The sequence below is a fragment of the Coregonus clupeaformis genome, unplaced genomic scaffold, assembly GCF_020615455.1.
Source record: "Coregonus clupeaformis isolate EN_2021a unplaced genomic scaffold, ASM2061545v1 scaf0794, whole genome shotgun sequence".
Classification (NCBI taxonomy): domain Eukaryota; kingdom Metazoa; phylum Chordata; class Actinopteri; order Salmoniformes; family Salmonidae; genus Coregonus; species Coregonus clupeaformis.
In genome coordinates, this window is record NW_025534249.1 from 35,416 (window position 1) to 96,363 (window position 60,948).

Genomic DNA, 60,948 nt, shown 5'->3' on the forward strand with positions numbered 1-60,948 from the left:
GGGGGTGGTTGATTCCCTCCCCGTCCCTGTCCTAATTGGACGAGACTGCCCAGCCTTTTACCCACTCTGGAGAGAGTCTCAGGAGAGGATAACCCGAGTACCTCGGAAACGGAGAGGCAAGACTCATCCTGGGAAGGCTCCGGTGCAATCCTCCGAGTTACTCACTCCCGCCCGGGCTCTGATAGGGATGGCAGGTGCCCAGACCGACACCGAGACTGGTCCGGATACGGGAGAAGAGAACGCAGCCCAGGAAAGTGCTCCGTTCTCCAGTGAAGAAGACGTCCCAGGCACCCAAGAGCTTCCCCCTCTCACAGGCCAGTATGGTACGGCTCAATTACAAGATCCTACTCTTGCAAATGCCTTAAGAAATGTGCAGGTATTAGAAGGTGTAGTGTTAGGTGATAAGACAAACCCTACTTACCCCCATTTCGCAGTAAACCGGGGGTTAGTATATCAGATAGTCAAGAAAAATGATGAAGTGCATGAACAGCTCCTCGTGCCACAGCCCTATCGGGCCACAGTACTCAACCTAGCACACACACACCCGCTAGGGAGCCCACTTGGGGGTAGAGAAGACTAAGGAAAGAATCATGCAACGTTTCTTTTGGCCAGGAGTACACAAAGAGATAGAGAACTACTGCCGTAGTTGCCCTGAGTGTCAGCAGGTTGCGCCAAAGCCCACATATAGAAACCCGCTCATTCCCTTGCCCATTATCGAAACTCCTTTTGAGAGGATTGGATTAGACATAGTCGGGCCCTTACCGAAAAGTTCCAGGGGACATCAATACATTCTGGTCATTCTGGACTATGCATCCCGGTACCCGGAGGCCATTCCGCTGAGGAAGGCTACATCCAGACAAATCGCCAAGGAGCTGTTCCGTCTCTCAACTAGTCTGGGAATCCCAAAAGAGATATTGACGGACCAAGGGACTCCATTCATGTCCAGGGTGATGAAAGAACTCTGTGCTTTACTGAAAATCAAACAGCTGAGAACCTCGGTCTACCACCCCCAGACAGATGGCCTAGTCGAACGTTTTAACAAAACACTAAAATCCATGCTGCGGAAAGCGGTAGGGGAAGATGGGCGCAACTGGGATCAGCTGTTACCCTACATATTATTTGCGGTGAGAGAGGTACCTCAGTCCTCTACTGGTTTTTCACCCTTTGAGCTCTTGCTTTCCTACAGACCCAGAGGACTGCTCGACATCGCCAAGGAGGCCTGGGAGGAGCAGCCATGCCAACAGCGGACACTGATCGACCATGTCGGGGCTATGAGGGAGAGAATGAAGGCCATCTATCCCATGATGCGGGAACACCTGGAGGCCAGTCAGCGGCAACAGCAAGCCTCCTACAACAGATCTGCTCAACCCAGGAGTTTAAGCCGGGGGACAGAGTGCTGGTCCTGGTGCCAACCGTTGAGTGTAAATTCCTGGCAACCTGGCAAGGACCATATGAGGTCATTGAACGCATGGGAGAAGTAAACTACAAGGTGAGGCAACCAGATAAAAGAAAAACTGAGCAGATTTATCATGTTAACCTTTTAAAGAAGTGGCACGCCAGAGAGGCGCTGTTCAGCTGTCTACCCCCCACAGAGACCAAGGAACCGGCGCGAGAAGAGGTTCAGCTGGGTCCAAATCTGTCCCCACATCAACGACAGATGGCCCTGGAACTCGTGGAGCAGAACCAGGATGTCTTCTCCTCCCTTCCCGGTCACACAGAGGTGGTCCAACATGAGATCCGCACCATGCCTGGCCGAACGGTAAACCAGCGCCCGTACCGCGTGCCAGAGGCTCGTAAAGTGGTTATACAGAAGGAGGTAAGGAAGATGCGGGAGTTGGGAGTAATCGAAGAGTCCCACAGTGCCTGGGCAAGTCCCATCGTACTAGTTCCCAAGCCAGACGGTTCAGTACGATTTTGTAATGACTATCGAAAGTTGAATGAAGTGTCTGAATTTGATGCATACCCAATGCCTCGTGTCGATGATTTAATAGACTCCTTGGGGCATGCTCGTTTCCTAACCACTCTTGATCTCACAAAAGGCTACTGGCAGGTGCCCCTGACCCCGGCGTCTAAGGAGAAGACAGCCTTTGCCACCCCGGAGGGGCTCTACCAGTATACCCGACTTCCGTTTGGTCTCCACGGGGCACCTGCCACGTTCCAACGCCTGATGGATCGAGTCCTTGCGCCCCACAAGAGGCACGCAGCGGCTTATTTGGATGATGTTGTTATACAAAGTCCGGATTGGGCCAGCCACATACCCCGGGTACAAGCGGTGCTGGATTCGCTCAGGGAAGCAGGGCTCACGGCAAACCCGAAGAAGTGCAAGCTGGCCTTCAGTGAGACAAACTACCTGGGGTACACCATTGGGCGGGGGTTGGTCAAACCACAGGAAGCCAAACTGCGGGCCATACAGGACTGGCCGCAGCCCATCACCAAGAAGCAAGTAAGGTCATTTTTGGGCCTCGCTGGCTACTATAGACGCTTTATTGCAGATTTTGCTACCATAGCTGCACCGTTGACGGAGCTGACGACCAAACGCCACTCACGAATGGTGAAGTGGAACCCTGCGGCGGAGGCGGCTTTCCTCAACCTGGAAGCGAGCACTCTGTTCCAGTCCGATCCTGGTGGCACCAGACTTCAAGAAGGAATTCATTGTCCAAGCGGATGCTTCGGAGGTGGGTCTGGGTGCTGTCCTCACCCAGGCACATGACGGTGAAGAACATCCCATTCTCTACCTAAGCAGAAAGTTACTTCCAAGAGAGAAGAACTATTCAACGGTGGAGAAAGAATGTCTGGCTGTAGTCTGGGCCCTGGAGTCCCTTCGGTTCTATCTCCGGGGCCGACGTTTCATGGTGGTATCTGATCACGCCCCTCTGCAGTGGATGGCCAAGAACAAGGAATCAAACAGTAGAGTAACCAGATGGTTTTTGAGCTTGCAACCGTTTAACTTTTCTGTTGTCCACAGGGCTGGCAAGCACCACGGCAATGCGGACGCCCTCTCCCGGCGTGATGCCTTCTTCGCTGCCTTTACCCCGACGAGGACGTCGGTCCCGAGGAGGGGGATGTGTGATGTCACGAGAGGCTGTGTCCTGGAGGGACGTTACATCCCCCTGAGGTGGCTGCAAACCCAGACAGCTATGGCTCCATCTGCTGGTATGGTCGGGAACTCCACCCCTCTATGGCCAATCTTCCCACGCAGCTGAAACAAATGAGGAGCTGATGAGCTGAAGGTTTGGGAAGGGAAGAGACACAGTCTCCAACCTGGGCTCTCTGGAGGACAAGAGTGCTGCACGTCCACTTCCATGAGGAATATAAGGATTTGGAGATACTTACCTTTGGGAAATACTCACCTTTGGATATATGCACCTGTGGAAATACGTGAGAGACATTTGGAAGGACTTTTTGCTGGGTTGGCCACTAGCTGCAACGTGGACTACAGTAAGGCTGGGGAAAAGTTATCTGAGCGAGTGAGAATTATGATTTTGGATGTGGAAGAGACATCCCTGAACTGTTAACCCTTAAAGAGCCACAAGAGAACAGAATTTTGTTATATTTTCGTTAATTTCCCAAGACCTATAATAAAATCCTTGTTTTGTTTGAACCTTGTCTCCTTGCACTACTTGAGCAATCCCGCTGAAAGCTGTGTAGCCTCTCGTGACGTCACAATAGATATAGAATTATTGTAAAATTAACTCTGTCTATAAGGTGTAGATAGTAAGTATAGACCGGAAGTAGAGGCCTGGGCGTTGTTGTTCACTAATTTACTCCAAGTAGGGAAAGGATGGTGGGGTTGAAAAGTAATAAAGGGGAATATATATATAAAAAATAAAAAAAACATGGGGGATTGGAAGTGATGCAGACAATTACATTGATAGAAGATACAATCTATCTGCAATATTAAGCTGATCCATCCCCCCGAAAAAAAAAAAAAAAAAAAAAAAACTCTAAAGCACAACAACAGCCCTGGAGAAATAGAAAAAATTGCCAAGCTCCTTGCCTACTCCCCTGCAGAGATAGACAAGATTGTCCAGCAATGGCGTGCCATCCATCTTAGTAAATGGAATGAGACAAAAAACACACTGGGCTTCTGGAGTGAGATTTGGAAGTTCAGGGATGCAGCAGATATCAACCCGTTTCAAGAACTTGCCATGGCTGCTGTATCTGTGTTGTCCTTGCCACACTCGAATGCTGAAGTCGAGAGAGTATTCAGCCAGATGAGTGTGGTAAAAAGCAAACTTAGAAATCGGATGTCCTTGCAGACCCTTAACTCCATCCTGTACATTTGATGTGGACTGAATCTGTCTGGTGAGGCTTGCTATGAGCACCAGCTGCCTGATAATGTTTTGCAGCTTTTTGGCACATCAGCTGCTTACTCATTTAAGTCAGCTCCCTCAGTTGCTGAACCTGCCATAGAGAGCCTTGACCAAAATGACGATGACCCACTCTTTCTGTGAGCCAGCACTGCCTGTGTGTGTGTGGAGGGGGGTTTGAAAAAAACAAACAATTAACCTGAATTAGGGCCAGACTAGTTACCATCATTTTCTCACATTGCCATTGACAGTTTTTTCTATTGTCTCTTTTTGGTCCATTTAGATTGTTAATGTAGATTGTATACAAAAAATTTTTTTAAATGTTATGGTTAAAAATATTCATGTTTCACTGTGACTTGTTGTAGGCTCCTAAGTGAACCATAAGGTTAAAAACCAAACCAAACTTAAGAAAACGAAACTAAAAAATAAATACAATAAATAAATAAATAAAATAAAATAAAAAACGAAGTAACTCCACCAGAGTGTCTCTTTTGGGTCACTTTTGCCGGTCCCAAGCCCGGATAAAGGAGGAGGGTTGGAATTGTGACATAAAAAAAAACAAGAATCGACAGAAGAAAGTTCATTTGTAGTTCTAAACATATTTAGGGTGTTTTTTACTCACTTTTTGTCTCTCCCACAACGTTATTCCTCTCTCCTACAGCGTCCATCACAATTACATGCACATGGCCAATTATGCAAATTGGGTGATGACATCATTTAGTGACTTTTAGGACAGCCAATAGCTACTTTCCTTACTGAGGAGTTGGCGACACTGCAGTAGTAGTCAGTGAGTCAGCTGAATGAGAGAGCCAAGCCAACTGAAAACTAAAGAGAGAAGCACCAGATAAACAAAATATTTTAAACGTTATCATCACGGTGAGCGAGTTATAAAGCATAGGATATGAAACACCAAGTTAAGCGGAGTGTAATGATATAATTGTTGTTATTTTTTGATGATGTTTTGATAGTTAAATTAATTTATAAAAGTCTGTTAGCATAGGTAGCTAACGTTGGCTAAAGTTAGCTACAGTTAAGCAAGCCTGTCGTCATGGTGACAGGACCAACGAAGTGTAAACAAAGGTAAACATTGTAACTTGCTGTTTTTAGGGATATGTTGAGAATGATAAGATGATAATGAATACCTTTAAAAAAATTTTTTTTTTTTTTGTATGTTGGCTATTTAGAATTGTATAAGAGTAGCAAAGTCAGTTGAATGAGTGCGAGCCAACTAAAAACTGTATTGAAGAGAGAAGCACCAGATAAACTAACTATTTTAAATCTTCAAGGTTTCATAAATTACTACGTTTTTGGTCACTTTACCCAAAAAACGTTGGGACACAGACCATCATAATACATTGTAAACAACTACCATGCTTTCATGTTTCACTACATGCTGCTAGTACAAAACAATGGTATTTCTTTTTTCAGATAGCCCAACAGAGGTTACCTACCAGAACCAGAACCAGACCAGTAGTATGATGCCCAGTGACGTGGTGAATGATTCTGTTTACTCAAACTTTACTGTGATGTGGAAGCACCCCAGGCACCCAGTAACGGAACCGGTCTAACGGTGAAGTACGAGAACACCGGGAGCCTGAGAAAGGCACCTATGGTTACTCTGACCTTGCGGGAGAGCAAGAGCAGCTCCTCCAGCTCATCAGAAGACAAGGGAGAAAAGGAGGAAAAGGAAGAGAGGGAGGAGAGGAGAGGAGAGGAGAGGCAGGAGAGAGATGAAGAGGAGAAGGAGGAAAAGAGGGAGGGGGAGAGGATGGTTCTGCAGGCCGAGGTGAACACAGATGAAGCCTCTTCCCAGTGCTCCTCTTCATCTTCATCATCATCTTCAGAGCAGCAGAAACCTCTGCCAGTAGCAGATGGGCAGGTGGTCTCACTCTATGTCAGGGTAAGACAATGTTAATATTACCTTAGGCTAAGATGTACAGACGTGGTCAAAAGTTTTGAGAATGACACAAATATTTATTTTCACAAAGTCTGCTGCCTCAGTTTTTATGATGGCAATTTGCATATACTCCAGAATGTCATGAAGAGTGATCAGATGAATTGCAATTAATTGCAAAGTCCCTCTTTGCCATGAAAATTAACTTAATCCCCAAAAAACATTTCCACTGCATTTCAGCCCTGCCACAAAAGGACCAGCTGCTCTGCCATCATGTCAGTGATTCTCTCGTTAACACAGGTGAGAGTGTTGACGAGGACAAGGCTGGAGATCACGCTGTCATGCTGATTGAGTAAAAATAACAGACTGGAAGCTTTAAAAGGAGGGTGGTGCTTGAAATCATTGTTCTTCCTCTGTTAACCATGGTTACCTGCAAGGAAACACGTGCCGTCATTATTGCTTTGCACAAAAAGGGCTTCACAGGCAAGGATATTGCTGCTAGTAAGATTGCACCTAAATCAACCATTTTTCAGATCATCAAGAACTTCAAGGAAAGAGGTTCAATTGTTGTGAAGAAGGCGTCAGGGCGCCCAAGAAAGTCCAGCAAGCGCCAGGACCGTCTCCTAAAGTTGATTCAGCTGCGGGATCGGGGCACCACCAGGGCAGAGCTTGCTCAGGAATGGCAGCAGGCAGGTGTGAGTGCATCTGCACGCACAGTGAGGCGAAGACTTTTGGAGGATGGCCTGGTGTCAAGAAGGGCAACAAAGAAGCCACTTCTCTCCAGGAAAAAACATCAGAGACAGACTGATATTCTGCAAAAGGTACAGGGTTTGGACTGCTGAGGACTTGGGTAAAGTCATTTTCTCTGATGAATCCCCTTTCCGATTGTTTGGGGCATCCGGAAAACACCTTGTCCGGAGAAGACAAGGTGAGCGCTACCATCAGTCCTGTGTCATGCCAACAGTAAAGCATCCTGAGACCATTCATGTGTGGGGTTGCTTCTCAGCCAAGGGAGTGGGCTCACTCACAATTTTGCCTAAGAACACAGCCATGAATAAAGATTGGTACCAACACATCCTCCGAGAGCAACTTCTCCCAACCATCCAAGAACAGTTTGGTGACGACCAATGCCTTTTCCAGCATGATGGAGCACCTTGCCATGAGGCAAAAGTGATAACTAAGTGGCTCGGGGAACAAAACATCGACATTTTGGGTCCATGGCCAGGAAACTCCCCAGACCTTATTCCCACTGAGAACTTGTGGTCGATCCTCAAGAGGCAGGTGGACAAACAAAAACCCACATATTCTGACAAACCCTTGAAAAAGAAGGGTCAACATTGCAAATATGGACTCTTTGCATAAACTTAATGTAATTGTCAATAAAAGCCTTTGACACTTATGGAATGCTTGTAATTATACTTCAGTATACCATAGTAACATCTGACAAAAATATCTCATAACACTAAAGCAGCGAACTTTGTGAAGACCAATACTTGTGTCATTCTCAAAACATTTGACCACGACTGTACTGTGAAAAGTGTGTAATGATGTCAGGGTGAGATGTACAGAGCTGTGTGAGAGTTTAAGACACTATTGGTGTTTGTGTGTATGTGTGTTACATCATGCTTTGTAGACTAATATCAGAGTGGAGGTTGCTCTCTCAGGGTCATGTCTGAGATAACATGGGCTATATAACACATAAAATCAAATCAAATTTTATTTGCCACATGCGCCGAATACAACAGGTGTAGACATTACAGTGAAATGCTCACTTACAAGCCCTTAACCAACAACACAGTTTATTAAAGAAAAATTTTAAATAAAAAAGTGTTAATTAAGAAAAATAAAAAATAAAAGCAAATAGCTAAAGAGCAGCAGTAAAATAAAATAGCAGTAGGGAGGCTATATACAGGGGGGTACCGGTACAGAGTAAATGTGTGGGGGCACCGGCTAGTCGAGGTAATTGAGGTCATATGTACATGTGGGTAGAGTTAAAGTGACTATGCATAAATAGTCAACAGAGTAGCAGCAGCGTAAAAGAGGGGAATGGGGTGGGGTGCGGGGTGCAGTGCAAATAGTCCGGGTCGCCATGATTAGCTGTTCAGGAGTCTTATGGCTTGGGGGTAGAAGCTGTTGAGAAGCCTCTTGGACCTACACTTGGCGCTCCGGTACCGTTTGCCGTGCGGTAGCAGAGAGAACAGTCTATGACTAGGGTGGCTTGAGTCTTTGACCATTTTTAGGGCCTTCCTCTGACACCGCCTGGTATAGAGGTCCTGGATGGCAGGAAGCTTGACCCAAGTGATGTACTGGGCCGTACGCACTACCCTCTGTAGTGCCTTGCGGTCGGAGGCCGAGCAGTTACCATACCAGACGGTGATGCAATCAGTCAGGATGCTCTCGATGGTGCAGCTGTATAACTTTTTGAGGATCTGAGGACCCATGCCAAATCTTTTCAGTCTCCTGAGGGGGAATAGGTTTTGTCGTGCCCTCTTCATGACTGTCTTGGTGTGTTTGGACCATGATAGTTTGTTAGTAATGTGGACACCAAGGAACCTGAAGCTCTCAACCTGTTCCACTACAGCCCCGTCGATGAGAATGGGGGCGTGCTCAGTCCTCTTTTTTTTCTTGTAGTCCACAATCATCTCCTTTGTCTTGATCATGTTGAGGGAGAGGTTGTTATCCTGGCACCACACGGCCAGGTCTCTGACCTCCTCTCTATAGGCTGTCTCGTCGTTGTCGGTGATCTTGCCTACCACTGTTGTGTTGTCGGCAAACTTAATGATGGTGTTGGAGTCGTGCCTGGCCATGCAGTCATGGGTGAACAGGGAGTACAGGAGGAGACTGAGCACGCACCCCTGAGGGGCCCCCGTGTTGAGGATCAGCATGGCAGACGTGTTGTTACCTACCCTTACCACCTGGGGGCGGCCCGTCAGGAAGTCCAGGATCCAGTTGCAGAGGGAGGTGTTTAGTCCCAGGATCCTTAGCTTAGTGATGAGCTTTGAGGGCACTATGGTGTTGAACGCTGAGCTGTAGTCAATGAATAGCATTCTCACGTAGGTGTTCCTCTTGTCCAGGTGGGAAAGGGCAGTGTGGAGTGCAATAGAGATTGATCATCTGTGGATCTGTTGGGGCGGTATGCAAATTGGTGTGGGTCTAGGCTTTCTGGGATAATGCTGTTGATGTGAGCCATGACCAGCCGTTCAAAGCACTTCATGGCTACAGACGTGAGTGCTACGGGTCGGTAGTAATTTAGGCAGGTTATCTTAGTGTCCTTGGGCACAGGGACTATGGTGGTCTGCTTGAAACATGTTGGTATTACAGACTCAGTCAGGGACATGTTGAAAATGTCAGTGAAGACACTTGCCAATTGGTCAACACATGCTCGGAGTACACGTCCTGGTAATCCGTCTGGCCCTGCGGCCTTGTGAATGTTGACCTGCTTAAAAGTCTTACTCACATCGGCTACAGAGAGCGTGATCACATAGTCATCCGGAACAGCTGATGCTCTCATGCATGCTTCAGTGTTGCTTGCCTCGAAGCGAGCATAGAAGTGATTTAGCTCGTCTGGTAGGCTTGTGTCACTGGACAGTTCGCGGCTGTGCTTCCCTTTGTAGTCTGTAATAGTTTTCAAGCCCTGCCACATCGACGAGCGTCAGAGCCGGTGTAGTATGATTCAATCTTAGTCCTGTATTGACTCTTTGCCTGTTTGATGGTTCGTCGGAGGGCATAGCTGGATTTCTTATAAGCTTCCGGGTTAGAGTCCCGCTCCTTGAAAGTGGCAGCTCTACCCTTTAGCTCAGTGCGGATGTTGCCTGTAATCCATGGCTTCTGGTTGGGGTATGTACGTACGGTCACTGTGGGGACGACGTCATCGATGCACTTATTGATGAAGCCAGTGACTGATGTGGTGTACTCCTCAATGCTATCTGAAGAATCCCGGAACATATTCCAGTCTGTGCTAGCAAAACAGTCCTGTAGCTTAACATCTGCGTCATCTGACCACTTTGTTATTAACCGAGTCACTGGTGCTTCCTGCTTTAGTTTTTGCTTATAAGCAGAAATCAGGAGGATAGAGTTATGGTAGAACGGATTTAAGCTTCCCTGCATTAAAGTCCCCAGCCACTAGGAGCACTGCCTCTGGATGAGCATTTTCCTGTCTGCTTATGGCCTTATACAGCTCATTGAGTGCAATCTTAGTGCCAGCATCGGTTTGTGGTGGTAGATAGACAGCTACAAAATATATATATGAAAACTCTCTTGGTAAATAGTGTGTCTACAGCTTATCATGAGATACTCTACCTCAGGCGAGCAAAACCTTGAGACTTCCTTAGTATTAGATTTTATGCACCAGCTGTTATTTACAAATATACACAGACCGCCACCCCTTGTATTACCGGAGTCAGCCGTTCTATCCTGCCGATGTAGCGTGTAGCCCGCTAGCTGTATGTTATCCATGTCATCGTTCAGCCACGACTCGGTGAAACATAAGATATTACAGTTTTTAATGTCCCGTTGGTAGGATAACCTTAGTCTTTGGTCATCCAATTTGTTTTCAAATAATTGAACATTGGCTAATAGGATTGATGGAAGAGGCAGTTTACTCGCTCGCCGTCAGATCCTTACAAGGCACTCCGACCTACGTCCACGATATCTCCGTCTCTTTCTCATGCGAATGACAGGGATTTGGGCCTTGTCGGGTGTCTGTAGAATATCCTTCGCGTCCGACTCGTTGAAGAAAAAATCTTCATCCAATACGAGGTGAGTAATCGCTGCCTGATATCCAGAAGCTCTTTTTGGTCATAAGAGACGGTGGCAGAAACATTATGTACAGAATAAATTACAAATAACGCGAAAAAACACACATAATAGTACAATTGGTTAGAGGGCTGTAAAACGGCAGCCATCTTCTCCGGCACCAAGTAATGAAAATACATACGCACACACACAGGACTGAGGCTGATAGTAATGCTGAAGGCCACTAGAGAGCGCCTTGCACCTCTCTGACAGGTTCAAAATTCCTCTCAAGGTTTCTTCCTTTCAGGAAGTTTGATTGATTGATTAATTGATTAGGGCAGGTGTGAGTGTATAGGTGAGGGCTTGATGAAGTGGAGTAGCTGATTATGTGTTTGATGTTTTATATAGTCAACTTCATACTTATCTATAGTGGATTTAACACAACAACACATCTGATTAAATAAAAACACGTTCACTGGCATAACACAAACATACACACCCACACACACACACCGTTCCCAACTCATCAAGGTGCATTTGAGTTTAAGGGTGAGTCCCAAATGGGACCCTATTCCCTATGTAGGGCACCACTTTTGACCGGAGCCACATAGGGTTAGACTCGGGGCAAAAGTCTCTGGCCAAAAGCAGTGCAATGTAGGGATAGGGTGTCATTTCAGATCTAATTATGTTGATAAGGAAGGGAACATGATCCATCCTGTCCTCCTTTTCACTACACTACAGTACAGTACAATCCCAAAGCACCTCTCCTTTTCCACCCTTTACCGCTTTCCTCCCTCTATCCCTCCTCTCCTCTCTCCCCCTCTTCTTCCTGACACCTCATCCCCCCGCCCCCATGGCAATTTTTGAGTGACACACACATTCTGACAGCAGGTCTCAGAGTACAAATCAAAACAACCAGGGCACACACACACACACACAGAGTCACGGTCAGGACAGAAGCTCTGATACACACACACGCAGCACAGCCAGGAGTTGCTGGGTACAACAGAAGAGATGTGACTGGGGCCAGACCACAGGCTGAGAACACACACAGACTATTACATACAAACACACTTCTGCACAGGAAAACGTAACGTAATGACTATAACTACTGTTCCATGAAGGAGGGAAACGAGGTACAACATACTATGGGGAGTCACACTCTCGCGACTTCGGTTGAATGATCTACAATCATGCCTGACAAGGCCAATGAAATCCACACCTCGCTGGAAGCCCCACCTTCCACATGTGATAAGTGTGAGGCTCAGATTCATTCCTTCAATTTAATACCGCTCTTCACCGGGCCCAGGAATGGGCAGTGCGGGACCAAACAGGTGTTTTTCCTCCTTCAGTCAGTCAACTTCGGTACAACTTAGTATGGGGAAATATAATCAAGCCCCAAGCCAACCCCAACGGATACTAAATGAAACGGCCTGACCCCGGCAGGTGCGGCAGTCTGGGTATTGCGCACACGGCACACTGCCTAGTGACTTTCCCCTGTCCCAGCCATAAGCACACTGTGTGCTATACTGGGAGCAGTGGAATCCGAGCGAAAAAACCTCAGCAAGCATGTCACGCCCTGACTCAGGGGACTCGTATATGTTGAGTCAGGGTGTGTATATTCTTCTATGTTTTGATCTATTATGTGTAGATCTATGTTGGCCGGTGTGGTTCCCAATCAGAGGCAGCTGTAGCTCGTTGTCTCTGATTGGGGATCATTCTTAGGCAGCCTATTGGCACTAGTGGGTTGTGGGATCTTGTTCCTTGTAAGGTATGTTGTGTGTGCTACCTTGGACTTCACGTTTCATTTCGTTTATTGTTTTGTCAAGTGTTTATTAAGTTAAATAAACATGTACGTATATCACGCTGCGCCTTGGTCTGTCCCGTCATTAAACGAACGTGACAGAAGATCCCACCAAACGAGGACCAAGCAGCGTGTCCAGGCGGAGCGGATGGCCATGTCACAGGTGGCCAATTTGTGGTCATGGGAGGAGATATTCGCGGGAAAGGACCATGGGCTAAGGTAGATGCCCAGGCAGGAGAGGAGCAACGGCAACACGGAGGAGGCCGGTCGACGAGGAAGCCCGAGAAGCAGCCCCAAGAAAAAATGTTGGGGGGGCACACGGGGTGGTTGGCGGAGCCTAGGGTTAGGAGCCGGCCTGTTCCTGCTCCTCGCACCAAGCCAGTGGTGCGCGTCGCCAGCCCGGCCCGGCCTGTTCCTGCTCCTCGCACCAAGCTAGTGTTGCGCGCCGCCAGTCCGGCCCGGCCTGTTCCTGCTCCTCGCACCAAACCAGTGGTGCGCGTCGCCAGTCCAGCCCGGCCTGTTCCTGCTCCTCGCACCAAGCCAGTGGTGCGCGTCGCCAGTCCGGCCCGGCCCGTTCCTGCCCCTCGCACCAAGCCAGTGGTGCGTGTTCCTAGTCAGGTCCGGCCCGTGCCTGCTCCTCGCACCAGACCAGTGGTGCGTTTGTCCAGTCCGGCACGGCCCGTGCCCGTTCCACTCCGGAGCCAGAGCAGTCCGCTCCACCGGTGCCTGATCCAGCTCAGGTCAGTTGCGCCACTCCGGAGCCAGAGCAGTCCGCTCCACCGGTGCCTGATCCAGCTCCGGTCAGCTGCTCCACTCCGGAGCCAAAGCAGTCCGCTCCACCGGTGCCTAGTCCAGCTCCGGTCAGCGGCTCTAGTCCAGACCATGAAGTCAGCCCCTCTCCAGGATCAGGGTCTCCCACACCAGGGTCCAGACAGGGCCTGGCATATCGTGGGAGGAAGGAGAGGGGAAGCAGCGCGCCGAGGTCCAGACCAGACCAGGGGCGCAACAGGGAGGCGGAGAGTGAGAGGTCATCACGCTCCAAGCCGGATCTGCCTCCGAGGCGGAATGCCCACCCGGCCCCTACCCTGTTATGTTTATGTTGTGCAGTCGGAGTCCGCACCTTTGGGGGGGGTACTGTCACGCCCTGACTCAGGGGACTCGTATATGTTGAGTCAGGGTGTGTATATTCTTTGTGGTGTTTTCTATGTTTTGATCTATTATGTGTAGATCTATGTTGGCCGGTGTGGTTCCCAATCAGAGGCAGCTGTAGCTCATTGTCTCTGATTGGGGATCATACTTAGGCAGCCTGTTGGCACTAGTGGGTTGTGGGATCTTGTTCCTTGTAAGGTATGTTGTGTGTGCTACCTTGGACTTCATGTTTCGTTTCGTTTATTGTTTTGTCGAGTGTTTATTAAGTTAAATAAACATGTACGTATATCACGCTGCGCCTTGGTCTGTTAAATGAATGAACGTGACAAAGCACCTGAGTCTACAAACTCTGAATGCTCACGAGCCGCCAGCAATTACAGCGATTGGCTGGTGGTGGAGGAGTTGAGACTGTATAGCCTGCATGAAGCCCAGGCCACTTTACAGGCACAGGGGGCTCTTGCAATGGCTGACGTAGTACCCCGTTTGCCAAAAGTGGGGGCACATTTGTCACAGTAATGGTCACTCAGACCCGTGCCAAGGCTTCTCGCTCCGGGGGTTAACCGAGCCAAGTGCTTGGGGGGCTTCTTCTTCATCGGATGGGCACGCAAACCCTGTCTCCTTCACTCTCTCCAACTCCAGGAACTGAACATAGGAATGGGTTTGCCATAACCCCGGGGGAAAGCTAGTACGTTTCACTCGCTGAAAGTTAAGCATTCTAGCCGACGTTAGCCAGGAGGCGTTTTAGCATAAGCTAGGCTAGCTATCCTCTTTGACCGCAGCACGGTCCGTTTAGGATAACCAAACGACTTAACGCTACGTATACTTAACAAGAGAGCTACCCCAGCAACTCCAACATGGGGAGGCAGGGATAACTAGTGATAGCTAGCTCGTCTCTGCGAGTTAGCCAACCTGGCTAGCACGCTATGCAGCGCTAGTTTAGATAGCCCAAGTCTGGGAAGAGAGGCAAGCAGTGTTTGACCGAGGCAGACACAGGCTGTGGGGGGCCCACCGAACCTGGCCGCACTCTCGCTTCGAGTAGCCTACCGTCACCGGCGACAGAGCGCACAGGAGCTGGGTTGGGTGTACACAGGTACACCCTACAACCACATTTTGAAGCTTGCCAGACTCATTCTCATGAGACTTGTTCAAACTCATTCATATTTCCCTTATATACAGGTCTAATGAAGCCAGGGTAGTTGGTATAGTGTCGTATGTAAATTGGTATAGATATTTAGCTAGTATATGAGGTAGCTAGGGGTTGTTAATTTGGAACAGTATGGTAGTTATAGTGTGGTAGTTAGCTGGTACAGTGTATATGAGGTAGTTCTAGGGGTAGTTAGGTTAGTACAGTCCTCTGTAGCTCAATTGGTAGAGCATGGCGCTTGTAACGCCAGGATAGTGGGTTTGATCCCCGGGACCACCCATACGTAAAAATGTAGGCACACATGTCTGTAAGTCGCTTTGGATAAAAGCGTCTGCTAAATGGCATATTATATTATATACAGTAGGGTAGTTATAGTGTGGTAGTTAACTGGTATATGAGGTAGTTCTAGGGATAGTTAGTTTAGTACATTAAGGTAGTTATAATGTGTGAGTTAGCTGGTATATGAGGTAGTTCTATGGATAGTTAATTTAGTACAGTAGGGTAATTATAATGTTGTAGTAGAAGTGTGTAATGGAATTGTTCTATATTATTCTTGGTGTGTCTGGTGTCCCCTTACAAGATCCTTTTTTAACCGCCGCCATTGTGTGTGTGTGTGTGTAGGCAGGGAGCGATGGGGAGAGTATAGGTAACTGTTCATTCTCTCAGTGTCTCTTTATGATCCTCTGGCTAAAAGGAGTCGTCTTCAATGTCACTACAGTCGACCTGAAGAGGTAACACACACACTCTCAGACACACACTAATCCAGCTGCATGTGTGTTGTCCTATAGGAAGCCGGTGGACCTCCATAACATGGCTCCAGGTACACACCGTCCCTTCCTGACCTTCGAAGGAGAGGTGAAGACAGACATCAATAAGATGTAAGAATACCTAGAGGACATGCTGGCTCCACCCAGGTACACAAGCACACAGTCAAGAGTGTGAATAAGATTGTGTGTGTTAACGCTGGTGTTCATCAGGTATCCTAAACTGGCAGCTACAAACTGGGAGACATCTTCGCCAAGTTCTCGGCCTACATCAAAAACACCAGGCCAGAGAACAACGCAGTTACAGATACACACACCCTGCTAACCTAGGTGGGTTGCCTGGGTTTGTGTGTGTGTGTTCATGGTGTGACTCTCTAGGTCCGTCTACAGTAACTTTGGTGGTACGTGGCCACCTGGGGAGAACTGGTGAACACAGTTATGGTCAGAGTAAAGCTTTTACCTACAGAGAGAGAGACATGTTAGACACACACACACTCACAAACTAACCCGATACAGAGAGCGAGAGAGAGAGAGCGCAAGAGAGAGAGCGCAAGAGAGAGAGCAAGAGAGAGAGAGCAAGAGAGATACACTACATGACCAAAAGTATGTGAACACCTGCTCGTCGAACATCTCATTCCAAAATCATGGGCATTAATATGGAGTTGGTCCCCCCTTTGCTACTATAACAGCCTCCACTCTTCTGGGAAGGATTTCTACTAGATGTTGGAACATTGCTGAAGGGACTTGCTTCCATTCAGCCACAAGAGTATTAGTGAGGTCGGGCACTGATGTTGGCCGATTAGGCCTGGCTTACAGTCGGCATTCTAATTAATTCCAAAGGTGTTAGATGGAGTTGAGGTCAGGGTTCTGTGCAAGCCAGTCAAGATCTTCCACACCGATCTCGACAAACAATTTATGTATGGACCTTGCTTTGTGCACGGAGGCATTGTCCAGAGAACACGTTTCCACTGCTCCAGAGTCCAATGGTGGCGAGCTTGACACCACTCCAGCCGACGCATGGCATTGCGCATGGTAATCTTAGGCTTGTGTACGGCTGCTCGGCCATGGAAACTGATAGATTAATTATTAATGACTAATTATTACACCCTGAAACTGTGTGAAATGTGTTAGAATGTGTGAGCGTAGGACCAGTAAAGACTATGACATTGAGCTACTATTTAGCAATGTGAGTAAGAGTTAGACCAGACAACAAAGGACAAGGAGAACTGTCTACAGGCAACTGAGAAACCAAGATAACTGAGGAATTTAGGGAGGAGAGAAACTGTTAGGCTTGGAAGAGTGCATGTGTAGTGTATTAAGATTATGTCTTTGTTAAATGTTTTTCATGAAGAAATGGAATGTTGTTTATGTTAGTATCAAGAGGGAATGTTTTAGGTGTAACGCCACATACAACAGACCGGAAGTGTGTTGTAGACAGGGGAGACTGGGGATTGGCCAGAAGAGGGAGCATCATTGTTTATAAATAGGGGGGAAAACGAAGGAGAGGGCAGAACGAGCAGCCATTCTGAGGCGTCGCTCTCCGGGTGTCATGTCACCTGTCACTTATGCTGAAAGCTCGTGATTTTAATAAAAGCCTCTAACACGATGCAGCATAAACGGACTCTTTGTTGACAGCAATAATATGCCACCATTCACCCGATACGACAAATGGCGCCCAACGTGGGGCTGGTCTGCACCTCTCCTTTTGGTTCATTCAGTCGCCAGGCTAACTCGCTTTGAAGCATGGCCAGACAAGGGGTGAGTTTTTCTTACCGCTTCGGAGTTTGTTAGATTGGATACGACTTGTGTACACTGGAGAGATGTACCATACGACCTTGCCTCGGGTGGCGTTATTGCTGATGACTAGAGTCTGTTAAAATGTTATTCCATTGGAAACGGCAGATAATTGGAAGTTTTTAGAGCATTAAACGGTAGGATTTAAGTATTGAAAGTGTACAATTAAGGCGGATATGCGCATCAATAGGGCACTGTACCGCTTAAGACCCCGGGGGGGCCATTTAGAAAATGTTGGGCCGGCAAATCCGTTTGCACGATAGAATGGGCAGACGGTGTGTTTTTTTTAAAGGAAAACTCGGATTAATGGGATTTATCTGATTGTGATTATGATTCGACTCTCGTCCGACGGGGGGTTTGATTGGGTTTGATTTCTCGGTGTAATGCTCTTTAATCCACGGTAACAAAAACGGTAGGATAAATATGTTAAAATAAATAGGGCAGTGCAGGATATGTTTGTTTGCGTGGTAGGCCGCAGTTAGCTAAAGGCTAAGGCTAATTCTAAATGCTTGATTATGTGTCAGGCCATGTGGTACATCGTGGCTAAGGCTAATTCTAAATGCTGAAGTGTGGGTTATGCTACATTCTACATAGCGGCTAAGGCTAATGCTAAATGCTAATGCTAAATGCTGGGTTGTGTTGCAGGCTACATTGTACACAAAGGCTAATGATAATGCTAAGGCTAAAGGCTAATTGTGTTGCGTGCTACATGCTAACGGATATCCTTAGAGACCCCATTACGATGGATTAAAGTCTCTTAAACTTGTCTCTGTGTGTGTAAGTCAGGTTATATGTTTTGTGAGCGCTGTTAAATGTTGTTTGACTATGAGGGGGAAACGGGAGTTACAGCTGGACTGTTAACCGTCTGGTTGGGGGGAGAGATCTAAAATCTTCCACGGTGAAAAAGTATTTTTGAATGGATGTGCGCATGCGCTTGATTTTACGGGGCTAAAACTACGACATGCGGTTGTGCTAAGCCTACAAAACACTGCATTGTGGGTAAAGGTCATAGGTCCCATCTGGGGGCTGCAGGGGGAGACAGAGAAATAGACAGAAAGAGAAGATATATTTTGACACGAGTATTCTAGTTTAAACGGCGGCTGGTTAAAGATGAAACTTGTTTTGTGACCTATTGAATTTATACATTAAATATATGTTGGCGAAGTATAATGAATTGAATTAAATGACGGATTAAAATTAAATAAAAATGTTTTTGAGCGATCGATAATTATTCCGGAGTTAATTCTTAGAGCGAATGTAGAACGAACGAATATTGAATATGGTTGAAATAACTCAGTGATTGCATTAACTACTAAAAGCTGTTTCTGTGTCTTTGTTCCCTTGTCATGAGAGACAGGAGAGAGAGAGAGAGAGGAGATACAGGAAGTGCTGACGTGACATCACGTGACGAGGCAGAGGATCAGATATCAGGCTAGTTCACAAAATCTTCCCCTAAAGGGATATGTGATGTTATGACAATTTTACATAGGCTTGGCAAATACTATTTCATTAAAAATTGCATTTTGGAGGCTCTGTGCATCACTGGGGTTTGATTGGAGTTGTGTTGGGAATCAAGGACTGACATTATTCTGTAAATTTAAGATACTTGGGTGCATATTAAACAATGGAGTTTATGGTTACATTTACTTTCCTGATGGATTGTGGTAAGATAGCCATTAAATTGATAAATGGGTAAGTTAGGATATAGAAATAAAAAATTGGTTTTAAATTATTCATAATTTTTAATTGATTTTTTGATTGATTTTTTATTTTAATTAGAAATGGTTTTTGAATAAAACATTTAATTGAATTTTTTAATATTCATATTTTAGTTGATTTGATTTTGGAAAAAAAAAAAAAAAAATTGGAGTTGTTAGGTTATATTAATAATTAGAGGGGGGAAGCCATAGGCTATACAGTCTAAAATAAAATAATTCACGATAAAGGAATATAAAAGAGTAGTTACAATGGGGAGAAAGGACAGTAAGGCTATATGAGGGTGATTACACCGATTGATATGGTATAAAATAGTAATCCTTTAATTAAAGTAGTGTTAGAAAGTAGTGTTAGAAAAACTAATGGCAGAAGTTAGTACACCTTTCTCACATACGGATTCAGCAAAAAGACACCCACCTTACGAGAAGGGAAGTACAGCTTAGGGATGTTTATCCTCAGCTTCCAGTGATCATCCAGGGGGGTGATTGTTGCATCAGAGATGAAGATGAACGAATAATAGATAGAGGGCAAGCAGAAACGACGATGAAGATGAATCAAAACTCCAGAAGGAAGAAAATGAGATGTCTGGAAGAGAAGATTGAGGTCAAGAAAAGGCCACTAGTAAGAAGATGATGGAAGATGATATTTCGAGGACAGAACTTAGAGTATAAGCTGTTGAAGAATACTGATATGTCAACGGCGAGAAGGAACAGGACCAAGAAACTCTCTGAAAACTCAATCAAATACAACTTACAACTGGAGAAGAAGGAGAAGAGAAGCTTTGGTTATGAAGAATCAGAGTGAACCAAATCAACAATCACTGTTACAGCTTCAACTGAACAATATCAAATGCAATTGTACCAGCCAAGGGGGGTACCAACGGTTCCATATCCACAGCCAGTTTCTGGACAGACACAGAATGGGAGAGGAAGAGGACGAGAAGGCTAAGAAGGAGGAGGAAGATTTCAGCTACACTTCCAGCAACTTTCAGAAGACTGTTATAATTGTGGACAGATTGGGTACTTTACCTGTGAGTGCAACAAGTCAGGAGGAAAAACAGAGAACATTTTTAAGGAAGATACAGGGGCAATTCAAGATCACCTGTTCTCCAGGTGAACCCTAAAGATTCTAGAGTGCCTAGAAGATCCGGAAGGGGGGTGCCAGTTGATAGCACCGATTAGAGAAGAAGACAAAATATCCAACAATTGAAGTAAAAACCAGAGGACCATTAGAAGTGATGGTGAATAGTGGAAAAACTTATCTGTGTTCAGCCTAAAGAGGTTAAACATCTCACTATGTAAAATTGACTAATTAGGATAGGGATTTGAGGTAGTAAAACAGTTAATTATTCTTAAGACATACTAATATTAGAGCATATACTTATTGCAGTGTTGGGAAGAGATGCATTGTTTAAATTGAATTGTACAATAGGATGTACACTAAACGGCTGTCTGGTAGAGGATTTTAAAAAGTAGGGTTTTTGGGAATCGTATTTGCTTAAAAAGATAATATCATAGGAAGGATGATAATCTATTAGACAATCTGTCTGAAAAATAAAGTTTAAAAGGGGAGACTGTTATTCTGGGTTACATTCTTACACTAAGAGATTTCAGGCTAGGCTAAAAGGTGTTTAGTTTGCCAAGTCTGTGTGTGAAGAAGTCAGATACAGGTGGGGACTTTCCCTATCACATATTCTAAAAATTTGGTGGTAAAGGGATTTTGTGAATAAATCAGTGGAAAAAGTTTTTAAAGGTTAGGAGGAAAACATTAGATTAAAATAAGTTAGGAGAACTAGGTTGAAGGAACTCTAAGACAGTAAGCTAAGTTTCAAAGTTAGTAGTAAGAGAGAGAGAACAGTAGTAAAGGACATTTTAGAGTTTAGTGGGAAGATATGGTAGGAGTTTAGATCTGTTAGGAGCAGATGCATTGAGAAAGTATGTGTTGCTGAATGATAAGAGAAGATTGAGGGTGATTGAGTATCTATAGTTGCAGTTCCCAGCAGGGAGATCAAGGTAATTATAGGTGTATTTTTTATAATCAAAAGTTTGAAAGTCAGGGATTAGAGAAAGGACTGAGAGTGGGGAAAAAGTGACACTAGTGGTGATAGATGGAAGTACAAGCAAAGACAACTTTTCTTTGGGGAAAAACTAGAAGTAACTAAGGACATTAACACTTCAGTCTATTATAACAACAGTGAGAAGCAATTTAACTCTTTCAACATTGATAGTTATTAAAGCCATAAATATATCGCATTTGTTTATAAGGGAACCAATACAGCACCAATTTTAGGGGAAAAAATACTTATTAGGGTTAGGATGGGGACGTTTCTCCCCATGGAGAGATAATTATGGAGAAGAAGTATACTTATCTAGTGCAAGCATTAGAATTTGTTCAGGTTAAGAATTATTGGTTAAAAGGCTATGTAATTCATAAAGTAATGCTTATAATGGAAGAGTTGAGGTCTGTTGTAGCGTCCACAGTCATTGAGGGAGTTCAGGAGGAGTAGATTACAGTAGTCACTCCAACAGTGAATAATACACATAGGATATCGGTAGTGAAGAGTGTTGATACATAAGCTAAATCTACTACTTTAATGGTAACTTTGGAAGGGATTAATGATACGATGGCAATAGCAAATATAGGAAGTATGACACCGACAACAACTTTTCTGAAATTAAAGGGGGAATTTTAGACTCAGGGGTTATGTTACGGATGGAGAGTGCTGTCAAGGATAGTACGAATAGGGTTAAAATAGGAGAACAGATAGTAATAGAGATAATATAGATTCATACTATCATGGAGGTACAGGATGAGGTCTTTGATTTTAATGTAGGGAGGAGAAAAACTAAATGCATGTAGTTTGATTCTTCTGTTGTGAAAGTTAGAGACGGTCGTTCGACCTCTATCAAGTATGTGTCAATTTTATGCTTTGTCATGACTGTGGTATCAGCAGCAACAGTCAGTAACAGATAAAATAAGGTCGTGGTCAAAACATTTGTTTAAGCCTAGGGTTAGGTGTTATTGGGTTAAGTGAATTAACTTGTGTGAATTTGTTGGATGGTAAAGAAAATCAGGTAACAGCGTACCTGAAGCATTTGAGGTGTAACCATTGAGGGCTAAAAGTTGTTTTTGTTCTAATAGAACATATGATATAAGGGGTATGTTTATGGGAATATCAGATGGTGATGTTATATGATAACTTTGGGTATGCATGACCTTAAGGGTAGTAATGAGAAATATGTTACTTTTTATGTACCAGGTAGTAAGAACAGCAGGACTTTGATGGTTAAAAGATTAGCTTTTGCCTGACAATGTGACTATGGGGAATTTTAGAGATATTTAGAGGGTTTGGGGTGATAAAGCATATATATTCTTACACTATGGATAGACAGGATGTTGTTACATGTCAACGTTGAAGCTTCCATATGAGGTTTTACCATTATAAGAGGGATAGCACCGGACACAGCTAAATCTAGGGTTAAAAGGTGACATGGCGACATGTCATAGTCTTCAAGCCTATCATTGAAGGATAAATGTAAGGGAGAAGGGGGGATTTTTTCCATGGTATGGTGTAACATTTGGGAAGATCATATTGATAATATTAGGTATACTTTGAGTCCAGATAGTTCAGATAGTTATATATGCATTGAAAAATATAAGGGATGCGTTTGGGAGATCTGAGAAGACTTGGTTGCAAGATCAGTTAGGCCCAGTAGGGGCAGTGATGGGTCAGATTTTAGTTTCAGCTTTGATAGCACTGTGTGTGAGGTTTGTAATTTGTTACTGACCTTTGAGAAAGCTATGATATTGAGATAGGTTGGAGAGTGATGCCTGGAGACAACACTCAGATGCCAGTGTTGACTGTTCCTGATCTGGATAAAGATGGACAAGTGGAACTGAATGGATGAATATCATTTTTGATTATTTGATCATTTTTCAATTTGTTTCAATATTGGGGTGATGTTGGTATGATTTTATGAATCAAGGGGGGAATAGGTTTATGTGATTCATACATCATTTATATATCATTTTTATATTCTTAGTTGATATTGATGTTTAATTTGAAAGTGTTTGTTTTGCAAAAGATACTGTTTGGTCGTTTCTTTTCTTCCAGAAGCATTTGGGGGAACATATGGAGATTGAAATACTCAAACAACGACAATATGAAGGGACAATATGACTGGAGGAGATGAAACAAGGAGGGTGTGGCCGATTCCATCATCAACAAATCCATTGGAAGAGGAGACTACGGGGATATGAAGTGTAGTGGACTACATTCCAGTGTCTGCAATGAAATATAGACATGTGTAATACATAATTTGTGTCATAGCCTTAGGGATTAATTTTTGTAGAATGATGTTTGATGTTATTGAATACATGTGAGGAACTTAGATGTTTTTGTTTATTTCGGTGATGCTTAGGGACAGAGAAAGTCTAGGCAGGGAGAGGTTCACTGTAGGGTCCAATGGGTTGACCAGCCTTACAAGTGGATATTTATTGGATAGGATTTTGTTTGCAGGGGCTTACATGTGTATTTAATTGCATCATAGTTTCAAATGCATTTACATGGTTTATGAGTGTATCTGGAGTACCGAAGGTGGTTGCCTGGGGCAGAGGGACCGTGAGAGAATTTTACTGTCTTGATTGATGGATGGAAGGTTGCCGGACAGTTTTTCGCTCTTACACTCCATAGAGATTTGTTCATATTTCATAGTAATGTATTCACACTTCATAAACAGTTATTGCATAGAAAGGTATTTACACTCTAGAGAAGAATGTTTTTGGTTTAATGTTAAAGATACTCAATAAGATAAATTGTTACTAGTCATAATCCTATTCTGTTTGTTTTCGAGACGTTTAGTTCGTCTCGAAAGGGGGGAATGTAGTATATTAAGATTATGTCTTTGTTAAATGTTTTTCATGAAGAAATGGAATGTTGTTTATGTTAGTATCAAGAGGGAATGTTTTAGGTGTAACGCCACATACAACAGACTGGAAGTGTGTTGTAGACAGGGGAGACTGGGGATTGGCCAGAAGAGGGAGCATCATTGTTTATAAATAGGGGGGAAAACGAAGGAGAGGGCAGAACGAGCAGCCATTCTGAAGCGTCGCTCTCCGGGTGTCATGTCACCTGTCACTTATGCTGAAAGCTCGTGATTTTAATAAAAGCCTCTAACACGATGCAGCATAAACGGACTCTTTGTTGACAGCAATAATATGCCACCATTCACCCGATACGACACATGTGTGTGTGTATGTGTGTGTGTGTGTGTGTGTGTGTGTGTGTGTGTGTGTGTGTGTGTGTGTGTGTGTGTGTGTGTGTGTGTGTGTGTGTGTACTGATGGTCAGGAGAGCAGTTTTAAAGTGGAAAACTACAGCCCACCTACAGAGAGGAGGGATTTTTGTATGACGTATGAGTATAAAAGATGGACTCTGAAATTGTGATGTCAGAATTCTCAATGAATAAATATCTGACTATGCAGACCGGGACTCTGTCCGTTTCTTAAATCCAAAAGACTTACAACCTTTTGGGAGCCGCACAGAGACACTGAAATAGTTTGTTAAAGAATTCTCATAACAGCTTGGTCCTTCTGAGCCGGAATCCAATACCTGCCTCTGTCATTCCAGGTAACTCTGAAAACGACGGGCGAATTATACATTCGTAAATAGAAAGTCCTGCCCTTTGACATTAAGGGTTAAGACAGGCCAGAGGACACCTGATTAATGACAGAGACGGTGACGGAATCAAAACCTACATTGAATCTCGGCTGCAAGGATAAGGTCAGTAGTCGTTATTCATTACTTGGTGAAATTGATTTGAGAACTTGCTAAAATATTGACTGAGGGTAACGTCATAATTTAAAGTAGCAAATTGATCAATGCGTAGCCATTTTAAGGTAGCCAATTTAAGGTTGTAGCCGGTAGCCGATTTAAGGTTGTAGCCAATTTAAGGTTGGTGGGTCCGTAACGATTCACGGTAATAGGCCAATTACCAAAAGAAACTACCCAGTGTTGAAATAGAAGGAACTATTAAAAGTACACATATGGGATGTAACCTGTAAGAGATTATAGAACAGTCAACAAATAATCAGAGTTAAACAAATACAAAAAGTACACCAGAAGGAATTAAAATAGCATGTGTGAGAAATAGAATATTAGTAAAGTCAAAAGTCACAAACAACTGTAGATTTGCCGTAACTCTATCCGTTTCATGAAACTGGAGCCTTACAAACTCTGGGTTACCGATAGTGTTAACCAATAATCATGTAAGGTTGTATATGTGTGAGACCTAATATTTGCTCAAAAGTCACATCTATGAATAATTCCAGGTGGTTGTATAGAAAAGAGGGAGAACCCATTCCTGTTGTATGGGACTGTCAGGAATTATCAAGATTACATTGTGGGGATAAATTCCTCCGTAGAGTAGGAGATAATTCTGGGGGTCTAGTCAACCTGTTGTACCTATACAGGAAGGGGTGATTCCAGGTGTGGTGTGAAACTGTTTTGAATAACTTGTTATATAGAAGAGGTGGCTAAGGGATTTGTAACAGTACCAACCATGGGAGGCAAATCCTCACAAGAAGTCCCAGAATTTACTGGGGACGAGAAATACATGGAAATTAGAGAGAAACTAAATGTGTATTATGGAGGGAAATAAATGTCTTTACTGGGCGACTTGATGTAATTAAACTGGTATCCATGATTAAACAAATGCATGTAAATTGTGGTACTGATCTAAATTAAACAGAAAAGAGAGGAACAGGAGGATTCAGAGCTAAGCTCAGGAGGGAGTCAGGAGATGAGAGAGTAGGAGGGGGCCAGTACCCACTGATAGCCTTACCTAATCTATTGGCGGGGAATGAAAGGGGCCCCAGCAACTTTAGATGTAGTGAGGCCAGAAACAAAGGGGCAGTGTCCTGGAAATCACAGTCTGTTTTGTTTTTTTTCAGTTCTGCTGGGAGTATATTTGATGAAGGGGATGTGTTAAATGAGAGACTAGAGATTTCATAAAATAATAATTGGAAGAATAATTATATATTGACTTGCTCACCCAAACATAGATATACGTCATGGGTGAGAAAAGAGATTGTCCTAGCAACACATAGCGGTTAGTATAACAGAGTAGTTTAAGTTGCAGCTCTGGGAACAGATGTTTTGTTTGTTTTGACTAAAAGTTAAAAATAATGTGGTTATAGAAGTCATGTATAATATAGTAGAAAGCCAATATAGGGTTCCATTGAACTATTATGGTTTATTGGGCATTTCAATGGCAAAAGGTGAAATCTTTATGTATGAGTGTAATTCAACGGCTGGTATGGGTGGTAACCGGATACTACTGAGTATTTGGTTTGGTGATGTTGAATGGAAGATTTGTAGCGTGGTTTGGGTTAAATAGAAAGACTCACTTATTCAACAGGAATAGGTGCGGGGAGAGATAGTTTTTGTGTTGCTGAATGAGGTGAGAGCTAGTGTGGTTTTCATTTTGTGACGTCACTTGCTCTATGAACTGGAAGTAGTTGCTTTGAAAGGATCGCGGATTTTGTGGAGTGACTGGCAATGTATGTAGAGGGTCCCTGGTTCGAACCCAGGTAGGAACAGTGGGTAAAGCTTTTGCATTGGGGCTATGGACCTAGATTACTAGGTGGATTGGGAAATGTGAAAGGTTGAATTAGATAGCTTAAGTAGATGAGTATTCTAGAAAGGTCTATGAAAATATGTTATTTAGTAGTAATGGGTTGTGGTTACAAGTACTAATGACATGATTTCGTAAGAAAGAAGATGATTAGGGCAGGTCCCCGCGCCTCCCCCGTTGTGTAGGAAGGAGCAGGGGGCGGGGGAAGTTGAATGAAAAGTATTTCTTTGACAAATTCTAATGGTTATTACTTTATTGTATACCAGTGGTGTATGAAAATAATTGGTGATTTCTAAAACGATAATCTGTTTCTGGTACGTTGAACAATGGGATATAGTTGTGACTATTAGGATGATGGATTGAATAAACATTGGTTATAAGTATGAAGTTATTGAACAATAGGTTTATATTTTAAAAACATCAATGCAACAGGTTGTGAGGATTAAATTAATAGAAAGGGGTTATAGGTTTATATTAGAAGGTGTAGTGAACTTAATGAAACGTGGTATTATATAGTGTCTTCCAGAATTGATGGAAGTCTCCTATAGCATTATGTTAAGGGGATGCCTGGGATAAAATATAATGTCTTACTTACACGGAATATCTGATTGTATTGGCTAACTAAAGAAATATGACATTTACAGGGGCGACAGGAACAATAGAAGGGGAGACAGATTTTCCTATGGTGTTGATCAAATAATTGATAATGGATCATTTGAGATGAGATCACATGGAGCAGATTTAGGGGTTCAATAATCATTGTGAGATTTAAAGAGGATAAGATCTGAAGGGTAATCAATTAAACATAATCATTGTATACTCAAGGAATTTTGAGTGGTTTTATGGATTAGTTATGAGGAATTAGATTGATACAAACGATTATTGATGAGTTAGGACTGGGGATATCTGTATCATGTTTTGTGTGTACTTACCATCTTTAGATTACTGATGGTAATTGAAGGTTAATAAAATGTATAATTTCTCTTCCAGGAGAAAGAGATTCGCTTATCTCATTGGAATGTTGCCCAGGGCTAGGGGGAGCAGTTTAGTGGAGTTAGGCAGTATTTAGGTTGTAAAAGTGAGCTACCAAATTAAGTGGGGCCTGGCTATTTTTGGTTGTTGTTTTTCAATTGGGTTTTTCAAATAAAAAACAACACACCTAGTATGATGTTTATAAAGGGTTGTTATTTCAATTTTAGGGGGTTTTCAACAGGTCAAAGGTGATAAGTCTTAAAGGAGCACACACAGTGAATTTTATGGAGTTTTTCTGTTTTGACTGAGTTTAGGGTATATATGATTTCTTGTGAGAACAAATGTCATGAGGACTTATGAAATATTTAGAATGATGGTAATGTTTAGTATACTATGGGATGGAACAGTTCGTTGAATGATTTCAACGGCCTCTGAACTCTGTTTTGACTTTCTGGTGTTAATTGATCATCCACACTGGTAAATTCTAAAGGCATGAGAGGAGGACTTTAAGATAGTTTATTTTACCAAGTTAAGGGTAATTTATAGTACTGTGAAAAGTGTGAAGAAATGTATAATTTGGTAATAATATATATGATTCGAACCATAAAATAACAGAAGAGAGAGAGAGCTTTCCCTGAATGAGGGATACCTGTTGCTAGTCAATTGTACTAATCTTGGATTACTTTTACGGGATAGAAGTAAGTTGAGGTCTTATCAAATGTTGTCAGCAGGGTTAAAACACTTCTCTAGACCCAGTCAGCTGTCAAAAGAGGAAGTTTCGATAGATAGAGATCTACTTATAGAGAGCTACAGTAGGGCCCCAATTAAGGAAGTTCACAGATGGGTGAAGCAAGGCGCAGTAAATAAGGAAGGAATATGGCTCAAAGACAGCTTACCAATTATCCCGTAATTACTGTTTATATATGCTGCAATATTGACACACGGGCAGAGCCATGTGTCAACGGGAGGGATGGTTGGTAGAGGTTAGGAAACACTTTGTGGCCTATGGTATAACAAATTACAATATATATATATATATATATATTGTGATGTCACGAGAGGCTACACAGCTTTCAGCGGGATTGCTCAAGTAGTGCAAGGAGACCAGGTTCAACCAAAACAAGGATTTTATTAAAGGTCTTGGGAAACTAACGAAAGTATAACACAATTCTGTTCTCTGGTGGCTCTTTAAGGGTTAACAGTTCAGGGATGTCTCTTCCACATCCAAAATCATAACTCTCCCTCGCTCAAATAACTTTTCCCCAGTCTTACTGTATTCCACGTTGCCGCTAGTGGCCAACCCAGCAAAACGTCCTTCCAAATGTCCCACACGTATTTCCACAGGTGCATATATCCAAAGGTGAGTATTTCCCAAAGGTAAGTATCTCCAAATCCTTATATTCCTCATGGAAGTGGACGTGCAGCACTCTTGTCCTCCAGAGAGCCCAGCCTGGAGACCGTGTCTCTTCCCTTCAACAAACCTTCAGCTCATCAGCTCCTGATTGGTTTCAGCTGCGTGGGAAGATTGGCCATAGAGGGTTGGAGTTCCCGACCATACCAGCAGATGGAGCCATAGCTGTCTGGGTTTGCAGCCATCTCAGGGGGATGTAACGTCCCTCCAGGACACAGCCTCTCGTGACATCACAATATATATATATATATTAAAGTGTTTGGAAGATCTTACAGAATGCCACAGTTGGCAGGACCAGAACAGGCAGACATAGAACTAGAGAATACACTAGCAGAACACATGAGAAAATTGTTCGTTAACCATACCCGTATGTCTAAGAATTTGTGTCCTACAGGAGAATTAAAGGAGAAGGTGATTCATAGTATATAACCTGGAGACTGGGTGTGGATCCAATCGTTGAGGAAAAAGGCTTGAAAGCAGCTACGCTGGGAGGGACCATACCAAGTCCTATTGGTAACTGCCTTCGCTATAAGAATAGCTGAGAGAGCCACTTGGGTCCACGTTACCCACTGCAAAATGGTAGGCCCACATACCAACACAGTTGAACACACACAGAGTTAAAGAGAAGAACTGACCCACTAGGGTTCGGGGGTAAACTCTGTTAACGAAGAAACCCTACCCCAACCTTTCATCACTGTGGGGTGTTTATAGAGGTGTGGGTATGGGGAAGTACCAGGCAGGTGGGTCAGGGACAGGATTGGGATGGCGGTTTTGGGGATTTTGGGGGACTTTGAGCTGCATCATCATGTTAACCATATTATGGATTAATCCAGGTCAACCTAAACAGGGAAATGATGCACTGATTCGATCTCATAGAAATACTGAAACCAAGAAAGACTATTGGGGGAATTATTATTTTAATAGTTAAAGTCAGTTTAGGACAAGATGGGGGATTCAAGATACCATTCGACTTCTCCCATGAAGAGATAGGTGGTTTTGGGGGCTTTGGTAAGAAGGGGGCGTGTACAAGAAAGTTAGGTCCTAGAAGGTATGGTAAATACATTTGCACTGGGGAACGCTCATGTCCTTGGGCAAGGGTGTTTAAACATACCTGGGGAACATACTATGAGAATGGAATGGACGCAGTACACCGATGGGGAATTAAACAAACCCATGATAAATGTAAAACGGAACTGGTGATAACGGTAAAGTCAATTATGCAAGATGACATAGCAAGGAACTATTGGGCCTGTGTTGATGATTTCGGGGCAGATATATGTTTGAGGTTCATTTTTCAGGAGAGAAATGAATCTTCCACCCTCGAGACAGATCAGCAGGTAGATCCAATGTTATCACCAGAGGTATCAACAAATAATCGAATACCCCTTGGAAGGCCCTCAGAAGGAATCCTAAATAGCACTAAACCACCAAGGGTAGAATATTTCCTCTAGCAGGAAATGAACCAAGGAGAAGTAGAAGGAATTTCAAATGAGAACTTCTGGGTAAGGTGGATGAACTACACAGCTAGGGCATTGGGTCAAACTAATTGTTATGCCTGTTCATCAGGTAGGCCAACCCTAACTGCACCTATGCCTCAGACCATGTTCTCTTGTGTGATAGATTTGGGATCAAACCAAACCTCACCTAATTGTTCTGATATTAAAATAACCACTCTTAAAAAGGATAATACTAAGGCACCCCAATTCACCATGAACCCTGTAGATTATCAATGTTATAGACACCAAAGTAATGCGAATCACAGATCAAATTGGAGAAGGGTTTACAACGTTTTTCTGGTGGGTTACAATTGATAAAAATGTTGACTGGATTAATTACATCTACAAAGGTTTGTTAATTAGACAAGGGATGCAGTGAAGAGAATCTCAGGCCAACTATCCGCCACCTCACTCATGACCTGCAGAATAGTTTGGTTCTCGAAATGCTTTTAACAGAGAAGGGCGGATTTGCAAGATGGTGTGAGGTCATTGTTTTTATTTATATTTTTTATTTTTATTTTTTTTAAACTTTAGTTTGTTATATATATATATTTTTTTTTTTTTTTTTGGGGGGGGGATGGATCAGCTTAATATTGCAGATAGATTGTATCTTCTATCAATGTAATTGTCTGCATCACTTCCAATCCCCAATGTTTTTTATTTTTTTTATTTTTATATATATACTCCCCTTTATTACTTTTCAACCCCACCATCCTTTCCCTACTTGGAGTAAATTAGTGAACAACAATGCCCAGGCCTCTACTTCCGGTCACCTTATGGACAGAGTTAATTTTACAATAATTATATTATATATATATATATATATATTTGTTTATTTTTTTTATTTTTTTTTGCTCCTGAACTTCTTCTACTCTCAACCTCTCCGATCATTTTCATGATGTCCATCCGGTTTGCTTCTATATGCCATATCTTTCTAACTGTGCTCTTTCCCAAAAGCTCCCAACATACAACCTATATACTTATTATGGACACAGTATGCTTACATTATTAGCTATCTTTGTTATAATTTGTTGTTATTTGTTGTTAGTCCCATCCTTCAACTCTATTCAATACCTCCCATCTATCTCTTAACACCATCCATATAGGATTTCTATTTGCCATATATATTTCAACCGTACTGTGATGTTTTACAAAAGTTCTGAACCTTTCTATTCTCATTGCTTCTACAGATTGTGAATTAAAAATAAACATTTTTGCTAAAAGTATTATTATATTATTGATTGATTGACTATGACTTTTCAGATCACCCAGTAATGCTATGTGCAAGGTTAGTTCCAGGTAAATATTGCAATCCTTTAGCCATTCCTGGACCTGTGTCCAAAAACAAGCTACAAATGGACAGAACCAAAACAAATGATCTAATGATTCTGTCTCTTCACAGCAAAATCTGCAGAGCTGGGAAGATTGTATCCCCCATATAAATAACATTCTATTGGTAGCAAGAATTTTATATAATAATTTAAATTGAAAGATTCTAATTTTTGAATCCGGTGTCGTTTTTGCGTGTCAGTTCATAAACACTATGCCATGGGATCGGTACGTCAAAGATCTCTTCCCAACTATTTTGCAATCTATATGGGACGGCTGTCAATCCTTTGGTCCTTAAGTGAAACTGATATACTTTTTTATTTATCACAGTTTTCCTTAACCAATTATGTTCTTTAATGCAAGGCCGACAGACAAGTTCCTTACTTTCTCCCCCTTCCACTTTCCTCTTCCACTTTTGCGGTAAGGCTGCAATTATTTGGTTGTAATTTTGGGTAGAGCAGACATTTCCATATGTTTTTGTTAGCTGCATGTGCGACATAACTCCACCAGTCCTACCGATGATATCATTTACGAAGATTATACCTTTTTTAAACATTCTGTCAAAAAATAAAGGTTTTTTGTCAATTAGTATATTTGAATTTAACCACAATATTTGTTGCATTATTTGTTCTGTCGTTTCTGGAGGATTAAATTGAAATTGCAACCAACTTTCTATGGCTTGTTTTAGAAATAGTGACATTTGGGAGATTATTTCCTTTTCAAATAACTGAAAGTGAGAGGTTGTAATCTGAATAAAGGGAAAAAGGCCTTTCTTGAACATTGGGTGAGACAATCTTACTAATTTGCTTGAGAACCAGTTCGGATTTAAGTATAACTTTTGTATGACTGAAGATTTTAGTGATAGGTCTAATGCTTTAATATTTAATCATTTCTGTCCTCCGAATTCATATTCATTATATAAATATGCTCTTTTAATTTTGTCTGGCTTGCCGTTCCAAATAAAATTGAATATTTTTTTCTCACATAATTTAAAAAACTGTTTGCTAGGCGTAGGCAAGACCATAAGCAAATAGGTAAACTGGGATAATACTAAAGAGTTAATCAGGGTGATTTTTCCACAAATTGACAGGTATTTTCCTTTCCATGGTAGTAAGATCTTATCTATTTTTGCTAACTTTCTATTAAAATGTATTGAAGTGAGGTCATTGTTGTATGTTTATCCCCAACAATACAGCACCAGATGGTACAGTAACTAGAGCACTGGCAGGTCTCACTGCATTAAGTAAAGAATGGGCTGAGAACTACATCAACGACTGGTTGGTTTGATAACATGTTTGGTAAATGGAAAACTATTGTTGTAACTATTCTGGGTGCAGCTATAGCTTCTATGGGTATACTTGTTCTTTGTGGATGTTGTCTTCTTCCCTGTGTCCGAGGGTTGGTGAGCAAGGCGTTGGAGCATGCAGTATCACAGCAGATGGTGAGATACGGCCCAATCCCGGACTCCGACCAACCGAATGAAGAATATGACCCACCAGGCTTGGTGGAGGATGACGACGATTCAGATAGTTTGAGACTGGATGTTTTCCTAGAACTATAAATCTCTAGTTTAAAAGTTCTTGTAATGATATTTTGTGTATTAAAGTCTTGTTTTAAGTATGATGTACTAGTTAACCGATGTTGCAGGATGTGATGAAGCAAATGTACTTCACTATAGGCTTAGACTGTTGTTTCCAGATAGTGGGTAAACAGATTAGGTACCATTGCTAAAGAGTAAGTTACGCTTTTAATCATGGGGTAACCCTGATGAACCTGTATTGAATGAGACAATCTTTAATGTTTTTATATGCAAATCAACTTATATGCTTCAATGTGTGTGATTCATTTCTATAACAACATATATTTTGTGAGTATGGGTGTAACATTTAGTCAAAGGGTGGATTGATAGATTAATTATTAATGACTAATTATTACACCCTGAAACGGTGTGAAATGTGTTAGAATGTGTGAGTGTAGGACCAGTAAAGACTATGACATTGATTTACTATTTAGCAATGTGAGTAAGAGTTAGACCAGACAACAAAGGACAAGGAGAACTGTCTACAGGCAACTGAGAAACCAAGATACAGTGGGGGAAAAAAGTATTTAGTCAGCCACCAATTGTGCAAGTTCTCCCACTTAAAAAGATGAGAGAGGCCTGTAATTTTCATCATAGGTACACGTCAACTATGACAGACAAAATGAGAATTTTTTTTCCAGAAAATCACATTGTAGGATTTTTTATGAATTTATTTGCAAATTATGGTGGAAAATAAGTATTTGGTGAATAACAAAAGTTTCTCAATACTTTGTTATATACCCTTTGTTGGCAATGACACAGGTCAAACGTTTTATGTAAGTCTTCACAAGGTTTTCACACACTGTTGCTGGTATTTTGGCCCATTCCTCCATGCAGATCTCCTCTAGAGCAGTGATGTTTTGGGGCTGTCGCTGGGCAACACGGACTTTCAACTCCCCTCCAAAGATTTTCTATGGGGTTGAGATCTGGAGACTGGCTAGGCCACTCCAGGACCTTGAAATGCTTCTTACGAAGCCACTCCTTCGTTGCCCGGGCAGTGTGTTTGGGATCATTGTCATGCTGAAAGACCCAGCCACGTTTCATGTTCAATGCCCTTGCTGATGGAAGGAGGTTTTCACTCAAAATCTCACGATACATGGCCCCATTCATTCTTTCCTTTACACGGATCAGTCGTCCTGGTCCCTTTGCAGAAAAACAGCCCCAAAGCATGATGTTTCCACCCCCATGCTTCACAGTAGGTATGGTGTTCTTTGGATGCAACTCAGCATTCTTTGTCCTCCAAACACGACGAGTTGAGTTTTTACCAAAAAGTTATATTTTGGTTTCATCTGACCATATGACATTCTCCCAATCCTCTTCTGGATCATCCAAATGCACTCTAGCAAACTTCAGACGGGCCTGGACATGTACTGGCTTAAGCAGGGGGACACGTCTGGCACTGCAGGATTTGAGTCCCTGGCGGCGTAGTGTGTTACTGATGGTAGGCTTTGTTACTTTGGTCCCAGCTCTCTGCAGGTCATTCACTAGGTCCCCCCCGTGTGGTTCTGGGATTTTTGCTCACCGTTCTTGTGATAATTTTGACCCCACGGGGTGAGATCTTGCGTGGAGCCTCAGATCGAGGGAGATTATCAGTGGTCTTGTATGTCTTCCATTTCCTAATAATTGCTCCCACAGTTGATTTCTTCAAACCAAGCTGCTTACCTATTACAGATTCAGTCTTCCCAGCCTGGTGCAGGTCTACAATTTTGTTTCTGGTCCTTTGACAGCTCTTTGGTCTAGGCCATAGTGGAGTTTGGAGTGTGACTGTTTGAGGTTGTGGACAGGTGTCTTTTATACTGATAACAACTTCAAACAGGTTCCATTAATACAGGTAACGAGTGGAGGACAGAGGAGCCTCTTAAAGAAGAAGTTACAGGTCTGTGAGAGCCAGAAATCTTGCTTGTTTGTAGGTGACCAAATACTTATTTTCCACCATTATTTGCAAATAAATTCATTAAAAATCCTACAATGTGATTTTCTGGAGAAAAAAATTCTCCATTTGTCTGTCATAGTTGACGTGTACCTATGATGGAAATTACAGGCTTCTCTCATCTTTTTAAGTGGGAGAACTTGCACAATTGGTGGCTGACTAAATACGTTTTTTCCCCCACTGTAACTGAGGAATTTAGGGAGGGAAACTGTTAGGCTTGGAAGAGTGCATGTGTGTGTGTGTGTGTGTACTGATGGTCAGGAGAGCAGTTTTAAAGTGGAAAACTACAGCCCGCCTACAGAGAGGAGGGATTTTTGTATGATGTATGAGTATAAAAGATGGACTCTGAAATTGTGATGGCAGATTTCTCAATGAATAACTCTCTGACTATGCAGACCAGGACTCTGTCCGTTTCTTAAATCCAAAAGACTTACAACCTTTTGGGAGCCGCACAGAGACACTGAAATAGTTTGTTAAAGAATTCTCATAACAGAAACCCATTTCATGAAGCTCCCAACTAAATAGTTATTGTGCTGACATTTCTTCCAGAGCCACTTTGAAACTCGGTAGTGAGTGTTGCAACCGAGGACAGACGATTCCATTCTGTGGGCTTGCGTGGCCTACCACTTCATGGCTGAGCCGTTGTTGCTCCTAGATGTTTCCACTTCACAATAACAGCACTTACAGTTGACCAAGGCAGCAATTTGACGAACTGACTTGTTGGAAAGGTGGCATCCTATGACGGTGCCATGTTGAAAGTCACTGAGCTCTTCAGTAAGGCCATTCTACAGCCAATGTTTGTCTACGGAGATGGCTGTGTGCTCGATTTTATACACCTGTAAGCAACGGTGAAATAGCCGAAACCACTAATTTGAAAGGGTGTCCACATACTTTTGTATATATAGTGTATTTGAGTCTCTCTCTCACTAAGTGATTGTACAATGTACACACATATATTATGATTTCATTTTGTGAGTGTGTGATATGGGGATTAGATACATATTTATGTCAACATTATAAAGAAAACCTTTTATAAACAATTCGCAACCTTGCCACGTTGATCTGAGCCTTGCTGTTGGAAAGTATCTGACTTTCAGCTGTTGCAGATGCACCAACCCTGACTTCACTCAATTTTCATCTAGTCGTTTGCTTTAGCCTTACCACTCAGAGCTGCTTGTGGCAACGTCATCTTGCTGAGTCTACCGTTAAATTATAAAGTCACTCTCACTCCAGATTCAGAAGCTTGAAAACCCCATTTGAAAAACCCCATTAAACTTAAACCCCATAAAATGCAGCAGTGGTTTGTAAAGAAAACCAACGACGAGGGACAAATCATACTCTACTAAATCGTTGAATCATGGCAGGATTGCATTATTCTAACACCTAAATACACTGCTCAAAAAAATTAAGGGAACACTAAAATAACACATCCTAGATCTGAATGAATGAAATAATCTTATTAAATAATTTTTTCTTTACATAGTTGAATGTGCTGACAACAAAATCACACAGAAATGATCAATGGAAATCAAATTTATCAACCCATGGAGGTCTGGATTTGGAGTCACCCTCAAAATTAAAGTGGAAATCCACACTACAGGCTGATCCAACTTTGATGTAATGTCCTTAAAACAAATCAAAATGAGGCTCAGTAGTGTGTGTGGCCTCCACGTGCCTGTATGACCTCCCTACAACGCCTGGGCATGCTCCTGATGAGGTGGCGGATGGTCTCCTGAGGGATCTCCTCCCAGACCTGGACTAAAGCATCCGCCAACTCCTGGACAGTCTGTGGTGCAACGTTGCGTTGGTGGATGGAGCGAGACATGATGTCCCAGATGTGCTCAATTGGATTCAGGTCTGGGGAACGGGCGGGCCAGTCCATAGCATCAATGCCTTCCTCTTGCAGGAACTGCTGACACACTCCAGCCACATGAGGTCTAGCATTGTCTTGCATTAGGAGGAACCCAGGGCCAACCGCACCAGCATATGGTCTCACAAGGGGTCTGAGGATCTCATCTCGGTACCTAATGGCAGTCAGGCGACCTCTGGCGAGCACATGGAGGGCTGTGCGGCCCCCCCAAAGAAATGCCACCCCACACCATGACTGACCCACTGCCAAACCGGTCATGCTGGAGGATGTTGTAGGCAGCAGAATGTTCTCCAAGGCATCTCCGGACTCTGTCACGTCTGTCACGTGCTCAGTGTGAACCTGCTTTCATCTGTGAAGAGCACAGGGCGCCAGTGGTGAATTTGCCAATCTTGGTGTTCTCTGGCAAATGCCAAACGTCCTGCACGGTGTTGGGCTGTAAGCACAACCCCCACCTGTGGACGTTGGGCCCTCATACCACCCTCATGGAGTCTGTTTCTGACCGTTTGAGCAGACACATGCACATTTGTGGCCTGCTGGAGGTCATTTTGCAGGGCTCTGGCAGTGCTCCTCCTGCTCCTCCTTGCACAAAGGCGGAGGTAGCAGTCCTGCTGCTGGGTTGTTGCCCTCCTACGGCCTCTTCCACGTCTCCTGATGTACTGGCCTGTCTCCTGGTAGTGCCTCCATGCTCTGGACACTACGCTGACAGACACAGCAAACCTTCTTGCCACAGCTCGCATTGATGTGCCATCCTGGATGAGCTGCACTATCTGAGCCACTTGTGTGGGTTGTAGACTCCGTCTCATGCTACCACTAGAATGAAAGCACCGCCAGCATTCAAAAGTGACCAAAACATCAGCCAGGAAGCATAGGAACTGAGAAGTGGTCTGTGGTCACCAACTGCAAAACCAGTCCTTTATTGGGGGTGTCTTGCTAATTGCCTATAATTTCCACCTGTTGTCTATTCCATTTGCACAACAGCATGTGACATTTATTGTCAATCAGTGTTGCTTCCTAAGTGGACAGTTTGATTTCACAGAAGTGTGATTGACTTGGAGTTACATTGTGTTGTGTAAGTGTTCACTTTATTTTTTTGAGCAGTGTACATTCGACTAGCCAACTTCTCTCTTTGCCCCCCACTCTGACTGGTTCTGGCTGGGTTCTGGGAGAAAGTGGTAGACCTGTTGACTAGCTGGAGATTGAGAGCAAAGATAATTAGAAAACTGATGGGAGTGTGCACTTGTGCTGTACATCCCCTCTCCCTGTCTGTCTGCAGCCACAGGATTGAATACTAGAACGACTGTCCCACAGGATTCACTCATGCAAACACTGAGGGGGGTTTCCCGTGTGTATCAAGAATGATCCACCACCCAAAGGACATCCAGCCAACTTAATAACTGCAGGAAGCATTGGAGTCAGCATCCCTGTGGAACGCTTTCGACACCTTGTAGAGTCCATCCCCGAAGAATTGAGGCTGTTCTGAGGGCAAAAGGGGGTGCAACTCAATATTAGAAAGGTGTTACTAATGTTTTGTACACTCAGTGTATATCATTATTCAGATATACATTTGTCTCTTTAATTAGACTGACTCCTTAGTTATTTAACACTGTCAATATGACACCTTCAACACTTCTGTGACTGTATGAAAACGTATTATCATCCAATAGCCCTTTGACAGAGGAATGCAGACTGCTAAGAACAAGTTTCTCTAGGTATTTCATGGGTGCTGAAGTGCAACTGGGCACAAAGGTCACATCTCGTGACCTAGGGCCTAGTTTCTTTAGCACAGACAGGTACAATTACTGAGCTCTTTCAAAGCAGGAATGTAGTTATTGGAACAGTTCCTGGCTCTTGTTTTCAACATCCAGTGGTGTAAAGTACTTAAGTAAAAATACTTTAAAGTAGTACTTAAGTATTTTTTTTGGGGATATCTGTACTTTAATATTTATATTTTTGCCAACTTTTACTTTATTCCTAAAGAAAATAATGTACTTTCTACTCCATACATTTTCCCGACACCCAAAAGTACTCGTTACATTGACAGGAAAATGGTCCAATTCACACACTTATCAAAAGAACATCCCTGGTCATCCTACTGCCTCTGATCTGGCGGACTCACTAAACACAAATGCTTCGTTTGTAAATGATGTCTGAGTGTTTGAGTGTGCCCCTGGCTATCTGTCAATAAAAAATAATCAAGAAAATTGTGCCGTCTGGTTTGCTTAAAATAAGGAATTTGAAATCGTTTATACTTTTATTTTTGATACTTAAGTACATTTTAGCAATTCCATTTACTTGCAATACTTAAGTATATTTAAAACCAAATACTTTGACTTTTACTCAAATAGTATTTTACTGGGTGAATTTCACTTTTACTTGAGTCATTTTCTATTAAGGTATCTTTACTTTTACTCAAGTATGACAATTGAGTACTTTTTCCACCACTGTCAACACCTTACAGCTAACAGTTATGGATAAGCGTGAACACTGTCAGTCAGGAATTTTAGGGTTAACATCAATCTGTCAGCATGGGACAGACAACAAAGCAAATGAGAAATCAGATTTGTATTGATCTCTTTTATTCCAATGACATGAACGACTGATCACTAGTCAGAGGACAGACCGACACTAGGTAACTACTTAGCATGCTCACAGCACTGGGCCATGACATCAAAACAGAGGCGGAGCTACAATAGATCATTCACTTGTATGTCTTTTTACCTTTGGAAAATAAAAAGCAAATCAGCACAACATTTTTTTCTCACAGATTTGCTGAGGGAGACTAGGGTGGCTATGATCCTGTGCTTTAGCAGACACCTTCTCCAGTAGCGTGTGTGCATTTACTCAATGTGTTTTTATAGTTTGTGTTGGTGTTGTGTGTTTGGTGTGTATAGTAAGCACATATGGTGTATGTATGTATGTGTTAGAATTTGGCAGTCAACAGAGCTTCTTTCTCCAGCAGCAGGTCTCCATATCTCTGTTGCAGCTCCTTCTCTCTCTCCTGCTGTCTCTCCACATCCTCCCTTAGAGCCTAGACAAAAAGAGAAAATTAAGTCCAATAAGCAACTTCACATGCCTCCAGTTTGTGTCAGCTGCAGTGTGTGTACGTAACCTGGTGTTTCTGTGATATGGCGGGGTGTGTGCGTGAGTACATGTACCTCTTGTCTACGGGGTATTGCGGTGTCTTCTTGTTTCTTCAACTCAGTGAAGGTGTGGAGCTCTGTAGCTGCCTGCTCAACCTGCTCCCACAGTTCACCATGCTGCTTCAGCAGGCCTACAGCACGGGACTGGTACCCTCCTAGTAACACCTACACACACACATACCATATAACTGCTCCCACAGATCACCATTATGCTTCAGTAGGCCTAGAGCACACAAATGGCACTGTTTAGAAACACCTTCAGACACATACGGAAAGAGTATCCATACATATATATATATATATATATTCACCTTGAGACGGCGCTCCAGACGAGCAGCACGACGGGCCTCACACGTCATATGGCCTCGGTTTATCTAGGAATACACAGATTCACACATCATAAACACACACATTCACTTACAGATACGTCATAATATACATCATAAGCCACCTAAGGATCAGCAGCTTCTGGTGTAAAAAGAACATGATCGTGTGTGCATGTGTGTGGTCTCACCTCTAGTTTCTTCTCCAGGGAGTCTATTCGGTCCTTCTTGGAGGCTAGGTTGGCCCTGGTGTAGCGGCTCTGGGCGGAGAGATACAACACCTGGCCGTAACACTCCTCCCACACCTGGCTGTAGGCCTCCATGGACAGGTCCCCGTGACCCATACCTGCCCTCACCACCTCCATCTCCTGGCTCAGCAACTCACTGGCCTGGTGGGAGGGGAGAAGACACACATTTGATCATTTACAAGCACATTTTCACATTGCGTGGATAGGGCTGTGTCGGTCATGAAATTTTGTCAGCCGGTTATTGTCATGCAAATAGACAAAGTCTCACAGTAATTGACCATTAATCAACAAACATATTTAGCATCTCTAGGCCTCCACGCATACAAGCCGTTGATGCGCGTCTTTAAAACATCTACATTTAAAAAAGTCAATTTAATCCATTGAATATACACCATCACAATAAATCCATTATTTATTTTAGGCAGGTCTAAAGCAACATGATAAGAAATGTATTTCAGGAGAACCGAATACGAGTCGGCCTACTGTATGTTATCTGGCTAAGCGGTCCTCTGTAGCTCAATTGGTAGAGCATGGCGCTTGTAACGCCAGGGTAGTGGGTTTGATCCCCGGGACCACCCATACGTAAAAATGTATGCGCACATGACTAAGTCGCTTTGGATAAAAGCGTCTGCTAAATAGCATATTATATTATTAATATTATTATGCCCCATGCCATAGGCTGTAGGCTTGTTCATTTAGCAGACAAGATCTGCTTATAAGTCCCCTGCCATTATTTTATATTATATGATTTTAATAATAATAATAATAATATAACTGAACTTTGAATTGAGTAAATTGAAAATATATTTTTTCCCTTGCCTCAGGCTTCATACCCTGTTCTCTCATCAAGTGATCATATTTTCACCCATCAGACTATTCTCAATTGAATCTTGTCTAACACTAATATGTAAAATTTGTTTTGATTTAGCATGGCCCATTAACAAATAGGTAGGAACAGGGGCATGGGAAAAAATACACGTCATCCATATGCACTCGAATAGCCCGGCTACTCTGGTTTTATAACGGCGCAGCTGAGAAATAAAAAACACAGTAGAAATTAATCATAAATAATGTATTGTCATTTTGGAGTCACTTTTACTGTAAATAAGAATATAATATGTTTCTAAAAACTTCTACATTAATGTGGATGCTACCATGATTACGGATAGTCCTGAATTAATCGTGAATAATGATGAGTGAGGAAGTCAGAGGCATACATACCATACCGCCCAAAGAATGCTAACCTCCCCCGTTATTGTAATTGAGAGGTTAGCATGTCTTGGGGGTACAATAGTTGTGCATTAACTCTCTCATTATTCACGATTACCTCGTAATCATGGTAGCATCCACATTGTAGAAGGGTTTAGAAACATATTCTATTCTTATATACAATAAAAGTGACTCCAAAATGACAATACATTATTTATGATTAATTTCTATTGGGCACAAAATAATCTGAAACAACCAAAACAAACAGCAAATGTGTCCAACAAGTTTGTAGAGACAAGCTTGATGTAATCATTGCATGCTAGGAATATGTGACCAAATACTAAACTTTTGACCACTTTAATATACAGTGCATTCGGAAAGCATTCAGACCCCTTGACTTTTTCCACAATTTGTTACGTTACAGCCTAAAATGGATTAAATTGTTTCCCCCCCCCTCAATCTACACATAATATCCCATAATAAAGCAAAAACATGTTTAGACATGTTTGCTAATTTATTAAAAATAAAACAAATATCACATTTACAGAAGTATTCAGACCCTTTACTCAGTACTTTGTTGAAGCACCTTTGGCAGCGATTACAGCCTCAAGTCTTCTTGGGTATGACGCTACAAGCTTGGCACACCTGTATTTGGGGAGTTTCTCCCATTCTTCTCTGCAGATCTTCTCTGTCAGGTTGGATGGGGAGCGTCACTGCACAGCTATTTTCAGGTCTCTCCAGAGATGTTAGATCGGGTTCAAGTCTGGGCTCTGGCTGGCCACTCAAGGACATTCAGAGACTTGTCCCGAAGCCACTCCTGCGTTGTGTTGGCTGTGTGCTTAGGGTCGTTGTCCTGTTGGAAGGTAAACCTTCGCCCCCGTCTGAGGTCCTGAGCGCTTTGGAGCAGGTTTTCATCAAGGATCTCTCTGTACATTGCTTCGTTCATCTTTCCCTCGATCCTGACTAGTCTCCCAGTCCCTGCCGCTGAAAAACATCCCCACAACATGATGCCGCCACCACCATGCTTCACTGTAGGGATGGCGCCAGGTTTCCTCCAGACGTGACGCTTGGCATTCAGGCCAAAGAGTACAATCTTGGTTTCATCAGACCAGAGAATCTTGTTTCTCATGGTCTGAGAGTCTTTAGCTGCCTTTTGGAAAACTCCAAGCGGGCTGTCATGTGATTTTTACTGAGGAGTGGCATCCGTCTGGCCATTCTACCATAAAGGCCTGATTGGTGGAGTGCTGCAGAGATGGTTGTCCTTCTGGAAGGTTCTCCCATCTCCACAGAGGTTCTCTGGAGCTCTGTCAGTGACCATCAGGTTCTTGGTCACCTCCCTGACCAAGGCCCTTCTCCCTCGATTGCTCAGTTTGGCCGGGCGGCCAGCTCTAGGAAGAGTCTTGGTGGTCCCAAACTTCTTCCATTTAAGAATGATGGAGGCCACTGTGTTTTTGGGGACCTTCAATGCTGCAGAAATTTTTTGGTACCCTTCCCCAGATCTGTCCCTTGACACAATCCTGTCTCTGCGCTCTACGGACTATTCCTTCGACCTCATGGCTTGGTTTTTGCTCTGACATGCACTGTCAACTGTGGTACATTATTTAGACAGGTGTGTGCCTTTCCAAATCATGTCCAATCAATTGAATTTACCACAGGTGGACTCCAATCAAGTTGTAGAACATCTCAATGGAAACAGGACGCACCTGAGCTCAATTTCGAGTATCATAGCAAAGCGTCTGAATACTTATGTCAATATCAGTTTATTTCATTTTTATAAATGTGCAAACATTTCTAATAATCTGTTTACGCTTTTTCATTATGGGGTATTGTGTGTAGATTGATGAGGATTTTTTAGAATAAGGCTGTAACAAAACGTGGAAAAAGTGAAGGGGTCTGAATGCTTTCCGAATGCACTGTAGATGTTGGCAAAATACCTCCCTGCACATTCTCAATGCAAAAATAGCTGCAGATTAGGAGCAGAGTGTGGAGGGGTATGTGTGTGTGTCCTCAACTTGCAGCGGGCAGCCATATTTGCTGTCACTCAGTCAGAATGGGCATCAGCATTTCATCTTTTTTTCCCTACCCATTTTAGTCATTTAGCAGATGCTTTTATCCAGAGCGACTTACAGTTAGTGAGTGCATACATTTTTTATTTTTCATACTGCCCCCCCGTGGGAATCGAACCCACAACCCTGGCATTGCAAAAGCCATGCTCTACCAACTAAGCTACATCCCTGCCGGCCATTCCCTCCCCTACCCTGGACGACGCTGGGCCAATTGTGCGCCGCCCCATGGGTCTCCCGGTCGCGGCCGGCTACGACAGAGCCTGGATTCGAACCAGGATCTCTAGTGGCACAGCTAGCACTGCGATGCAGTGCCTTAGACCACTGCGCCACTCGCTACCCTTGCCCCGCCTGTTAGATATTATGCACATTCATAGCTTGATAGCAAACGTCTTCGCCATGTGATTTATCATAGTAGCAGGCACCAGCAATCTAAATGATCAGACCGAAAACATGAGGAAAACTGATCGGGTGAAATTATGACGCAAGTGGACGAGAAATACAGAGCAGCAAGATCAACGTACAGCCCACACTTCTCTTTAAAGACAGCCAGTTGAGTTATTTAAACTATGTAGAACCTCGCACATGACTGACTGACATGAAAGATGCGTGCTGGCACCCGATCACGGATAATTACAAAAAATACTCCGATCATAATCGTTTTCTGGAAATTGCCCATATCCATTACGATACTTGTTTTGTCTGACTATTTATTTTATTTATTATTTTTAGTCATTTAGCAGACGCTCTTATCCAGAGCGACTTACATGAGCAATTAGGGTTAAGTGCCTTGCTCAAGGGCACATCGACAGATCTTTCACCTAGTCGGCTCGGGGATTAGAACCAGCGACCTTTCGGTTACTGGCACAACGCTCTTAACCACTAAGCTACCTGCCGCCCCGGCACACCCCTAATGGAGACCATTGCGATGAAGTGGAAACCGGTTGGGAAACACTGGCTAATAGGTGTGTGTTTGTTTTACCTGTGCCAGATCCTCATTGCTGATTGGCTGGTAGGGGTGTCTGTCCAGGTGGGCGATGTGTTCTGCGTTGTTGGAGGTGGAGGCAGGCCCTCGTTGTTTGCTGCGCTGTGGTTGGATAAACAAAGGATGTCAGTTCTGCCCCAAACGTAGCTCTGTGTGTGCATGTGTACTCCTACCTGTTGGTTGGCTGGTGGGTGGTGTAGACAGTCAAAGTGCAGCATGGTGATCATCTCTTTCTTGATTATCTCCTCAGCCTGCTGCAGCTCTGACAGAGGATCTGTTCCCATCGGACGCAGGATGGACTCATTCACCTACACACAATTCTGCATTAGTATTGTCGCTAATGTCAGGGCCGGGAAGGGGAGAAGGTGATGCAGCACTGGAACTGTGTGTGTGAGAGAGTGTGTGCTTACCTCTGATGGTCTGGGTAGAGTCCTCTGTACAGCAGTGTGTCTCAGCTTCAGCTCTTTCTCCCTCTCTGCATCCCTAACAGCCTGCAACACACACATAATTAGACATATTTAGATAAGATAGTCTACAGTAGAGCTTTATGAGTTGTATGCATGCGTGCATGTGACTATGAGTTACAGTATACCTGTTTGCGTAGCTCTATCTCTGAGGCATCCTCTATGTATCCGGTCTCTGTCTCCATTTCCTCCAGTTGAGTCTCTGCGTTTTCTGGTAGAACGATCTCAAAGTCATTCTTGGGGACCGGCAGCGACATCAGACCCAGCTTCAGCTGCTCCCTCGACTCTCGTTGCTACACACACTAAACAGTTACACACAAACACAGAAGAACTCATACAAAACATTAGCCAACTCAATAGTAGTTTTTGTTACCAGATGTTTAGCGTAGGCAGGGTCTGCTAGTTGTTCCTCAGTATTGATGTTGAGTTTGTCTCGTAGAGGGGTGCGTCCAGGGGTTACTCCAGGGGTCACAGTACCAGGTCCTTTAGGGGTTAAACCTCCCTGGGGGGTCATACTGCCCTCGGACCCCGGACCAGGGGTTCTACAACAACAACATAGTATGTGTCAATAGTCAGTACAGAATTAGGTCGCTGTTTTGCGTGTGTGTGGATGGCTTGCGTGTGTACCTGAAAGGTGTGGTCAGTACAGTATTAGGTGTCTGTACTGCCTGTCTTTGGGGTGTGACTCCTGAGAAGTCACTCTGGTGGAGAGGAGTGTTCAGACCTCCTTTCAGAGGAGTGTCTACGTTAGTCAGAGCCATAAGGTTCTGGGCCTCCTAGAGAGAGATATATAGAGAGAGATACAGGTAACTGCCAAAATAAAGGAAACACTTGAATAAATGAGGGATACAAAGAATATTGAAAGCAGGTCCTTCCACACAAGTGTGGTTCCTGAGTTAATTAAGAAATGAACATCCCATCATGCTTCGAGTCATATAAAAATGCCCAGCTGGCCATTATTTTGGCTCCCATGGCTAGAAGAGATTTCAGTGACATAGAGGGTCTCAAAGGAGCATAGGGGGTTTAAAGGGTGTGTATGTGTCTCAGTCACCAGATCTCAAGCCAATTGAACACTTACGGGAGATTCTGAAGTGGCGCCTGAGACAGCGTTTTCCACCACCATCAAATTATGGAATTCCTCGTGGGAAAATGGAGGGATCTATGTAGAATCTATGCCTAGGCGCATTGAAGCTGTTCTGGCGGCTCGTGGTGGCCCTTTATGTATAGTGGATAGCTTGCTTCATGTTATATCCCGAGAGACAGAAAAAAGGGAGAGAGAATGTGTGTACCTGTAGTATCTTATCCTGAGCTGCGGGGGTCTTGGGGGTGCGTAGCCCAGTTGCCATAGCGCTGTTGGTGAGGCTGTATTCTGATAGGAGGGCTGAGGAGGCAGAGTTAGTGATCCCAGACTCCTCAGCGGTCTGACGAGCAACTTCACTGGCCTGACCCAGCTTCACCACCTCCTCCAGCTCCGCATCAGAGATCTACACACACACAGCGTCAGAAAGACACAGCATCAAGACACACACACAACAGACAGCGTCAGACACACACAGTCAAACTTCACTGGCCTTACCCAACTTCACCACTTCCTCTAGCTATGCATCAGAGATGAACACACACACACACAGCAGTGTTACCTGCGGTGCAGGCAGCACCAGTTTGCTGCGTTTCTTGGTGAACTCTGCTACTCCGCTGGTCTGCAGGATGGCTGACGGAAGATCACTCTCCTTCTTCTTCTTGATCTTCTGTCTATCTCTCTTCCTCTCCCTCTCTTCCTTTTCACTGAGGACACAAATAATGTCAGACACACACAGGTCTCTCCTCTTCACATTCAAATGGAAAAAATATCTATACACAGCCCAACCACATCACACATGTAGCATTACATGCTGACTACACAGGACACGCAGGTTGAAATTTCAAAACGAACTCTGAACCAACTATATTAATTTGGGGACAGGTCGAAACACATGAAACATTCATGGACATTTAGCTAGCTAGCTTGCTGTTGCTAGCTAATTTGTCTTGGGATATAAACATTGGGTTGTTATTTTACCTGAAATTCACAAGGTCCTTTTTCTCCTGGATATTTGTAGAATGTGTACCCATTTTGAGGCCAACAAATTTGTGTGTTATCTACTCCGACAATTAATCCACAGATAAAAGGGGAAACTTAGTTCGTTTCTATTAATTGCTACTCCTTCAGTCTTCTTCTGACTTTATATGGCAGTTGGCAACCAACTTTAAGGTGCATTACCACCACCAACTGGACTGCAGTGTGGACCTCAGTTCAGCTTTCAATCACCCACGTGGGCTTTCCTCTTGGCTCCTAAAAACCAATGAGATGGGAGAGGCAGGACTTGCAGCACGTGAAGCTTCAAAAATAGAACCAAGTTCTATTTTAGCGCCTGCTACGCAGACGCTCGTTGGCACGTGCGAGCAGTTTGGATGAAATTATTGAATAAAATGTATGTGTACATTTATTTTGCAACGCTTGTGTATATAACGCGAGCGGTGTGGTCAGCATGTTAGCCCAGTAGAGTTAGTGTGTGTGACTGACTTGCGTAGCTCTCCGTCCAGGTGTTGTTGTCGCAGGCGTTTGAAGTTTGGTTCCAGACCATCGTAGAGCTCCATGCTGGTGTCATAGAAACCCTGGAATCATAATGAACATTAGCACCCAATACTACATTGATGTGTGTGAAATGTCTGTGTCTGTAAGATGTCTGTGTGAAGTGTTACCTGAGAAGGCTTCTTCTCGAAAGGGATCTCAGCATTGTAGTCCACTCCTCTCTTCTTCTTCCTCTTCTTCTGGGCATCGATGCCTGCTGCCCTCAACTCCCTGCGCTTCTGTAGAGCAGCCAGACGTCTGGGAGGGGGGGGAAGAGGACGTGTGTTTGTCAGGGTAGTACATTTTCTTTATTTGGTGGTAGCACTGAGCAAATTCTGAAATGTCTGTCTGAAGGTTATGCTGAACGTTATGCAGCTACAAGTGCCACAGCATAACAGTTCGCAAACAATTACAAATCCTGCATTTGTTGTATTCACATGACACAGCTCGATTGAAACAGATGTGTGCTGGTGTGTAAAAGGTGTATGTGTCTACCTGGCCTCCTCCAGCTGTTTCTCTCTGGCTTTCCTCTTGGCTTTCTTCCCCTGAGTGTTGGCCAGACGAGCTCTGGCCTCAGACAGCATCTCCAGCTCATCTATACACACACACACAGAGTCAGGTATGGTCTCATTTATTTATTTTTACCATACAAGTTGACTGCACAGCAACGACCCGAGGAAAAGTTGCACTTTGTGTACCTTCGTCCATGTCCACAGGGTCAGGCCTAGCGGGCTTGGTTTCAGGGTTGGGGTCGATCTCTCCAGGTTTCAATTTCCTGGGATCGTCAGCTGTATCTTCCTCATTGTCCCTCTGGGCCGCTTTGTCTCTAGAAGAAACACATCAAGAAGAAAAAGCATAAGAACACTCCAATAAGTATTCTCTGAACACAAAGAGAAAGTGTGTTTGTGTCTTACAGTAGGAACTCGTAGTGCTCCAGACACTGGGCAGCGGTGCGTCCTATGATAGGAGCAATGGTCCTCCACTGGGTCGGCATAAGCTTGGCCAGATGGAGTAGCTTCTCCTCTTCCTCTCTGGACCACTCGGTTTTCTTAATGCTAGGATCCAACCACTCATACCTACACACAAACACAACACATTATATACACACAGACCTCTTTCCACACACACACACTCACAGAAACCACTCGGTCTTCTTTGGTGTTGGGGCTCAGCTTCTCATGCATGCCACACACAGACACGCACACACACAGACTGACCAGCGGGCCTTGCACTGTTTCGCAGACTTGCGGTGCAACAGGGAGGCAATACGAGACCACTGATTCTTCCCATATTTCATCACCGCTGCCTTCAGGATCTCATCCTAGGAGAAAGAGAGAGGGAGGGGTATTGTTTTATTGATTAATTGTTTACTGATCCCAGAGGGAAATACAGCTTCAACTACAGACAAACAATTTTGAAAGATAGACAGCACAGACAGTGTTAAATGGATACTTAAGGATTTTGGCAATGAGGCCCTTTATCTACTTCCCCAGAGTCAAATGAATTTGTGGATACACTTTTTATGTCTCTGTGTACAGTATGAAGGACGCTAGAGGTAGTTTCGTGGGCCAATGCTAACTAGTGTTAGCGCAACGCCTGGAAGTCTATGGGTATACAGTGAGGGAAAAAAGTATTTGATCCCCTGCTGATTTTGTACGTTTGCCCACTGACAAAGAAATGATCAGTCTATAATTTTAATAGTAGGTTTATTTGAACAGTGAGAGACAGAATAACAACAACAAAATCCAGAAAAACACATGTCAAAAATGTTATAAATTGATTTGCATTTTAATGAGGGAAATAAGTATTTGACCCCCTCTCAATCAGAAAGACTTCTGGCGCCCAGGTGTCTTTTATACAGGTAACGAGCTGAGATTAGGAGCACACTCTTAAAGGGAAGCAATCAATCAATCAGATTCCAAACTCTCCACCATGGCCAAGACCAAAGAGCTCTCCAAGGATGTCAGGGACAAGATTGTAGACCTACACAAGGCTGGAATGGGCTACAAGACCATCGCCAAGCAGCTTGGTGAGAAGGTGACAACAGTTGGTGTGATTACTCGCAAATGGAAGAAACAAAAAATAACTGTCAATCTCCCTCAGACTGGGGCTCCATGCAAGATCTCACCTCGTGGAGTTGCAATGATCATGAGAACGGTGAGGAATCAGCCCAGAACTACACGGGAGGATATTGTCAATGATCTCATGGCAGCTGGGACCATAGTCACCAAGAAAACAATTGGTAACACACTACGCCGTGAAGGACTGAAATCCTGCAGCGCCCGCAAGGTCCCCCTGCTCAAGAAAGCACATATACAGGCCCGTCTGAAGTTTGCCAATGAACATCTGAATGATTCAGAGGAGAACTGGGTGAAAGTGTTGTGGTCAGATGAGACCAAAATCGAGCTCTTTGGCATCAACTCAACGTGTTTGGAGGAGGAATGCTGCCTATGACCCCAAGAACACCATCCCCACCATCAAACATGGAGATGGAAATATTATGCTTTGGGGGTGTTTTTCTGCTAAGGGGACAGGACAACTTCACCGCATCAAAGGGACGATGGACGGGGCCATGTACCGTCAAATCTTGGGTGAGAACCTCCTTCTCTCAGCCAGGGCACTGAAAATGGGTCGCGGCTGGGTATTCCAGAATGACAATGACCCAAAACACACGGCCAAGGCAACAAAGGAGTGGCTCAAGAAGAAGCACATTAAGGTCCTGGAGTGGCCTAGCCAGTCTCCAGACCTTAATCCCATAGAAAATCTGTGGAGGGAGCTGAAGGTTCGACTTGCCAAACGTCAGCCTCGAAACCTTAATGACTTGGAGAAGATCTGCAAAGAGGAGTGGGACAAAATCCCTCCTGAGATGTGTGCAAACCTGGTGGCCAACTACAAGAAACGTCTGACCTCTGTGATTGCCAACAAGGGTTTTGCCACCAAGTACTAAGTCATGTTTTGCAGAGGGGTCAAATACTTATTTCCCTCATTAAAATGCAAATCAATTTATAACATTTTGACATGCGTTTTCTGGATTTTGTTGTTGTTATTCTGTCTCTCACTGTTCAAATAAACCTACCATTAAAATTATAGACTGATCATGTCTTTGTCAGTGGGCAAACGTACAAAATCAGCAGGGGATCAAATACTTTTTTCCCCTCACTGTATACCCATAGACTTTCAGTCATTGCGCTAATGGTAGTTAGCAATTGCGCTAACGCTATTGCACGCAGAGACATACAAATGGAAAAATTCAGCTAGTGAGCTACTTTTAGCAACACTAGTATATTTACACACAGGGTGGCTCATTAATGGGATGCAAAAAAACTGAACGGTCCATTGTAAATCATGGAGTTGAGTTCAGTCGGCTAGCCCTGGAGGCAGCTCTGCAGAGTGGTCACTGGCTGCCACAGCCACAAAATCTGATTTTAAACCTAACCGCACAGCTAACCCTAATACCTAACCCTAACCTTAAATTAATACCAAAAAGCTAATTTTTATTTTCATAGATTTTTACGATATAGCCAATTTTGACTTTACAGCTGGCCCATCTAGCATAAATCGCTCAGTTATGCTTCCAGGGCAAGATTAACGTCAACCTGCTGCTCGCGGTGAACGACTCCAGGATTTTAGGAGTCGAAGTAGTGGACTCTTGCTCGACTCCCAAAATACACAATGGCTGCGCACACGCCACCTCATTATTGCAGTCTTACTAGGAAGACTAATATTGCATTCTAGGGAGGACTGGCATGAACATGATGTTGCCCATTTGCTTGGCAATTTATAAAAGGCCTATTCTATTTGAATATAGAAGGTGATGTTCAGGAACTAAAATATTTCAGTGAAGTTTTTGCTCTGTGTAGCCTTAACAGATCCCAGGGGATGATGCGGCACACTACGCCGAAAAGCCTACTCTTTGCCGTGTTATATAGCCTAGCCCTGATTGGACGGGACTAGTATTAGTAGAGATGTTGGTTATCTAAATACACTGCTCAAAAAAATAAAGGGAACACTAAAATAACACATCCTAGATCTGAATGAATTAAATAATCTTATTAAATACTTTTTTCTTTACATAGTTGAATGTGCTGACAACAAAATCACAAAAATTATCAATGGAAATCAAATGTATCAACCCATGGAGGTCTGGATTTGGAGTCACCCTCAAAATTAAAGTGGAAAACCACACTACAGGCTGATCCAACTTTGATGTAATGTCCTTAAAACAAGTCAAAATGAGGCTCAGTAGTGAGTGTGGCCTCCACGTGCCTGTATGACCTCCCTACAACGCCTGGGCATGCTCCTGATGAGGTGGCGGATGGTCTCCTGAGGGATCTCATCCCAGACCTGGACTAAAGCATCCGCCAACTCCTGGACAGTCTGTGGTGCAACGTGGCGTTGGTGGATGGAGCGAGACATGATGTCCCAGATGTGCTCAATTGGATTCAGGTCTGGGGAACGGGCGGGCCAGTCCATAGCATCAATGCCTTCCTCTTGCAGGAACTGCTGACACACTCCAGCCACATGAGGTCTAGCATTCTCTTGCATTAGGAGGAACCCAGGGCCAACCGCATTGATGTGCCATCCTGGATGAGCTGCACTACCTGAGCCACTTGTGTGGGTTGTAGACTCCGTCTCATGCTACCACTAGAGTGAAAGCACCGCCAGCATTCAAAAGTGACCAAAACATCAGCCAGGAAGCATAGGAACTGAGAAGTGGTCTGTGGTCACCACCTGCAAAACCAGTCCTTTATTGGGGGTGTCTTGCTAATTGCCTATAATTTCCACCTGTTGTCTATTCCATTTGCACAACAGCATGTGAAATGTATTGTCAATCAGTGTTGCTTCCTAAGTGGACAGTTTGATTTCACAGAAGTGTGATTGACTTGGAGTTACATTGTGTTGTTTAAGTGTTCCCTTAATTTTTTTGAGCAGTGTATTATGCAAGCATGTGGGTTATTCCAGAGTACAAGTTTCAAATGATTAGTTTTTTTCCAAACAGCCCCTTGAAACAAAAAAAAACGTCATTCAATTGACTTATGACAGAAGCCTGGGGCCTCATTTATCAATCATGCGTAGGCACAAATCTGTAAAATCAGTAATTTCTTTCTTTAGAGAAAGTGAAACCATTGTTGAAATACTATAAAAGACATAATGGAAAATCAAATGAGAGCCTGGTCTTGCGGTTTGAAGATTTGGCACATGCTGCATTTCGCAGAGCGCGTTTTTAGAGACAAGTGGGACTTTTTCTACAGAAAGTACAGATTGGCTCATCAGATATATTTTCCCAAAACCAATCTTAGAAGATTTTTGCGAGGATTTAAGACCTACTTTTAAAAAGCCAACATTCCATTCCGGTGCACATCCAAGTGCTCTCCACCCTCTGGTTTTAGGCAACGGGCACTTTTCAACGGGAGCTTGCCGATCGGCATCTCATAGCCCTCGATGAGCCAAAGTTTTGGATGCAATAATCAGCTAAATGAACAGTAACACATACAATTTCCATACACCATCACACAACAGGTTGAAGTCAAGAGGGGTTTCTTTGCCATGATGCCATCAATGGGTTCCCAAATACCAACGGAGCAATAGACTGCACCCAAATTGCCATAATATTACCATCCCAAAACTATTTCAACTATGTGAACAGAAAAGGCTTCCACTCTTTATGGGCAGGTGATAAGTTATGTGATGTGCAAAAGACGCTGCTGAACGTTGTGGCCAGGTGGAACTCTAGACTCGTTCATTCTTCAAAACAGCAATGTTGGCCTATACGCCTACAGTAAGGAGCTGTTGAGGATGGATGGCTTATTGGTGAGTGTTGCCTAATCATTTGAAATAGGCTATATTTGCCATTGCTAAAGCAACGTTGTATATTCCCCACGGGCTTTAAAGGTATGATTTTAATAATAATAATAAATAATAATAATAATAAGCCATATAGCAGACGCTTTTATCCAAAGCGACTTACAGTCATGTGCGCATACATTTTTACGTATGGGTGGTCCCGGGGATCGAACCCACTACCCTGGCGTTACAAGCGCCATGCTCTACCAATTGAGCTACAGAGGACCATATATGGTTAATCAGGGGCGTTGGGAAATGCAAACAGCATAGGTCATGCATGAGCACTGAGAACCATTGGTATTTATCAATGGTTATCGCCTGCCGGTGTGCGTATGACGCTAGTAGGATTGTTTGATAAATTACACTATGCGTAGGACCATTCTAAATTCTGTTCGTAAGTAGTATTTTAGAATAGTTTCTACACAATATTGATAAATGAGGCCCCTGGAGTGGAGGTTTTTATTCTAGGCGTTTAGATATTTCAAAGTCAACTCTAGACGATAATAGGCTAAATGGAAAACTTGTGCTTGGCTGCCAAATGTATAGGTGTCCCCATAATATTTAAATTGAGGAAGTGTGATCATAATCATTATTTTAGTGATCAATGGTAGACGTCCTTCCTAATTCAAATGCCCACCATTCTGCTGATTTGAGCTGCTGAACCGTATTTGCAACACTTGGATAAGAAAGTGAACTTTCCATTTCCAAAAACTTTAGTTCAGTGGGGAATCGGGGATGGCCAGCTTTGTGATCTATTGACCAGGACGGGGTTCCCCAACTGGCTGCCCATGGGCGATGATTTTATTTAGCCCCCCAAGTTGAGCTAAAAAAAATATGTTTCTTTTTTTTGGGGGGGCATAAAAATACTAAAAACACCAGAAAATCTATTCCAAGTGATTTTCTATTTGGAAATCTGTTCCAAAGTATTCTCACGCATAATAGAGAGATATATGTGATCATATATAGTTGAAGTCGGAAGTTTACATACACCTTAGCCAAATGCATTTAAACTCAGTTTCACAATTCCTGACAATAATAATCCTAATAAAAATTCCCTGTCTTAGGTCAGTTAGGATCACCACTTTAATTTTAAGAATGTGAAATGTCAGTATAAAAGTAGAGAGAATGATTTATTTCAGCTTTTATTTATTTCATCACATTCCCAGTGGGTCAGAAGTCTACATACACTCAATTAGTATTTGGTAGCATTGCCTTTAAATTGTTTACTTGGATCAAACGGTCTGGGTAGCCTTCCACAAGCTTCCAACAATAAGTTGGGTGAATTTTGGCCCATTCCTCCAGACAGAGCTGGTGTAACTGAGTCAGGTTTGTAGGCCTCCTTGCTCGCACACGCTTTTTCAATTCTGCCCACAATTTCTATAGGATTGAGGTCAGGGCTTTGCGATGGCTCCAATACCTTGACTTTGTTGTCCTTAAGCCATTCTGCCATAACTTTCGAAGTATGCTTGGGGTCTTGTCCATTTGGAAGACCCATTTGCGACCAAGCTTTAACTTCCTGACTGATGTCTTGAGATGTTGCTTCAATATATCCACATAATTTTCCTTCCTCATGATGCCATCTATTTTGTGAAGTGCACCAGTCCCTCCTGCAGCAAAGCACCCCCACAGCATGATGCTGCCACCCCCGTGCTTCACGGTTGGGATGGTGTTCTTCGGCTTGCAAGCAACCCCCTTTTTCCTCCAAACATAACGATGGTCATTATGGCCAAACAGTTCTATTTTTGTTTAATCAGACCAGAGGACATTTCTCCAAAAAGTACTATCTTTGTCCCCATGTGCAGTTGCAAACCGTAGTACGTCTTTTTTTATGGCGGTTTTGGAGCAGTGGCTTCTTCCTTGCTGAGCGGCCTTTCAGGTTATGTCGCTATAGGACTCGTTTTACTGTGGATATAGATACTCTTGTACCTGTTTCCTCCATTATCTTCACAAGGTCATTTGCTGTTGTTCTGGGACAGATTTGCACTTTTCGCACCAAAGTACTTCCATCTCTAGGAGACAGAATGCGTCTCCTTTCTGAGCGGTATGACGGCTGCGTGGTCCCATGGTGTTTATACTCGCATACTATTGTTTGTACAGATGAACATGGTACCTTCAGGCGTTTGGAAATTGCTCCCAAGGATGAACCAGACTTGTGGAGGTCTACCATTTTCTTTGAGGTCTTGGCTGATTTTTTTGGATTTTTCCATGATGTCAAGCAAAGAGGCACTGAGTTTGAAGGTAGGCCTTGAAATACATCCACAGGTACAAAGTAGATGTCCTAACCGACTTGCCAAAACTATAGTTTGTTAACAAGAAATTTGTGGAGTGGTTAAAATACGAGTTTTAATGACTCCAACCTAAGTGTATGTAAACTTCTGACTTCAACTGTAAATGTATGCAAGGTTTGAAATTATTATGTTTTAGTCAAATATTATGTTTGGGCATCTTGCGGTCAATTTGCAGTATACAAATTATTTGTAATTATGTTCCGCCCCCTAACCATCTGCTCAAGAAAAAGGAATGTCTAGCGGCTTAATCTAGTTGATGATCTCTGGCCTAGGGCATCAACAGCCAGGGTTTCATTAAATAAGCTATAGGCACCATACTTTTTATTGCACATTTACTGCCTAATTAACCTGACTCATTTGGTGATGTTTAACTTAAATTCACTGGCACAATGTAGAATATCTTCGCCATTCTAATTGATATACTTTTGGTGAGTCAAGACATTGCGAGATACAGTTTACCAAGATATAGCCTTTGCACACTGTTCCAACTGTCTGGCTGCCCCTCATTTCTCTCCCTCGTGGACTCGCCTGCTCTCTCTTTGCTAGGAAAGATGCGAGTGTGTGTTCAACTTTCGGTCTGTTGCGTGTAGAATAGCCTACTCGTTGATATCCCCTACTTTTGTGACTTGCAAGAAATTGTAAGCCAAGTATTTGCGAAATACAGCTTTTGATGACCAATGCACGGTTCTGACCGTTTGCCTGGTGACCGACCTGCCTACCTATGCCTGGCTGTGCCCCTACCCTCAGCTCGCTCTTTCTTTGCTATGAAATATGTAAGAGTTTGTTCTCGGAAGTAGCCTGCGGCAAATACTCAGTCTCCATCCATTGTTGCAAAAATACAGACTCTTAGGAGTCGATTCCTAGCAGAATCGAAACTTGACACCAATAAAAAATGGGAGCCGACAGGCAAATAATCGATTATTTTGTTGTTAAATCTTCACCAACCGTCCCAAACACCTGCAAAGTTTAAATATAATTGTATTTAACTTCTGGCACCTCGGACTCTAACGTTTTTTTTCAACCATATTACGAGCAACGCTAACGTTATTGTGTAAATAACGTTAAATACACCAGCGCTGCTATAAGCAGCTAACGTTACTAGCTAGCTACCTTAAACTAACTAATGTTGTTAGCTAGCTAGTTGACTAGCCAACTAATGTTAGCCAACGTGATCCAGTGAATTACACGCTGTTGAGTAGCTAAATCAATACATGTACATGGTAGCTAGTTAGCCTGGCGTAAGATTTGACTTACCTAGCTAAAAGTATTTGAATATTAGTTAGAAACTAGCTAGCAGCACACCGTAGCGTTAGCCATGCCAACTTACCTCGGTGTTTCGCCATACACCCCCCTTGATCATGATACGCGGCATCTTGGCTGTTGTGTGTTGCTACCCTTCAGGTAGTAACTATAAAGAAACAACCAAGATACCACAAAATAAAACAATACGAAGAGTTGGACACAAAATTTAACTACAATGTACGAACACGGTATGTTTTCAACTTGGACAGTAATGCAATATGGCGGCCACCGGAAGTGCGCAAACTATTGTGGCTTCATTAAAATATAATTACTACTTCTTCTTCTTCTGTGCATTTTATATGGCGGTTGGCAACCAACTTTAAAGTGCATTACCGTTACCAACTGGACTGGAATATGGACCAGAGACACTGAAGGTCTAAATCCTACCCAATAATCTCGTCTCCCTAAGGAAACGAAATACATAATTAAATACTACATCCCCTGAAGAGTTCCCCAGCAGTTCACTTAATACTGGCTCTTCAACCCCATTACTCCTCAAATCTAATAACAATCGCTCCCTTTCTCTCACATATTTCTGGCCCTGAAATAGAACATGTTCCACTGTCTCCATCTCCTCCTGACAATGATCACACCTCCCAGTCAGATGTTTCCCCACCACTTTCAATGTACTATTTAGCCTTGTGTGTCCCAGTCTCAGCCTTGTGACTACACTTTCCTCCCTTCTCTCTTGGCCTGAGGACCTCCCTGCCCCCACCTTTTCCTGGATCTTATACAGGTGCCTTCCCTTACTCTCCCTGTCCCACAACTCTTGCCACTTATTTTTTACCCACTGTTCTTATTAATCCCTTGGCTTCTGCTTTACTGATTGACAATTCCATCTCAACATTAGGATGTTTAAGAGCCTACTTGGCAATAATATGCACTTCCTCATTCCCCTCTACTCCCACATGAGCTGGTACCCAGAGGAACATCACAAATACCCCCATCTGTTTCACCCTATACAAACATTACAAAACCTCATACAATACATCCTGTCTGCTCTGAGACACACATTAATTTAAACTAATCAGTGCTGCAAAAGAGTCAGAGCAGATGACTACCCTGTCTGGCCTCACCTCCTCCACCCACTCTGCAGCCAATAGTATGGCCAACAACTCCATTGTGTAAACAGATAAATTATATTTTTGTCACTGCCACCTTAAACTCAGGAACACTAAAAGCTGCTCCTGTCCTCCCTGTTTTAGGGTCCTTAGATCCATTTGTGAATATATTCAAGAAAGCATAGTATTGTGTTCTTAAATGTTCACTTACAGCTGAAGCTACTCCTTCCTCAACATCTCTTACCCTCTCAAGCAACCCTAGATCTATCTCTGGTTGAGGGAGAAACCAAGGTGGGATAGCAGGAAGAACCACAGAGGGGCTAAACTCCCTCCCAAACAACCTCATCTCTCTCGCCATGCAATTGCCTATCCACCCAAAGCTTGTATTCAGATTTTGTTCATGTTCCCAGCACTCTAGGAGCACCTTTTTTGTAGGATGTGTAACTTTATGTCCTTGTAGATTTACCCAATATGTCAGGGCTAGGTATTGTCTTCTTAACTTTAACAGCATCTCTCCCAACTTTACCTGCATCGCTGCCACCGGGGAGGTCCTGAGTGCTCCACAACATATTCTTAGGGCTTGGGCCTGGATAACATTTAGATTTTGTCTGAGCTGCTGATCCATATGCTATACTTCCATAATCCATTGATGACCTTAACAGCGCTATATATAGCATTTTCAACGCCATTCTATCTGCCCCCACTCCATTCCTGACAAGCAATGCATCACATTCAATATTTTCTTTCCTTTGACAACTACTCTGTTAATATGCTCCGCCCATGTAATTCGAGTGTCAAACCAGACCCCCAGGAACCTAAACCCTCCCACCCTCTCCAGATTCCTTTCAGATTCCTTCCATACAACTTCAAGTATATTTCCTCCCCAACCTTCCTTTTAGAAAAAAACACAGTCTGTGTTTTCTCAACTGAAGACTTGAAGCCCCACCTGAGGGACCACTGCTCTACTTCACTAATCACTTCTTGAACTCTTCTGGCTGTATGGGTAATATTTCTCCTTCTCTTCCACAGCGCTCCATCTTCCGCAAACAATGACCTCCTAATATCAGGTCTCACCTGAGAGAATACATCGTCAATCATAATGGAGAACAACAAAGGACTAATGACACTTTCCTGGGGGGTACCATTATATATATATATATATATATATATATATATATATATATATATATATATTATCCACCTCATAGTTTTCTGACATAGAGCTCCCCACCCTCACTTGTATTGATCGCCCAACAACAAAATCCTTTATCCAATTTAAAACCCTTCCTCCAACCCCCATGTTATCCAGCGTGATAAGTAGGTGTTTCTTCCACATCATAACATAAGCCTTCTCTACATCAAAGAAAACGGCTACCACCACCTCCTTACCTTCGTGTCTTAAAGTAATGATGGGCTGTCGTTTCTCTTTGCATATTTGAGCTGTTCTTGCCATAATATGGACTTGGTCTTTTACCAAATAGGACTATCTTCTGTATATCACCCCTACCTTGTCACAACACAACTGATTGGCTCAGATGCATTAAGAAGGAAATAAATTCCACAAATTAACTTTTAACAAGGCACAGCTGTTAATTGAAATGCATTCCAGGTGACTACCTCATGAAGCTGGTTGAGAGAATGCCAAGAGTGTGCAAAGCTGTCATCAAGGCATAGGTTGGCTACTTTGAAGAATCTCAAATATAACATATATTTTGATTTGTTTAACACTTTTTGGGTTACTACATGATTCCATATGTGTTATTTCATAGTTTTGATGTCTTCACTATTATTCTACAATGTAGAAAATAGTAAAAATAAAGAAAAACCCTTGAATGAGTAGGTGTGTCCAAACTTTTGACTGGTACTGTATGTGAGATGTCA

General features: G+C 43.2%; 1 protein-coding gene and 1 pseudogene across 1 annotated transcript; one reads left to right on the plus strand and one right to left on the minus strand.

Moving 5' to 3' along the window:
- Positions 1-6,078: 6,078 nt before the first annotated feature.
- Positions 6,079-16,300, plus strand: LOC121559868 (annotated as a pseudogene).
- A 23,788-nt stretch (positions 16,301-40,088) lies between these two features.
- On the minus strand, positions 40,089-58,225 carry LOC121559871 (cell division cycle 5-like protein). The gene is made up of 19 exons (XM_041872938.2): positions 58,032-58,225; positions 49,790-49,893; positions 49,487-49,648; positions 49,271-49,398; positions 49,068-49,167; positions 48,704-48,830; positions 48,525-48,616; positions 47,602-47,746; positions 47,251-47,445; positions 46,589-46,737; positions 46,335-46,503; positions 46,090-46,254; positions 45,908-45,988; positions 45,671-45,805; positions 45,495-45,599; positions 41,184-41,381; positions 40,981-41,043; positions 40,685-40,834; positions 40,089-40,557 (listed from the first exon to the last, which is right to left on the minus strand). Exons 1-19 carry the CDS (start codon positions 58,074-58,076, stop codon positions 40,450-40,452), a joined length of 2,421 nt encoding a protein of 806 aa, XP_041728872.1. The 5' UTR covers positions 58,077-58,225; the 3' UTR covers positions 40,089-40,449.
- Positions 58,226-60,948: the final 2,723 nt, after the last annotated feature.

Excerpts from the sequence above, each read along its gene's own strand:
- LOC121559871 (XM_041872938.2), bottom strand. The coding sequence starts at position 58,076 with ATGCCGCGTATCATGATCAAGGGGGGTGTATGGCGAAACACCGAG. Across the intron at positions 45,989-46,089 it reads AGATAGAGCTACGCAAACAG|GCTGTTAGGGATGCAGAGAG; the intron begins GTATACTGTAAC and ends TGTGTGTTGCAG. Across the intron at positions 41,044-41,183 it reads CCCTGGAGAAGAAACTAGAG|ATAAACCGAGGCCATATGAC; the intron begins GTGAGACCACAC and ends GTGTATTCCTAG.